Source organism: Musa acuminata, chromosome BXJ3-9 (genome assembly GCF_036884655.1).
Source record: "Musa acuminata AAA Group cultivar baxijiao chromosome BXJ3-9, Cavendish_Baxijiao_AAA, whole genome shotgun sequence".
Lineage (NCBI taxonomy): Eukaryota > Viridiplantae > Streptophyta > Magnoliopsida > Zingiberales > Musaceae > Musa > Musa acuminata.
The window spans coordinates 41,534,640-41,595,587 of NC_088357.1; the positions used below are offsets into that span (position 1 = coordinate 41,534,640).

General features: G+C 42.8%; 2 protein-coding genes and 1 long non-coding RNA gene across 4 annotated transcripts; 1 reads left to right on the forward strand and 2 right to left on the reverse strand.

Moving 5' to 3' along the window:
- Positions 1 to 10,523: 10,523 nt before the first annotated feature.
- On the forward strand, positions 10,524 to 14,401 carry LOC135649320 (uncharacterized). Of its 2 annotated transcripts, none has more exons than XM_065167559.1 (5): positions 10,524 to 11,096; positions 11,531 to 11,692; positions 13,683 to 13,781; positions 13,883 to 14,038; positions 14,127 to 14,401. In XM_065167559.1, exons 1-5 carry the CDS (start codon positions 10,644 to 10,646, stop codon positions 14,256 to 14,258), a joined length of 1,002 nt encoding a protein of 333 aa, XP_065023631.1. In that variant the 5' UTR covers positions 10,524 to 10,643; the 3' UTR covers positions 14,259 to 14,401. The 2 variants fall into 2 exon arrangements, with proteins under 2 accessions (XP_065023631.1, XP_065023632.1); XM_065167560.1 differs by having other exon boundaries at positions 10,532 to 11,087.
- Positions 14,402 to 24,687: 10,286 nt separating this feature from the next.
- On the reverse strand, positions 24,688 to 36,080 carry LOC103998608 (uncharacterized). The gene is made up of 10 exons (XM_065169294.1): positions 35,500 to 36,080; positions 35,332 to 35,409; positions 30,591 to 31,268; positions 30,373 to 30,475; positions 27,824 to 27,924; positions 27,540 to 27,714; positions 25,721 to 25,891; positions 25,546 to 25,646; positions 25,060 to 25,447; positions 24,688 to 24,931 (listed from the first exon to the last, which is right to left on the reverse strand). The coding sequence occupies exons 1-9, from the start codon at positions 35,908 to 35,910 to the stop codon at positions 25,370 to 25,372; spliced, it is 1,896 nt and encodes a 631-aa protein (XP_065025366.1). The 5' UTR covers positions 35,911 to 36,080; the 3' UTR covers positions 24,688 to 24,931; positions 25,060 to 25,369.
- A 2,752-nt stretch (positions 36,081 to 38,832) lies between these two features.
- Positions 38,833 to 40,198, reverse strand: LOC108951236 (uncharacterized). The gene is made up of 2 exons (XR_001975560.2): positions 39,579 to 40,198; positions 38,833 to 39,502 (listed from the first exon to the last, which is right to left on the reverse strand). It is a non-coding gene; the product is annotated as an uncharacterized LOC108951236 (long non-coding RNA).
- Positions 40,199 to 60,948: the final 20,750 nt, after the last annotated feature.

Sequence of the window (60,948 nt, forward strand, 5' to 3'; positions counted from 1 at the left end):
CCATGCTCGATATACGGTCTCTGGGATATTAGATGGATGAGGGACTATAGGTACATGGTAACTGAGGACAGACAGGTCCAATGGATTGGATTCCCCTGTATCGTCTGGGGACTACGGCGTAGTGGCCTAGTACTTCCGTAGTCGATGAGTCGAGTGAATTATTACAGAGATAATAATTCACTGAGTTAGAAGGAGTTCTGACAGGTATGACTCACGGCCAGCTCGATATTGGGCCTAGAGGGTCACACACATATGGTAGGCATTGCGATGAGTAGAGGTTCGGATATGAGATATCCGACGGAGCCCTTGTCTTATTGGATGCAGATCCAATACCCACTAGGGAAAGGACCCATTAGGGTTTTGACACGGGATCTCTATAAATAGGAGGGATTCACAGCCTCATAGGCTAGAGTCTTTGCTTGCCCTTCCTATTCTCCTCTCCCTCTCCACCTCAGAGTAGGCCTGGAGTTTTGAGGAGCGTCGTCGCAACCCTGCTGTGTGGATCACCGCTAGAGAGGAGGACGCTTGACCTCCTTCACCCTCTCCTAAGGATCTGCAAGGAAACAGGGATATACGATCTCCCTAGGTAACACAATCTCTATACGCAGTTTTGTGTTTTTGCGGATTTTGCGCACCAATCTTCGCACGACGATGAACATCCTTTTGGGAATCGGGGATTTTTGTTTTCTTGTTCTTCCGCTGCGCATATGATGTCGCCCCCCCTATGATTTCCCAACAGTGGTATCAGAGCCAGGTTGTTCGTGCGAATGATTGGTTTTTGAACTGCGTGTGTTGTGTTTAGGAAGAATATTGACGTCAAAATCGTTGACGCAAAAGCAAGGAAGGGCAGCAACAGTTGCTGCCCTCGATCTGCATGCCTGCAGCCAGCCGCAGCCGCAACCAGGCAGCACAGCGCCGGCGCATGCGCAAGCGCTGTGCCTGCAGCAGCTGGCCGGCGGTCTGCTTGCAGCAGGCTTGCGGCCGGCGGGGCTGGCAGCCCGCTCGGTAGAAGCGCCTGCGGCCACTGAGCCCGCGGGCAGAGGCGCCGCGGGGCAACAGCGCGGGCTGAGGCACCGCAGGGCAGCGGCGCCTGTGGCCGCTGCTCCCACGAGCAAAAACCCCGCAGGGGCGGCCGCCAGCGAGGCAGCACCACCTGCGGGCGCTGACTCGCGGGCAGAACCACCCGCGGAGGCGGCGGCGCCCGAAGAGGGCGCCCACCCGCAGCGGCATCGCCGCCAGCGGGCGTGCCGCCTGCAGGCGAGGGCAGTGCCCTCGCCCCGCCGCACAGGCCGCCGCCGGCAGGGTGGCGGCGGCGGCAGCAGCGAAAAGGGGAAAGGGTATTAGGGTTTTCTGCGCAAAAGACAGTTTTGCCCCTCGAAATTTGAGAAATTCCAGTTTCTGTCTTTTGTCCAAATTACGAAAATACCCTTAGGAATTGAGAAATTCTCTATATATCCCTGATTTCAGAAAATATTAATTAATTAAAAGGTTTAGTTGATTATTATTTTTATTATTATCTAGTAGTCCTACATGATGATGATTATTTATACATGTGATGTATGATGAGTGGACGGATGATCATGGACCGTGTGATGTGTGTACTTGTGATTATTATTATTGAGGTCTGCGAACCTCCATTATATTTCTCGTTTATTGTCGGGCCTGCGTGCCTATGATTAAGTTGTAATCACATGAGGAGGCGCAGCGGGAGCGTGGAAGCCATAGCGGGACCCACGAGACGGACGATCGTGATGCATGAAGATGCATCAAGATGTCGACGGAACCAACGAGGACGAGATGGACGATCACAAGGCATGGAGATGCACCGTTGCACACATAGATCTTGATGTGAGTGATTAGGCCTACTGGCTCGGGTCTAATCATATTAGGTTGTGGTCCATGATCATCTGGTGTGATTGCTTATACACATACTAGATATGTATATATATTTGCATGCGATGTAGATATATATTAAATATGTATATGTGTGACATGTCATATTAGGAGACCAAATCATAGAAACATCTCTCGATAATATTAAGTCGGTAAACGTGAGGCAATTAGATTGACCCACGTGGCCTTCCATCGTTATGAGTAGGAACCGAATCCCGGTGTAGGTTGAGTTGGTCGAGTCCCTCGAGACTCACCTATATCGCGATTCGCTATCTTGCTTACGACATAGAGATGTCACCGGTGACCTGAGGGCATGATATGCTTGGTCGAGTCCCTCGAGGGTATATCATCAAATCAGACTCATCTTGTAACGAAGGTGTTGACTTAACCGAGCATCATGGTTGGTCGAGTCCCTCGAGGCCATGGTGATTCGGAGGCCGAACAGGACGGGAATCACAAGGAGTTGTGATCGGCAAGAGTTGTCTACCTTTTAGGCTTAGTGTGATTGGTCGAGTCCCTCGAGGTTACACTAAGACGCTGATTGGATCCTGATCCCCACTAGAAGTCTGCCGGAGACTTCCGTTTCACGTGCTGAGGGTGTCGCGTGACTCGTTAGTAAAATAGTGGGAGCATATTAAGATAGAAGTCCATATCTTGATAGTTTATTTCTTGCAAAATCTGCATGTTATTCATTTTTGCTACATCTTTATTTTCAGAAAATGTCGCTTTCAAATCCCTTACGTGGCATACTTGATGTCAACCGCCTCACTGGTCCAAATTATACGGATTGGCTCCGTAACTTGAGAATTGTTCTCACAGCGGAGAAAATCGTGTACGTCCTTGATACAGTGATGCCTACGCCCGAAGAAGGGGCAAGCGAGGATGAGATCGCTCGCTACGTGAAGTACATTGATGACTCCACTCTTGCTCAATGCTATATGTTGGGCTCTATGACTCCAGAGTTACAGAGACAACATGAAAAGATGGATGCCAGATCCATTCTCCTACATGTCCGTAAATTGTTTGAGGAACAGGGAAGGACTCAACGATATGAGATATCCAAGAGCCTTTTCCGCGCTAGGATGACTGAGGGGACACCGGTTCAGAACCATGTCCTAAAGATGATTGAGTGGATAGAGAAACTCACAGGTCTAGGAATGGTCCTAGAGGATAACTTGTGTGTGGACATTGTGCTTCAGTCCCTACCAGATTCCTTTTCACAGTTCATAATGAACTTTAATATGAACAAGCTTGAGGTGACTCTCCCAGAGCTCCTCAATATGTTGAGGGAGGCAGAGAGTACTATTAAGAAAGAGAAGCCAGTTCTCTACACTGGTGAGACCAGAAAGAAAAGGAAAGCAGAAAGGTCCCTTAAGAAGGGAAAGGGCAAGGGCAAACAAGGTAAAGCAAAGGTTGCTAAGAAAGACCCAACAAAGGACAAAGGCCAGTGCTTCCACTGTGGTAAAGATGGGCACTGGAAGAGAAACTGCAAAGAGTACCTTGCAGAAAGGGCGAAACAAAAGCTTGATGAAGCTTCAGGTACATTCATGATCAGTCTCCATTTGTCAGACTCTTATGATAACACATGGGTATTAGATACCGGTAGTGCTTATCATATATGTAATTCGTTGCAGGTTCTGGCAAGGCCTAGGAGACTAGAGAGAGGCGAGATGGACCTCAAGATGGGTAATGGAGCAAAAGTTGCTGTATTAGCTGTTGGCGAGGTCGCCCTACATCTGCCTAGTGGAGCTTTTATTGCATTAGATGCATGTTATTTTGTTCCTTCTATTATCAAAAACATTATCTCCATTTCATGTTTAACAGTTAGTGGATATAAATTTGTTTTTGAGAACAATGGTTGTTCGATATTATTAGATGATAAGATCATCACGAAAGGAACATTGCATAATGGTTTATTTATGTTAGACACCACTCCACATATCATGAATATAAATGTGTCCAAAAGGAAACGAGATGAGTTGAACAGTGCATACCTGTGGCATTGTAGGCTAGGTCACATCCATGAAAGAAGGATTCAAAAGTTGCTAAATGATGGATATCTAGATCCATTCGACTATGTGTCATATGCAACTTGTGAGCCTTGCATTCGTGGAAAACTGACCAACTCTCCATTTAGTGGAACTGGAGAGAGAGCCACTGAGTTGTTGGAACTCATACATAGTGATGTATGTGGACCCATGTCAACTCATGCCATTGGAGGTTACTCCTACTTCATTACATTTACTGATGATTTCTCAAGGTATGGATATGTGTACTTAATGAAGTACAAGTCCGAGGCCTTTGAGAAATTCAGAGAGTATAAGAATGAGGTGGAGAACCAGACTGGAAAGAGTATCAAAACTCTTCGATCAGATCGAGGAGGTGAGTACTTAAGTACAGAGTTTACTCACTTCCTCAAGGACCATGGGATATTATCCCAATGGACACCTCCTTATACACCTCAGCTCAATGGTGTCTCTGAAAGGAGAAATCGTACATTATTAGATATGGTACGGTCCATGATGAGTTTCGCTGACCTACCCATCTCATTCTGGGGATATGCCCTAGAAACCGCAGCTTACCTTGTGAACAGAGTTCCAACTAAGTCGGTGGTGTCTACACCATATGAGATATGGAAAGGGAAGAAGCCTGATCTTAAAGTAGTTAAGATTTGGGGCTGCTCTGCCCATGTTAAAAGACACAACCCCGATAAGTTAGAATCAAGGACAGGGCGATGTAAATTTGTGGGATACCCCAAGGAAACTTGTGGGTATTATTTCTATCATCTCGAGGACCAAAAGGTCTTTGTAGCTAAGAGAGCAGTGTTCCTTGAGAAGGAACACATTCTTGGCGGAGACAGTGGGAGAATGATAGAGTTGAGCGAAGTTAGGGAACCAAGCTCAAGCACCACTCTACAGCCCGAGTCTGTTCAGGTATCTAATACACAAGTTTCAACTTTACGCAGGTCTGATAGAGTATCCCATCCTCCTGAGAGATATGTGGGACATATTAGAGCAGAGGATGTAGAGGATATTGATCCTCAGACCTACGAGGAGGCTATTATGAGTATAGACTCCGGGAAGTGGAAAGAAGCCATGAATTCTGAAATGGATTCTATGTACTCCAATAAGGTTTGGAACCTAGTTGATGCACCCGAAGGTATTGTACCCATCGGTTGCAAGTGGATCTTTAAGAAAAAGATCGGAGTAGATGGAAAGGTAGAGACCTATAAAGCAAGGCTAGTGGCTAACGGGTATCGTCAAAGGCAAGGTGTTGACTACGACGAAACTTTCTCACCCGTAACAATGCTAAAATCCATCAGAATTCTATTGGCTATTGCAGCACACTATGATTATGAGATCTGGCAGATGGATGTGAAAACCGCATTCCTCAACGGGAACCTGGAGGAGGAGGTGTATATGATGCAACCTGAGGGATTCGTGTCCAAGAACTGCCCAGATAAGGTGTGTAGGTTGCTTAGATCCATTTATGGACTAAAGCAAGCTTCCCGAAGTTGGAACATAAGATTTGATGAGGCAATCAGATCTTATGACTTCGTTAAGAACGAAGATGAGCCTTGTGTATACAGAAAGGTAAGTGGGAGCGCTATTAGCTTTTTGGTGTTATATGTGGATGACATCCTCATCATTGGGAATGACATAGGAATGCTATCCACTGTAAAGACTTGGTTATCTAGACACTTCTCCATTAAGGACTTAGGGGAAGCATCCTATATCTTGGGGATTAGAATCTATAGAGATAGATCCAAGAGGATGCTTGGCTTGTCCCAGTCCAGGTACATAAAAACCATTGTCAAAAGATTTGGCGTGGAAAATTCCAAAAGAGGTCTCATACCGATGAGACATGGGATATCGCTTTCTACGAGTATGTCCCCAAAGACTCCAGAAGAAAGGGCGAACATGGATATGATACCTTATGCCTCAGCAATAGGGTCTATCATGTATGCCATGCTATGTACTAGGCCTGATATAGCGCATGCTCTGAGTGTCACGAGCAGGTATCAGGCGGATCCAGGCTTGGAGCACTGGAAAGCAGTAAAGTGTATCCTTAAGTACTTGAGAAGGACTAAGGATCTTTTACTAGTATATGGAGGTAATAGCCTTAAGGTTGAAGGCTACACTGACTCAAGTTTTCAGTCTGATGTCGATGATAGCAAGTCGAATTCAGGGTATGTGTACACCTTGAATGGAGGAGCAGTGTGCTGGAAGAGTTCCAAGCAAGATACCACTGCTGACTCGACCACAGAGGCGGAGTACATTGCTGCATCAGATGCAGCAAAGGAGGGAGTCTGGTTGAAGAAGTTCATCACAGATTTGGGAGTCGTGCCGGATAGTGAGGAGCCGATTTCCCTATATTGCGACAACAACGGGGCAATTGCTCAAGCGAAGGAACCTAGGTCTCATCAGAAATCTAAGCATGTTCTGAGGAGGTTCCACCTTATCAGAGAGATCGTGACCCGAGGAGATGTAGCAGTGGAAAGAGTTCCATCCGAAGATAACATTGCAAATCCACTAACAAAGCCATTGTCTCAGATTGTCTTTGAGCGTCACAGGGGTCTGATGGGGATCAGACACATAGGTGATTGGCTTTAGGTCAAGTGGGAGATTGCTAGTCATAAGTGCCCAGCAAGCCAATCACGTGAGTGATGGCACGTGTGACTTGATACAGAATCTTTTTGCTTATTATATTTTGGCATATATCACTTTATAACTATTGCATAAATGCATATATATTGTGATGTCCTTGGATTTGTGCAATGGGAATCGGATCGTGATGAGATCACGATAATGAGATCGATTCACCTTTAAACACATATCCTAAATAATCCCGGTCATAGGTTACTCGAGAGGGACATCGTGATAACCGGATAGACTGGTGTGCTGTATACCCGTCCATATGATGGATGCAGCTGGTCTCATAGCTGCTCGTGTAGGGACACTAGGGATACAGTACAGGTGCTCATTGGAGAATGAGTTCACTGATTGATCCGCTTACGGAATGCTGGATGGTTGATGATGCCTTATTGTCAGACAACGATTCCGTAGTCCTAGTGGTGTATCTGGTTCTTAGACTTGAGACACCAAGGATGTCCTGTATGAGTGCTCCACTCTTTGATACCAGACTTATAGGTTTGGCTGTTCCCAGATCTAGTACAGCTGGTCATTGGGAGTGGTAGTCGACCTTACGAGGGCTATTGAGTGTCGATAGAGGATCATCCACTCTCGGTATCATGAGAGGAATATCCCATGTGTTCTTGCTCATACAAATCCCTGGCCAGGGTCATTCGGGTTGAGAGAGAAAGAGTTCTCCGGGAGAATCCGATTAGAGCGAGACTCGAGTAGAAACCGTATGGGTCTGACAGCACCATGCTCGATATACGGTCTCTGGGATATTAGATGGATGAGGGACTATAGGTACATGGTAATTGAGGACAGACAGGTCCAATGGATTGGATTCCCCTGTATCGTCTGGGGACTACGGCGTAGTGGCCTAGTACTTCCGTAGTCGATGAGTCGAGTGAATTATTACAGAGATAATAATTCACTGAGTTAGAAGGAGTTCTGACAGGTATGACTCACGGCCAGCTCGATATTGGGCCTAGAGGGTCACACACATATGGTAGGCATTGCGATGAGTAGAGGTTCGGATATGAGATATCCGACGGAGCCCTTGTCTTATTGGATGCAGATCCAATACCCACTAGGGAAAGGACCCATTAGGGTTTTGACACGGGATCTCTATAAATAGGAGGGATTCATAGCCTCATAGGCTAGAGTCTTTGCTTGCCCTTCCTATTCTCCTCTCCCTCTCCACCTCAGAGTAGGCCTGGAGTTTTGAGGAGCGTCGTCGCAACCCTGCTGTGTGGATCACCGCTAGAGAGGAGGACGCTTGACCTCCTTCACCCTCTCCTAAGGATCTGCAAGGAAACAGGGATATACGATCTCCCTAGGTAACACAATCTCTATACGCAGTTTTGTGTTTTTGCGGATTTTGCGCACCAATCTTCGCACGACGATGAACATCCTTTTGGGAATCGGGGATTTTTATTTTCTTGTTCTTCCGCTGCGCATATGATGTCGCCCCCCCTATGATTTCCCAACAATGTTCACAGCTGCCAACCAACTCCTTTAATGCATTCCTTTGTCTTGAAGAAAAGCACCTTGAAACAGCTTTAACTTTGTGCAGAGAATATGCTGATGAGCTATCATATTTGAGTGTGCTGAGATAAAGATTATGAGGCATCATTATTGACTGAAAAAGATACTAGATCATAATCAAGGCTCATATAATCAGATTGTAGTAAATTAGACACTCCCGTGTCATAGAGCAGTGCCACTCTATATCTGCATCGGTGCCAACTTCTACATCTGTGTCGACATCGATACAGATGCTAAGTGACCCATTCTTTGCTTTGCATCTATGTCGGTGTCGATACAAATATAAAGTATCAACATTTGTATCATCCTCTTTCTTCTCTCCCTTAGCCTCACCTCGCGCTATTGCTCTCCCTCCTCTTCCTCCTCCCTCTTCTCCAATCCCTCATCTTTCTTTCCCTTTTTATCACTCCGCATCTATATCAGTACCGATGCAAATGCTAAACGATGCTTTACATCTGCATCTGTGTCGATATCGATGCAGACATCAAGCAACACTTTGTATTTGCATCTACATCGGCACCGATGTAGATGCCAAGTGACCCTTTTGTAACTCTTCATCTATGTCAGTGCTAATGCAAATGCCGAGTGACACTGATGTAGATACAAATATCGGTATTTGCATCGTCATCTTCCTCATCTCCCTTTAGCTCACCTCTCACTATTGCTCTCAATTCTCCCCTCCTTTTCCCCCTTCATCCCTCATCTTTTTCCCCCTTTTATAGCTTTGTATATGCATCAGCATTGATGCAAATGCTGAGCGACACTTTTCATCTGCATCACCACTAATGTAGATTCCTAGTGACACTCTGCATTTACATCTATGTTGGCACCAATGTAAATGTCAAGCGGCCCTTACACGACTCTTCATTTATGTTGACGCCAATGTAAATACCGAGCGATGCTGACACAAATGCAAAGTGTCAACATCTGTATCGTCATTTTTCTCCTCTCCCTTTGCATCACTTTTCACTGTTGCTCTTCCTCCTCTTCCTCCTACTCTCCTTTCTTCCTCCCTTCCTTATCCCTCATCCTTCTTCCCCCTTTCACAACTTTGTATCTATATCAACACCGATATAAATGTCGAGCGACACTTTGCATCTGCACCTATATTGGTGTAGATGTAGATGTTGAGCGATCCTTTCGCCACTTTGTATCTTTGTTAGTGTCGACACAGATGCCGAGTGGCACCAATGCAGATGCAAAGCGTCGACATCTACGTCATCCTCTGTTAGGAAAAATCCTGTTAAAGCGAAATATTCTTTTCCCTCTTTATGTATCAATATGGGTTTCTCATCAAAATACCAACTTGATATCCAAATGAAAATATCAACCAGCACAGCATAAACAATAGAGCAAATAATCAATTACATAGTGAGACCAAATCTTTTTAACGTGGAAAACCCAATGTGAGAAAAACCACGGGACCGTAGTCCACCTCAAACTTCCACTATCAATAGTAATGATAACAGGTTTATAATCGGTCTTCTCTAGAATAACTAGAGGATCACAATAACATCAAGATCATAGATCTTGGCTCAAGAATAACATATCTTCATCACATAGGGTGGATCTCCTCATAAGAGAATTCTAAGTCTCACAAAGTGGATATAGCAGGAAAGTACCTTAGAGAGGGTAAACTGTAGATCAACATCATTAGGATTGTAAAGTTTGCTGTAAGAATTCTTCACATAAAATTTGGATCAAAACTGATAACGTTTGACCACCGATCGTCAAACAAAAATCTCAAAAACCTTATTTTCTCTCTCTATTTCTCTGTACGCCGTCGCACACGTTCACTACGCACACACACGCTGCACTCGTTCACAACCCTATCTCTCTCTCTCTTTAATTTCTGCCTTCAATTAGTGATTTGGGCTCAATAGGCCCAATTGTCCAAGCTCACATATGGGCTGGACCCAACATCCTCTTTCCTTTCTACTTTTCCTCATATCTCGTGGTTACTCTTGCTCCTCTTCCTCCTCTTCCCTCCGTAAGAAGTCGCAAAAGTCCCTCAACTCTACCTTTAGAACTCCACCTAGCTCATCACTAAAGACATTCCCATATCATTCTCGTCGATCACCGTATTATTCTCATTGACCATAACCACAACAGCCACTCATGGTTTCTAGCGGCATTGTCATCTCCCACCACTACAATATTCTATCGAGAAAAAAGAAAACATAATTAAAATATTAAAATTATTTTTTTTATCATTTTTTTTTATCCTTCTGTATCTTTCATTCTAAAACTAATGATGTTAGGATACATATAATCAAATATTTTATTTTTATGATTATCGATATTTTAATATAATTTTTTTAAATCAAAGAAGAAATAATATTTAATTAGGCCGGAAGGTAAAGAAGCACAGTTTACCCACGTGCATGACTACCAACGAAAGAGCAAAGAGAAGCTCCTTAACGTTTCCCTCTTTACATTTATTTATCTGCCTCCTCTTCCGCATTCTTCCGCTTCATTCTATCGTATTACTTCTCTTCGCAAATTCTGTCTGCACTCTATTCTACCCGAGTCGAATTGTGGTTGTCGTGTGGTCTCCCATGGCGTTCGCCGATGCCGTCTCGCTGTCGTCCACACGCCGCAGCCTCCGGTGCCTCCTCTTCCTCCTCCAGGCCCCACGCCGCCGCCGACTGGAACCACCCCCTCATCGCGCCCCCTCCTCCTCCTCCACCGCCGCCGTCGCCGGGCAAGAAGAGGGGGATCACGGCGGCAGCGTTCCGCGGGCTCGGGTGCGCGTCGGCGGCGGCGTCGGATGCGCACGCGCCGGCCGCCGCCGCAGCGAGGGCGTCGGCGGACTGGCAGGGGAAGCGGCCTCGGGGGAGGAGGGGGAAGAAGAAAAGGAAGAAGGAGAGGGGGAGCCAGGTGGGCGGGGGGGACCTCTGGTGCGCCCCCGGGATGCCGTTCGCCGCCGAGGCGTCGGTGGACTGCGTCGCGGCGCACCAGCCGATGGTGGGGAGAGGAAGGCTGGATGCTGCGTCCGAGCGGATCCACAGAGAGGTAGTACGAGTTGGGTTCTTCCAGTAATTTCTTCCTTCTTCTGTTATTTCCTTTCAAGCCTCGTTTCTTCTTGATTACTTGTTTTACATGTACAATTCTAATGGGGAAATATTAATTCATGTTTTATCTTCTAAAGAATGAAATTTCGGATGTAATCTGCTATTTCATCGGCCAATTCTCTGCAACTGCATAATTATCTTTCTTCTCTTGTTTACAAAAGCTTATACATGGATTTAGAGCGACACATTTCTTCTTCTATATATTTTTTTCTTTTGTTCCTATCTTCTTTTATAATCTTTCCTCGTCTTCGGAGAGTAAAGAATCATTTTCTCATTGATTTTTTGCCTTTCGTATTGTTATATATATATAAGTTATAGCAATGGTTGAAGTGTTGTTGACTTTTGGCTTTTTGTTTTTGACATCTTCTATTATGCTGATTGCAGCGGTTTTTCATCCCTAGAAGGGTCAGCCACCAAGAACAGATCTCATCATTCATGTATTCTCCCCCAGATCTCAGTACACCATTTTTTGGACAAGATCTTTTACCATCAGGGCATCTTCATCGCTTGCAAGGATATCATCGGACTCCCAGTGGGCTTGAGGAGGTGATGCGCCCTACTTTTTGAGTGAAATGACCTTTTTGTTATATCTCTCTCTCTCTCTCATTTATAAGTTTAAATTATTTGTGGTCTTACAAATTATTCTGTTCACTAATGGTCCTGCTACCCTTATAAATTTTCATCAACTGGGAAGATGCTTGCTTGTTTTTTATATGATATTATTCGTTGATTGACTCTTGGTAGTTTTGTGCACAGGTTTATTCACACCATGGTTGTTTTGCTCATATGTTTGTTTATTTTAGGGTAATTTTTTTCATATATGACATGAATTCCTATTAAATCTAAAATTATAAGTTTGGAACTGCACCATGGTGCCAAGAAGTTCTATATCTGACTATTAGTCCATACACAAAGGTACTCTCCAGAAGACTTGAATAGGATATTTCTTTACATAGTATTTTGAGACACTTGGTGATGGTCTTGCTTAAATTTTCTGCTTTCCTTTGTAAGTATATTGAAAGTAACACCTTGAACATTAGTCTGATGATGGTGTACCACGCCAATTTACCAACGATTGAGGGCTTGAAATCTCATTCGTTATGTTTTTGAGAGTGTTAGCTAGTTTAGTTGGTAAAGATCTTGACAGTTTATTGCAAGGTCTTGAGCTTGAATCTCGCCTTTGCCACTTATCATTTGTAAAAAGAAAACTATATTGAAAGTAATTGTGATTAACAATCTAATTTAGTGTTTTGGTATTGTCTCAATGTATCAAAACTAAAAAATGAAAAACTTTCATCGTCGTAAGGGAAGGCCTTAGTCAATCAACTCACTGCCATTGACCAGGGGAGGGGTTGGCCAAGAAGACTTGCTCGGCTATGGCAGAAACGGAGGAGGAAGTACATGGTGTTATGGCAAGTTTCTTTGGATTCAACATAAATTACTCATATGACAATATTTCGGACTGTTTAATTAGTAATAAAATATATTGCAAAGCAGAGTGGCTGATACTGATGAAAAGACTGCCCACATCGTACTTTTGATAATAGAGTGATCTTTTTATAACCATGCTATGATGCTTCAATAGTATAAGCACAACAATTTGAAGTCTCATTGTTATTTCGAATTCTGACCTTGCATTGATTATATATTATTCGTCACTAATTTAAGTTTAATCTATTAACTAGAAGCTCCTAGTCATCCTTTGTAGTGATCCTAATGATTCAATTCAATTTGATTTTAACTTTCTTAGGGGCATCCTGTATCATTTCTCTTTCCATCATTTTGTCTAAAATTCTTGGATCATCTACTCAACATTGAAATTTCAGTCAAATCAATCTATATCTTAAAGAGTTTTGGAGTTTTGGCCTGTTCCAGCAAGTATTGATTGGATTGAGAAGTTTCTGCCGGTTTGCTAGTTTCCGATGTTTCAGCAAGTTTGTCTAGTTATATGCTTCACTGGAATGGTGTTGTTAAGGCTGGTTGGAGATTAAGTAACTATCGCTTCAGTATTTTAAAGATATTGAAATGATAAGTGATTGGTTACCATGATTGAGCTGAAAGAATATTAATTATTTTAGCAATTGTTAATTTGTACACATTTCAAAACTTTTGACCATTCCAATTTCTTAAGCAGTGCATTACAAAACAAATCGACTCCATTAAAACAAAGATTGACAATAAACCCAAGTTTGTCATGTACAGTTTTAGTTTCTAAATCCTGTTAAAAAAATATAAACTAATTGTTGTGCATAGGTGTAACTGATTTTAGAAGCGACTGTTCTTTAGTTATAGCTTGATCAATCCATATAGAGAAGCTATTTAGTTTTACGAATCCTTTCCACTGCCCTGCTATCTGAGTTTTTAGCCTAAGTTTTAAGAATTGAAATAGTGAATTACCATGCTGCAAGAATGATGATCAGGAGAGTACGAGCTGATGATGAAAACTGAAATTAGAGTTTCCATCTATTATACTCTCTATATTCACGTGGCACATGTGAAGATTGATCGCTCACTCATGCTTGCCTTAACATTGCAGATCATGATGTTCCAGAGTCGAGTTTTGTTAGGTGGTGGACTGGATGTATACGATCAGTTCCGGGATTGGCGACTTGATATTGATAATATGTCATACGAGGTGTTTAATTTTCTTTAACTCAGTACTTCTTACCCTTCTACCTTGCAGTATTTATTCTGCATTCAAACGGAGATCACTTTACCATTTCCCCCTCTTTACAGGAACTGCTTGAGCTAGGTGAAAAAATCGGGCATGTGAGCACGGGATTGAGAGAGGAAGAGAATGCACGCAGCCTCAGGAAAATAAAGCATTCAGTTTTTGGTGCTTCAGCAAGACATTTATCAACTGAAACTGAATGGAAGTGCAGCATATGTCAAGTAGGTCTTCTTTATCTCTGTTTTCAAAAGGCTGAAGCATTCATCCCACAATTGCAGATGGCTAAGTGCTTCATCTTTTGTCACGCAGGAAGAATACGAAGTCAGCGATGATACAGGAAGGTTGGAGTGTGGCCATGGCTATCATATGCATTGCATTAAGCAGTGGCTTCTGCTAAAAAATGCTTGCCCTGTTTGCAAGTCACCTGTTCTTAAAACCTAATGTTGTTGATCGACACTGGAAGCCACATTCCTCACTGTTCTTCCCCTTTTCCCTGTACAGCTTTCAGCTCTCTGACATACAGTGTATTATTAATTCATTTGGGTTGATTATACCTACTATTAAGATTGTGGTATCTCCGTGAAGTCTGCTTTGCCACGACTTCTGATTGCTTTGAGCATTTATGATTATTGCAACCACAACTCATATCTGCCTTGAATATTTCACTGATTGAATTCGTAAAGAAATGTTGGTGAATATTTACTAGTCCAAGGTGTGGATTGCTTCACATCATTTGCAAAAGCAATTAGCTTCAATGACTAATGGCAAAAACAAAGACATTATCTGCAGGGCATTCTGACCATGAATTATAAAATTTATGCATGCAACCTTCCTTTCTGTCCATACTCCATCCCTATTTATGTGCTCCAATTTGCATGATTGCTGGTGGGTGTCAAGTGTTCTGATATCTATCTTTAATATTTACAATAACTTAACTCCATATTCTCTCTTTCTCGTCTCAGTTACCCTCCACCTATCTGCCCCAATAGATAATATCTAAAGGAGGTCATTTGGGCCTGTGTCCCCTTATTGCCCATGTGGAGAAAACATCAAAAAGGGAAAATTGAGGTAGTTGTAGGTCATCTCTTGTATGGACCAAGTATAAAAGTTAATTCTCGATGTGGTGCCGAGAGACTCTTTTCGAGAAAAACTTATGCTCAAGAAGGATCAAGGACTAACTTGAATGTCAGAGGGATTGAATTAGGAAACTTCTCCTGACATTAGTCTTAGTGCAAGCAACGGCTCGGAAGCTCGACACCCCCACCTTGGAGATACTTTAGGGCCTCCTCGGGGCCACTTTAAACACTCCTATGCCTTTAAGATTGGACCACGTTGGGTTGATTCAAATGTTGACAATAATTTTTCCTAACATTTTGGCGCTAGAATGAGGGCTTGATATCATAGGAACGTTCACCCGCTAATCTTCAATGAATGCTCTAGTGAGGAGGCCCTGCCTCCAACACATAGCTCTTTTACTTAGGGAGTCAGATGCCATTCTTCCCACATGTAGATGCATCCACTTCGGCACAAACTTCAAGTTGTTCAATGACCGAGGCCTCTCACCGCTAGGGATGAATTTGAGCCATCTGCTTGTTCTCACCAAGTTATTCCTAAACCTCACCCATCAAGTATAAACACTCACAAGCATGATGTAGGCTATCACCTTACTCTTGCCTTAACTAGCCCAACAAGCGATGCCACCATCTTAGCCACCGTCGATGTCGATTGGCACCGACACCCATTGGAATCCCCCTAATCGACGCAATACAAGCATCTTAGGATCACCTAACGGCCACAAAATTGCCAACCGAAGGAGCACCCTGCTCCCCAACTGTGGAGTTTAGTGTACCACTACATCGTCACTCTGCTCTACTCAAATCCGAGGCTGAATCGACATATTCAATGGATGATTCCCTTAGGGTCCAATTGTAGCAAATGGACCAATGTTTAGAGATACGATGAGAGTTCCAATAGTCTAGAGGGGAGAGTTCAGTTGATCCTACCTTAGTTCAATCCCCATTCACTTAAATATCCAATAAGAACCAATCCTAACAAACTTCTGCCTCCCATCACTAGAAGCATTTAATGGCAATACCGGCTTGATAGAATACACTACCGCCTTTCATGCCCAAATATCTCTATATGACACCTCGGATGCTCTGATATATCGTGTGTTCCTATATGAGGCCTGATGAATGGTACACTCGTTTGAAGCTACTCTCAATCGGATCCTTCGCTTAGCTTGCAAAAGAATTTGAGCTCTATTTCTTTGGGAATATATATCTAAGGCTATTGATAGTGATACTGCTCAAACTCAAGCAAGGGGAGAAAGAGATACCCTCTGACCCATCTGTCACTCATGATTCAATCCTTCATGATGAGGCTCAGGCCCTTTTACCTTTTCTAGTCATTAGTGGAGAGGCCACCAGTGATGATACTCGAGGTTCTCTAGAGGGTTAACTAATATATAGTTGCGTAGGTAATAGTCTTAAGTAAGTGCGAGGAGACACGCAAGAGACCATGGTAGGAATGACAATTGTTAGCTCCAATCTCAAGGCCACTACGATGATGAAGACACGATCGACCCGAGTTACCTTGCTCGTGGTCTGAGTTGAATCTCCCGAACTTGACGACAACCAATGTTTTCTTACTAATAAAGGAAAAAAGGGCTCTTGAAGGACCCTAAATCGATGAAGACACTACTAGAAAGGAGGGATAAATCCAAATACTATTGTTACCACTATGATTATAGCCATAACACAAAGGATTATCATGATTTAAAGGAACAAATTGAGGATCTCATTCATTAGGGGCACCTTGAGCGATTCGTCTAAAGGTCCCGAGAACCTTTGCCCCGATCTTAGGGTTTAGTGGAAAGACAAATCAACATTATCATTAGCGGATATATCTTGAGAGGAGACAGCTCATTAGGTCACAAAGCCTATGCTCAGCCACCATTGAAAAACGCTCGAGCTCAAAATATAACTTAGAAATAACCTTCAAGGAAGAAGAGATGGAGTACCTCAACCCAAACTATGACGATGCTTTAGTGGTCTTCATAAGGATGATTAATACCTACGTAAAGAGGGTTATGATCAATACCAGTAGCCCTATCGACATTCTCTATATTGATGCTTTTCAAAAACTTGGGCTCTCGGCGAATGATCTCACCCCTATGACTTCTTCACTATCGAGGTTTATAAGTGACTCCATCTCTCCTCTCAGAACCATGAACCGACATATCATATTTTATGATGACCAAATTTATGGTGGTTGACATTGTTAGTCATAAGTGCCCTATAAGCCAATCACGTGAGTGATGGCACATACAATACGCTGCACAATCTTTTTATTTATTATTATTATTATTAGCATTATCTCACTTTATATTGTCTGTTTGATATATTATGATGTTCTTGGATCTGTACAATGAGAATTGGATCATGATGAGATCATGATAATTAGATCAATTAGCTTATAAACACAGACCCTAAATATTTTTGGTTATAGGTTACTTGAGAGGGGCATTGAGATAGTCGGATAGACCGGTGTGCTATATACCCATCCATATGATGGAGGCGGTTGGTCTCATAATCACTCATGTGGGGATGAGATATTAGGGGTTCAGTGCAGATGCTCATTGGAGAATGAGTTCACTGAATGATCCACTTACGGAATGCTGGATGGTTAATGATACCTTATTGTCAAACAATAATTTTATAATATCAATTGTGTGTATGGTCCTTAGACTTGAGACACCAAGGATGTCCTCTATAAGTACTCCACTCTTTGATATTAGACTTATATGTTTGGAAGTTCTAGATCTAGCGCAATTAGTCATCGGGAGTGGCAGTCAACCTTACGAATGCAATTGAGTGTCAATAGAGGATCATCTACTTTTGGTATCATGAGAGGAATATTTCATGTATTCTCGCTCAATCAAATCCCTAGCTAGGGTCATTCAGATTGAGAGAGAAATAAGTTTTTCGAGAGAATCCAATTAGAACAAGATTGGAGTAGACTTCGTATGAGTTTGACAACACAATGCCCGATATATAGTCTCTAGGATATTAGATGGATGATGGACTATAGATACACGGTAGCTAAGGACATATAGGTCCAATGGATTGGATCCCTCTATATCATATGAGGGCTATGACATAGTGGCCTAGTACATCTATAGTTGCTGAGTCGAGTGAATTATTATAGAGATAATAATTCACTAAGTTAAAAAGAGTTCTAATAGGTATGACTCACGGCTAGCTTAGCATTAGGCTTAGAGCGTCACACACATATGACAGATGTTGTGACAAGTAGAGGTTTGAATATAAAATATCCGTCGAGCCTCTATCTAATTGGATATTAAATAAGCCCCTATATTATTGGAATTTTTGGGTGAGACCTAATAAGAGTAAATAGTGATTATTGAATAGAGATCTATTAATCCAAGAGTCTTGGCTAGTTGTATAGAGATCTAATACCTAATAGGATATGATCCATTAGGGTTAAGTTGATAGGGACCTCTATAAATAGGAGAGAACCAAATGGGCATAGGATAGACTCTTTTGGTTGCCATATCCTATTATCCTCCCTCCCTCTCCTCCTCAACTGGTAGCCCTATTTGGGTCATGTGGGTAGCAAGAAGGGCTAACCCCTTCTTGATCTTACCATAGTCTTATGGTGTGCAAAGGAGAGGAAAGATCACACTACGAAAGGAGGCACATCATCATGTCATTTGTCGTGTGGATCACTGCTAGAGAGGAGTACATTTGATCTCCTTCATCTAGAGATTTGAATATATGATTTTAGGGATATACAATCTCCCTTAGGTAAATCATCTCACATATGTTACGCGATCGATTTTATGATTTTTTGTGCATCAATCTTCACATGACCATCCGATATTGAATCTTTGTGAACTTATTTTATTTTATATTCTGCTGCGCATGTGATGCTGCCCAAGGTTTCCCAACAAATATCCCATCGGCATACAACATGGTCATAGGCCAACCCACACTCAATAGGGTAAGGGTTGTAATGTTGACCTACTATATAGTGATAAAATTCTCGATAGGGACTAACGCCGGGAAGCTGAGAAGCAATTCGAAGGAGTCTCGACAAATTCTATTCGATGACAGTCTCCCTACCAAAGAATGCTAAGCCTGAGGCACCGCCATTGGATTCTCAGGATTTTGCCAAGTCCCTCTCACATTTAAGGCTAATAGAGTCATTGGTCGAGGCACCTTTAGACAAGGTCTATCCCGATTAGGTCATCAAGGTCAGGGCAACACTTCTCAAGGAGAAGCGAGTGTAACTCATCAACTTTCTTAAGAAAAATACTGAGATGTTTGTATGGTCACCGAGAGACATGCTAGGAATAAACCCAAATGTGGCCTAGCACAACTTGAACATCTCACCTGAGGTTCAACGTATGAAGCAAAAGCCTAGTAAGTTTGCTCATGAATGCTAGTAAGCGATTAGCAATTAAGTAAATAAGCTGCTGGAAGTAAGGTTTATTATCGGGGTGCAGTACCTCCAATGGCTTGCTAATGTTGAATTAGTTAAAAATTATAAAAAATAGATAATGTGTGTTGATTATACCGATATCAAAAAAGTATGTCGAAAGGACAACTACCATCACCCTTGGATTGATGAGCTAGTTGGTGTTATCTTAGGCTATAGCTCCTCACCTTTAAGGATACATTCTCAGAATATAACCAAATAAGAATGGTGCCACAGGATTGGGAACACACCTCCTTTATCAAAGACTGAGGCATATATTATTACAGAGTCATATTATTTGAATTAAAAAATATGAAGGCGATGTACCAAAGGATGTGGTAAATAAGATATTCAAACACTAGAATGTGAGAAACATCGAGGTATATGTGGATGACATGATACTCAAAAACAGAATAACTAACTAACATCTAGCGGACCTGGCCGAGATGTTTCAGGTTTTAAAGAGATTTAGAATGCGTCTCAACCCGTCCAAGTGTACTTTCAGAGTTAGCTCGGGGGAAATTTTTTTGAATTCATTATTCACCAAAGGGGATTATATATAAACCCCGAGAAGGTCTGTGCCATATTAGAAATGCATTCACCTCAATCGGTAAAGGAAGTATAATAGTTAACAGGGTGAATAGCGATGCTTAGCCGATTCCTATCCCAGTCTGACAAAAAGTGCCTACCTTTCTTCCAGAAATTAAAAAATCTAAAAGCATTCTTATGAACCAAGAAGAGACATTTGAGGAGATGAAGCACCACCTCGCTTGGTTGCCACAACGCTTCTCCTCCACTTCGAGCAAAACTCTAAATATTTGTCTCGCTACCATCAAATAGGTTGTCAGCTTGGTGTTAGTGCAAGATGACTTGGGAATACAAAGACTCATTTATTAGTTAGTCATATACTAAGTAGACCCAAGGAGAGAACCCCAATTAAGAGGCAAGCATTTGCACTAGTATTGATAATGATGAAGATCCATCCCTATTTTCAAGTGCACCCCATATAGGTGGTCACCAACCAACCACTCAAGTATGTCCTTTCTCAATTTGACATTTAGGGAAAAATGTTGAGATAGTCAGTAGAGCTGAGCGAGTTTGACATTTAATATATACCAAGGGCTGCTATAAATGTTCAAGCATTGGCGGATTTCATATCGGAGCTAATCCTCTCACTCGAGGTCAAGGTCAACGAACACACCCTCTCAGCATAGACTTTGTTCATAGATGGTTTCGCCACCTTAGAAAGTGGTAATTACGGACATATCCTAAAAGGTCCAAATAAGCAAGTGTATGAACAAGCTCTTCGGTTCAAGTTCAAAATCTGAGGTTGAATATAAAGCCCTTCTCTCGGGGCTTCGACTTGCTCGAGAACTCTAGGTGCAAGACTTAATAGTGTTTGGTGACTCACAAATGGTCGTGAGTCAAGTAGAGGGGAGCTACGAAGCTTGAGATGTGACCATGGTGAAGTACCTTATCGAGGAGCAGTGATTAGTTCATAACTTCTCTCGACTCAATGTGTTGTGGGTCCCTCACATAGAAAATGCCCAAGCAAATGCATTAGCCAAGATAGTCTCCACCCAAGCTTCAAGAGAGGGTTGGTCGATAGTCGAGACACTACTAATTTGAACCATCGAAAGGCATAATGTAGCCATAATCAAGGAGGAACTGAGTTAGATGGATGAGATTTTGTGCTACAAAAAAGATGGGATACTCCTTGTTAACCCCGTGGTAGATCGAAGAGCCGGGCACCATCAAGCTCGAATAGCCGCACCTTCACCCCACACCTTTTGCATCTCCTTCAGGCCTTTCCATCGATGCTGCAATGGTGCATCCAAGGTCAAGTATGGTAGGTCAACTATTTGCAAGGGCATAAAAGGCAGGGACTTCCCCTTGCATAAGTCCAGCATCAATTGTGGCCTTCCCCCTTTTTTCCTCGAGCTCGACTTAGAACTTTAGCTTCCTAGGGGCTCTAGAGATGCTCCATTTCTTGAACCAACTCTTCGGGTATATCATCCCTTTGAGGCTTTGGGTCTTCTTCGCTATAACCTTGTACTTAGTTTTTGGCCAATTAATTTTGTCTTGATGACTAGATCAAGGCTGATCCAACACCTCTACCGATGGCTTGTGGGTGGCTATCGGGGTCGAACAAGGCTCTACCACACCCAACGAAGAGCGAGGCACCTTCTTTTTTAGGGCATGTAGATTCATGCCTATAGAGAATCCAAATCACAAAGTTAAGGATTAAAAAAACATCAAGTAAAGCAAGGGAAGGTTTGGGTCTACCTCGAGGAGCCAAGTTGAGACCTGCATCGATCAGGAAGTCTTCATTCGTCTTTCAGACTTGATCTGCCTCCTTATCCGATAGGAAGAGAGGGGTGTTATCAATGTAATGTGTCGACCAAGCAAGGTTGAATCCTCAATCTTAACTTGAACTCACGAGAAAAAAACGCTCATTCTAACCCTTATTATTAAAAGGGGCATCATTGATCTTGAAGCCCCCTCGAGCGACTAAGTAATAGCCTCTTTTCTTTTTACATAATAAAAAATAAGGGACAAAGAGGGTGTGGGTCAGAGTAATATTGACACACCAAATATCGATAAACACTATCATATAGTGCCACGAGTTGAGTGCCATTTAAGAAGGCGATATCCTTCACCATTGGAGATAGGGCACTATCATTGAGTGAAAGGAAAGATGAAGGCCCACCTCAAGGGTATCACAAAATAAGCACAAAGACCCAAGAGCAGGTTTAAAAGGGCATTGACTAGGTTGAGGAGCTTGCAGGTCGAATTAGGCCGAGATACAATACCTAGTTCATAGGCAATCTAAGAGAGGTGTGCTTACTACTGAATTACAATCATGGGAACTTCTCATGGACTCCAAGTTCCGAAGAATCCTCGGGTTCATGGGAGATGCCTCGGATGAAGAGGACCCGACTTCTCCTACCCTTGGACTATTTGAAGATGAATACATATATTGATTGACTAGCGACTAGAGAACTGAAAAGAACTTGTATGAGAGAGGAGAGATATTTTGACCTGAGACAAAAGAGTAGAACTAATGTTGAGAGGAGGGACTCGAAGATCGACTTACTTGTCGGGAATAAGGGTGAAGTGGGAGATGCTCCTAAGGAGGCTTTGGTGATAAGGTTGAGAGCTCCCGAGGCCCGGGAGATTTTGGACTTTGGAAGCTCAAGTGGAAGAATAAGTCATGCCCTATGTAGGGAGGGGGAGTTATAAGAAGGATGTCAATCTCTCTCTTCTCACAACTAAGTTGTCGATCTCTCGCATTCCATGATCAAGACAAGTATCCTTTAGGGGGCAATTCTCAAAAGAGACCGATAGCAAAAGAATCCAAATACCACCACAGTATAGGAGGGTCTTTGAAATCCACCATGATGAAAAGAGGACCCGAAATCCACCATGGTGGAGGAAGGACCTCAAAATCTACCATGGCAAAGGGAGAACTCAAAATCCACAATGGTGGAGGAATAACTTTAAAATATATCATAACAGAGAGATGACCTAAAATCCGCTATGGTAGAGTGAAAGCCCACCATAGTCGACGAAAGATATATCTACTATGACAAAGGCACAGAGCCAAATGTGCCTGAGATATATAAATTAGGAAACCCGACCTATGCCAAGATAAATCCACTATGACGAAGGCATAAGGCCAAATATACTCGATGTGCATAAGTCAAGAAACTCAATCTATGCTAAAAAAGAATTCGCTACGACGGAGGTGTAGAGCCAAATATACCCGAGGTATGTGAGTAAGGAAACGTAACTCACGCTAAGATAAATCCGCTACGGTAGAGGCGTAGAGCCAAATATGCCCAAGGCATGTGAGTTGGAAAACTTGATCCACACCAAGATGAATCCGTTATGACAGAGACATAGGGCCAAATGTAATTGAGATGTATAAATCAAGAAACCTGACCTATGCTAAGATAAATCTATTATGGTGGAGGCATAGGGCGAAATGTACCTGAGGTGCATAAGTCATGAAACCCGACCCATGCTAAAATAAATTCGCTATGCTAGAAGAGTATAACGAAATATGCCAGAGGCGTGTGAGTCAAGAAACATGACTGAGTCAAGATAAATCCGCTATAACGAAGGCGCAAGGCCAAATAAGCCTAAGACATGTGAGTCGAGAAACTTAACCCACACCAAGATAAATCTACTACGACAAAGGCGCAAAGCGAAATGTGTCCAAATCTTATGAGTTAAGGAAAATCGACATATGCATACAGGTGTCTTCTTCATGCTATAGAGGAATAGGTTGGTGATAGATCTATTAGGTGAATTAAACATCGCACTCCAGACCTATCTAGTGGAGCCCCAAAGTATGCCTTCGGAGGGGGGAGGGAGGGGGACAAATAATAGGAAACATATTAATGAACAATCACTATCCAACACTTGTCGCCACGTTAAGGCTAACATGGAAGGAAAATGTCCTAATCGCGTTCCACATGTCTGCCCCTATGAACAATAATCCGAGGGAGGCCATTTGGACCTGTCTCCACCTTGTCGCCCATATAGACAAAACGTCAAAGGGGGAAGTTGGGGTAGTTGCAGGCTGTCCCCTTCATGGACCTAGTATAAAAGTTAACCCCCAACATTATACCGAGAGATCCTCTTTTCGAGAAAAACCTATATCCAAAAAAGACCTCAAACTAACTTGAACGTCGAATGGATCGAGTTAGATAACTTCTCTCGACATCGATCTTAGTATATACGACACCTTGGGAGCTTGACCCTCTCACCTTAAAGCCATCTCAGGATCACCTCGGAGTTATTTTAGTGTCACCTCAAAATCACATTGAATACTCTTATATCTTTTAAGTTTGGATATATCGGATTGGGTCGATGACTATTTTTCCGACCAATGTACTATGCCAATCTCACAAGTTTGAAATGTCAGCTGGTAAGCAACTGAGTTGGCAGTCGATGGATAAATCCAGAGACTAATGACATATACTGAAGCACCCCAAGACACTGATGATAACAAGAACAGCATATCTGATAAAGAGAGTACATGAGCCAGCTAGTCCGGTCATAACGGACAAAGAAAGACTTTAATATAGGACCTACCAACAGGTTCTTCAATGGCGCCTAAGGCTGGTGCTTTTCCATCAGAGCGGAGTCCGGTGAAGTAAACTCTAGCAAGATAACTCAACATCAGCTAAGCTTAACCTCACCCAAGGAATGAATTTTTTGGTACTGGGCCCGGACTGATTGATCATTTTATCGGTATGATTTCAATCCATACCGATATATCAATATAGTATATAAAGAAAAATATCGGAGGTGAGACACAGTGACAAGTAGTAGGCAACAGTGACAAGTAGTTCGTATATAAAGAAAAAAATGAGCACTAAGCATTCAATTCACTGTCTTTTTAAAAGTAAAAATTCTAGGCTTAACATCTTGAAAATAAAAGAAAAAAAAGAAAACCCTCCAAAATAGGATGATTTATTATTTCGATTCATGGGTAGATCGATAATTACAGATTGATACAGATCGGTGAAATTGAATTTCAAGATCTCACCTGCCCAACTGATACCCCACCTGAGCCTTCATCCCATGGTTGCACACAGCATCTGATGACAAGAAATCAACAGTAATCAATAGCTCAGAACACAATGCAAAGCAATGAAGGATCTTCATGAGACATGACCGCAACAGCTAAAAAAAAAAAGAAGAAGAAGAAGAAGAAGAAAGAGTCAACCTTTGTTTGTCTATGACCAGCTTGCATTTATTTAACATTGCAAGTCAGAAACATTTAGGTTAGGTTTACAATTTTGTTAGTATGTTTATATGGCTGACACCAATACATTTACATGATATTTCTGTTCATCTGTGGTCACTGGCATTCATGATCCACAATTGATTGCTTGTTTAACTGCACCAATCGGCACTGAGATGTGAAGTATATCATATGTTGCACTGCTGGCTTCTGCGGAAGTCCTTGTGTGGTTTTGTATTCTCAAATATTAAACAACACTTAGTCGGACTCGATCAAAAACAACAATCTAACATCAATCTGAATCGGGTGTCGGCAAGTCATCATGACGAGAAAGAAATTGTAGTATACAGGGATAGACTTCCTTAATAGCCTGCATAAGTTAACCAAAAGAACACAATGCATGAAGCCACACACTAACATAATTTTGCTGATTCCTGAAGATGAAGGGGAAAAAAGAGAGCAATTTACCATTCGGCCACCAACTAAATCATAGTGAGCATAGTGGGGACCATCAGGTTTTCCAAAGACTTTGTATATGACCATCTCCTTTGGAATGAGTTTTACAGTTTCTGTGCATTTAACATAGAGAGTTTAGTTGAAACCAGTTCAGCATGAAACTGCAGTGGCAAATTTCTCCTCTTACCATACACAGCTTCAGGAGGACAAATCAGGTCCACGTCTCCTGCCAGTGCAAGGATCGGAACATCACATTTGCACAGATGATCCTTGTAAAAGAAAGTTCCAGTTCTGTTACGTAAGCCCCCATCACGGAAAGCTGTAGTTAGCTGCAGGATCACCTTGGCAGGTACTGTGCCTGCCAATTTATTTGAGAGTGATCAAAGTTGTCCAGCAGAACTATCATGTAATTTTCCGGTGATGGTACAATGAACTCAAAAGGAATACAGAGAATGAAACAGCAAATAGATTACACATTTTGTGAGCATTTCTCAATAGAAGATGTTAAGTTGGCAGAAAATAGTATTTTAAGCTTACTACATTTGGCAGAACAACACATAGTTCCAGATATTTCTTGAGCATGGGTGATCAACAGCCACAAGGCTATCATTGATCACTGTCCAATTGTTGAAAAGAAAGACTGTCGACACATTGTGCAAAAAGGTTTTTGACGTTTATGATAGCTGGTGGGTGTTCATGCACAGATACCAAGAAACTTCAATAAAATTACATAAACTAGGGTGCTGAATGCATCAAAACTGAGTTTCGTTCTAAATTAATGAGTATGTGCAGCTAAATTGAACCTAAATCATCAAAGTATCTATCTCCTGAAAATAAAATAAAAAAACATTGGAAATGGAAGGAGACTTAAGTTGTTTATATAGGGTTAGATGGGCCTATTAATATTGATTTGGGTTTATACATCACAAGATTTCAAGCCTATTAAATTAATGGATTAATTCTCTCATTAAATAGGATTGTGATAATTAGTATCAAAGCGAACCTAGCACTATGCATGATGGAAGAGCTCATAGGAAAGAGGAAAGGGTAATCCATAATAGTAGGCATGGTTGGGTGCCCAATTTAGAAAGAATCATTGATAAATAAGGTTGAGGGAACATTCCAATGTAAAGTCATCTCTGGACTAGGACTCCATATGCTGTCGGTTAGGCATGACTCTGGACTATGAGTTGAGTCTTAGTTTCTTAGTCCTATGAAGTGAGAGGAGAACTAGATTTCTAGAATTAGATGGATCTACAATTGTTGACTTGGACTTTGGACTATGTAGTTACAGACCTAATAAGTAAAGGTTAAATTAACAAGAACAAAAGTTTGTCTAAGTTTCAGAAAATTAAAAAGGAACAGAAACCTCACAGAAAAAAGAATTAAGAAGTAATTAAGACAGTTTCTTTAGTTTTGTAATGTTGAACATTAATGAAGTCTTTCAAGTTCTGATTAAACTGTGAATAGTGGTAGCAGTAAAGGTGATTACAACATGTAGTCATAATTGAACTATTACAAGGTTCACACTGATGATCTGGCTGGTTTGCATTTGTTTGTATAGAAATTTAGGATACTTGCAAAATTTCTAACTCTTTCCAAGGATCACAAATCACAGGTAGCACAGTAACAACAAACCCATGGTATTCATATAAATTTGGAATAATTCGTTTTCCTGCTAAACCTTTTTTTTTTCAATTTTACAGCATTAAATGAAGGTGCTAAAGTTAGAGATAAAGCTGAAGATTTAAATGTAAAGCTGGAGCAAATTTAAAGCTGAAGCCAATTGTGCTTTTTACCCTGAAATATTAAGCCTTGGTTAATTGACTATCTAAAGAGAATCAAAGTAGCAAAATGGCAGTAACAAGCAGTGTAAGAAAAGAAAACAAAAGATTTAGTTTATAATAAATAACCAATAAAAATGCACGTGACACCAACATGTTTGCATGCCACAATAAACAGTAAACACCTCTAATGTGGGAAAGGCAAAGCAAGACTGCACTTACAAAAATTATTTAAGACAAGTTTTGCAAATAATTCAGGGTGCATCATATCCTGTGCTGAAATTTGATCATTAAGCCATGACAAAACGTATGGAGGACGAGATGATAAAGGATAAGCAGCTGCAAGTAATACTCCCAAAGGAACAACAGGGACATTAAGAGCTTGTGCAGGATCAGCCTGAACAACAGAAACAAATTTTAGTTTTGATCATACAGTAATATAGAACAATTATACAATTTGACAAAATTGCCTGATGCAAATTTAAATATACATATTAATAACTTACAAGTGGCAGTAACAACTTCAGCGATGATTTGGAGGTTGTGTAGTCAATCGATGATGCTAAAGTAACAACTCCAGCCAGTTTGGATTTTATTTTTTCATGGGCTAAGCAATAAGAAGAGGAAAAAGTTAGTTTGGTGAGAGAGAAATATCTTCTGCTTACTCTCATATTTTTCCAATCTACTCCAAATCAGCAATAAGTTCAGAACAAGATTTTATTCATGATAAACCTGTCATACTCAATTGCTTCACTGAATTTAAAAAAAAAACTGTGTGCCACATATGATGAGAACCTAAAAAACAAGAGGGGAAAGAAAAAAGAGATGGCACTGAAAAATTGGCACTCCATGTGGACTCCCATCATGGATAAAATGCAGCTGGTTGGATTGCCAATAGTATACTCTGGAATTAGAACTATATACATAATTATTAAGGTTTGTCGTTTTGTAGACTCTCATACCAGTTCTTGGGGGACCATTATGTACAGTCAGCATGATTTTCATGTCAGAATAGTAGCCAACAGATCCTAGTGGCATTGTCAAGGCTGTCTCAGTAAACACTTGGTACAGTAGAAGACCCAGTGCATGGACAAACTGGTACAATGCACTAGGAATTGTTGGTAAATCTTGGTACAGTAATCCATGATACTTGTCACTAAACAAGCAATATCAAATGAATCATGCCACTGCTCCACATAATGCTGCAAAATATATGCACTAAGGGAAACTAATACTTTCTCCAGTCAGGAAATATTATTCTATGCAATTTCAGAAGAACAACATGAATGATGCAAGCCCGCTATCCAGAGATTATATCCTTCACAATTACCTTACTCCACTCCTCTGATTCGTTGAGTAATCATTTTCTCATGAAAAGCAAAGACCATCCTCATCTCACTTCTCCCTCTTTATCGCCACCTGTTTACCTCTTCCTCCCTCCCTAGTATTCTCTTTTCCGCATACCAATTAAGTTACAATACCAGAAAAATGAGCAACCTTAAACAAACTTTGTCTGTGCTTCAAATTGTCTATTATCCAAGTTGACCCACACCTTTGGCTCGAGAATAAAGAGACTGAGTTACGAGAACTTATGTTTATACCTTGAAATCACTCTCGGTTGTGAATTCATGACTTCCCATATCTGGAAGCAAATCAACTCATTGCCAAGTTCACTTTTGATGAACCACTAACTCAAATGGGATTTGCATTTCTTGGCAACTATGCCAAAACACCATTTTAAATATCAGCTAAAAAAGTCCTGTGTAAACACCATAAATAACAAATAACTTGTATTGCATGATGACTGGAGATTGCATGTTTGGTCCACTATGGACATCTAGAAGACTTCATACTGAGAACTGAAAATGAATCATAACAGATAAAAGTTCTTTTATGGAGGGGTGATATTTTTTATTATATTCCTTAGAGGGTCATTTTCAGCATTTCAACTTCCAAGTCCTATTTGCTTGAAATAAGCTGAATGTGATAGTATATTAGGAGGTCAATAACAGCAAAAAGTCCATGTAGCCAACCCCAAATAATCGGGAGATTATGGCTTATTGTTGTTGTTATATCATAGTACATTAGGAAAGCATGTGCTTAACCCTTATTCAATTCTAGTCGGTTGGACTAAGACTGTGCTATACTATGTTCCATAACACATATGGTTGGCTAGGAAATTTTAAAAGTATTTGCCAACATATTATTTTGGATGAATGCTGGCTCTCCTCCCTCCTATTTCTCTCTAATTGGGAACTTCTATATGTGTTATTCTCTTGTTTATCATATAAAAAATTATTTTGGCAACCTTCAAACTTTATACTCTCTGCATTCTTATACTTCTTTTCTGTTTTATCGCAGGTTTATTTGAACTAACTCTCTGTTATAGTCAAGCTACTCCAGTTTTGTCTAAAATGTCAGAAAGTTGACTCTGTTACAGCTAAGCTACTCCAGTTTTGTCCAGACTGTTAGAAAGTCAAACTTAAAAAACTAAGACTCAGGCTAAGCAGAATTTAGACCCACCACGCAACTATAGGGCTTCTCTACTTGATGCGTCATCAGTTACGATACATTGGTTGGATCAGTTTACTGCATCTTTAACATGAGAATATTCCTTATCTCATTTCTCCCTTTGTGTAGACAATATGCAAGTTGGGAATACATTGGAGGATTGAATGTCAGTATAAGAATAACTGCAGCTAAAGGGTAGGAATTCTAAACCAGCTACCCTTTCAACTACTGCAGTAGGCCCTTCTCTCATCTAAATTATGTTTGGCCAGGAACTGGGCAAAGCCATTACAATCAAGCTGACAATGGACATAAAATTAAAATCAGGTTCTGCAATAGCAATTGCAATTATTTTTATAAAGTCAAAGAGTTGAAATTATGGCACCTAATTACCAATGTGCATCACTACAGCACCAGCAAAAAAATCCAAACATAGATGGAAAAAAATGAAGAGCATGATAAGTAAATGAGTAGAAGTACAGCAGTCCCACCATTAATATCGGTGAAAAAGGAATATACTCGTATAAGAGTGATGTGAAAACCTTACCACATTTTGACAGCATAGCATACAACAAGATTCCCCCCATGGAATGTCCAATTGCTAGCAATTTTCCATCCTTACTCTGAGTCTGAAGCCTTATGTATTCCATCTGCATAAATTAAATATAACAGGTGTAATTTCCTGATTCAATAATCTAGGCTAGTCATAATTTTACAGTTACAAAAATACTAAGTTTCAAATACCAAGAGGATATGTCACCTCACCGCAGCAGGGACATCTTCCTCCAAGTAATTATCAAAATCCCAGTCATAAGTAATAATCAGATCGAGCTGTTTCTGGAAATCTTCTATGGTCGCCGAAAGGCGCTCTTGCAAGTCAAACAGTTGTGGTGAAACCGATCGTTGACCTTCCTCAATCACATTTACTAAACGTTGGCTTAGATCTTTGATTTGCCCAGCAACAGTAGAATTTTGCCTGGTTTCTAGCAAAGCTGAGATGTTTTCGGCAATTTCATTATATCTTTCGGAGAGTCGAGTATCTTCCAGAAGTTTTGATATTTGATCGAAAAGCTTAGCTGAGATATCCCTTAACTGACCTTCATTAAGATAGCCTGAAAATCTATCTGCCAAGCGCATAAAGGTTGCAGTTAACTCAGTTACCAACTTTGGTTCATTCCAAGTAATTGTATCTGTTGTTTTATCATTTACATTGGCAATTTCAGAATCTGGCATTGGACCAGAGCTCCCAATTAATCTTTCTTTGACTAGCATTGCATCATTTGGATTGATCTTATCAACATAATCTGTACAACACATGATAGGCTTAGTGAAAGGCTCATCGATTGCCTTCAACTCATTTATACGCATGCTCAAACCAGCACCTCTCACTTCAACAATCCATGTATCAAACCCTTGGCTAGACATGTGGCGAGCAAATGAAGCCTGGAAGAAAATCGATATGCATCAGTGAAGGATATAGAGGTTTGTAGAAGGTTAATGTATTAAGTGATACAACCAAAAGGGACATGGCAAGACTGAAGCCTGGAAGTAAATTGATATGCATCAGCAGAAAACATAAGAGGTTTGTAGAAAGTTCATGTATTAAGTTAGACAACCAAAAAGAACATGACAAAAAGTTTAATTACTTTTAAGCAGATGCACACTATGCTTACAGGCCCAGAACTCAATAATTGGAGGTATCCAAGACAATCACAAAAGAAGTTATTTTAACAACCAATCAGACCTGGAAATTTAGTATTGGACTACAGAAGTCCAAGATGCAAGTACACATAACACATCAACCAACTCCAATGATACTGATAAGTGAAAACCAATATAATGTTGAATAACAAATTAATAAGTTATTCAATAAGATGCCACCAAGGGCTCCTGCAGGATTGCTCCCAGGATTTATTGCCCAATATGTAGCCATCCCTGGCCAAATTCAGTCATTGACATGGTAATAGCAATTGTATCCTGTAAATAATAATAATTTTCTTTTTTTAATTCAGCCATTTTGATTCTTGAATTTGATGAATTAATTATTACTTAATAACTGGTTTAGATATGAATGTAATACACATAAATAAGTTAAAGCAGGCTGCCACACAACTAAGTCTTTTGTATGCAGTGCTGCAAGGTTCTGAGCCTTACAAGTAAAAACAGTATTTTTAAAAGCGTTAGGCGCCAAAAGATGTCAAGGTCTCAAAACGCCCAAGGAGTTAGACGCTCGCATAGACGCTCGCTCGAGCAAAGCGAGGAGCTCCCGAATATTAAAATGTAAAAAATATATATTATGAATGATAAATATGATCACAAAAATAAAAATGTCACCTAAGATTAGAATCATATATAGTACCAAATTACATCTCTTGTAATTACAGCTACCTAGCAGCTCTTGTAAGATTACTTGTACATAATGTGTGTATCTTGCAGAAGAGGCAATGGACACAGACCATAGAAACATTATCATGATAGCTCTTTTATATAGGTAAATAAGCATGGAAACTATATTGGATCAGGTTGTCTTTTTATGCCAGTCAAGTAAGCTGCATGGCTGTTCAAATGTCCCTTTTCTTTAAACCATTTAAGTGACTAAGGTTAAAATTTCTATAGTTCTAAAAAGAAAAATAAAAGATAGCATGGTAACTCCTTTTATTTTCTTCTTTTCTTCACTTTTGGAATAAAACCTTGACATTTTGATATAACTCCATGTATCACTACACTTCTAGTGCTTAACTCGTGTGAGTCAAGGATTGTTGTACCACCTGAAACGATATGATATGGGCAGTACATACACGTGAACCAGTATGCGGATCACCATTGTTTCAGGCGGCCTAGTTAAAATATTATAAAAATCAGAAAAGTGATGGGGCCCATCCAACTCGGTGTTAAAAAAAAGAAAAAAAAAAAAACAAATTAGGGCTTGTAAACATGAGTCGCTTCTCACATACAACACAGATGTTGCCGCCGTTGCTGCTGCCATTGGCACCATCTTTTCTGCCATTGCCTCATCGCTGCCCCTGCCACTGTTCCTTCTTATTCTCAAGTACGCTCCCACCTCCTCTTCCTCTTCTTCCTTCTTCCTTCTCCACTGCTTCTTCTTCCTCCTCCACTGCTTCCACTTCTTCCTTCCTCCTTCCTCCTCTATTCCTCCACCACTCCTTCCTCTTCTCCCTCTTTTTCTTCCTCTATGAAACACTGATACAAACTGGTATATACCACTCTGACAGATCGCTAAAATGGGTCCAATACCCAAAACAGCAATCTTTGGAGTGAGTAATGAAAAGGTACATTCTGCTTAACAGTACATAAGGCTATTAACTATAAAATGAGAACGAGAGGAGATAGAGAAGTAATCGACGAAAGGCAATGGAGCAAGGTGGAAATTGGCAGCGAACAAAGTTGTAGATGGAGGCAAGTGAAGCGGACAAAGCTACAACGGCGGATGAAGCAGTAGGGTTTTGCTGGTTGCTTTCACTACGTCAAGTGGGGAGGGGGGAGTAAGTGGTATTAGTTGGTTTGTTTGACCCAACTTAGTCACCCAGGCTTGAACCTATGCTGAGCCATGACCAATTTGGCTTCGACGCACACCCAAGTTGCCCAACACTTGGGCGCAGAGCATGCCTGAGCCCAAGTAGTGCTTCACTAAAACGCCTTGCCTTGAGGTGTTATGAGGCACTCGAGTCTCTCCTTGCCTCACCTCAACTGAGTGTCTTTTGAAAACACTGAGTGAAAGACTTCTTCAGGTGCCAAAAATGTAACTGCAGAGTGATCATCCAAAGAGAGCCAAAAGTGACATCATCGGTGGCTCCCAGAATAATACCTATCCTTTTTCTTTTGTCATTATTTCCTCCTTTCCTCATCCTTCGTAGTTCTCCTTTTATGTTCTACCAGCACAGCACGTCAGTTCCATGCTACTACGCTCACCAGACACGTGCCAGCAGCAAAACATAATAAGAGTACTGAGACAGGCATTTCTTTGTTGACACAACAATCTATATATTGCAACTTTGGTCTCTGCATCCATTTCCTCACATAGGCAAATTAGGCCTCTATAGTGACACCCCAGTTCAATCTCACATCAGAAGTGAGTTAATCTATAAGGCTAGATGGGTATACTACTCTAAACTTGAGTTAAACATTTCAGGGCATGTGATATTTGATCTATCAAGTTAATAGGTCATATCCCAACAGACAGGTTTGGATAAATGACAAATGATGGCCTAGTATTGGGCATGGTTAGGGAGCCCAAATAGAAAAGGATTATCAATCATGGATGGGGTGGATGTGTATCATGGCATGAAGTCATCAAATGTAGAGAGGATTTGAGTTGGGTTTATAGGGCTAGTTGGAAATAATACTATTAACATGGGCTTAAGCATTTTGGATCACATGAATCTAGGCCAATTAAGTCAATCAGTCAACCACTCTAGGGTTAAAGTAGGTCATGACACACACACACTATAGAGTTAAAGCAGGTCATGACACAGACACACACACTAATATCAAACAATCCATAACACAAAGAATTTAAGTTGATAGAGCTAACAAATAAAACTTATGCACGACATATACTTTCAATCTTAAATAAAGCATTGATTTTCAAAATTGTCATGAGCAAAAGTATCAATCTCAATCGAACATCGACTTCAAAACCAATCAGCTAAGGGTTTTTCTTTTATTTTATCAACTAGGGCATAATTGTGCCATGAATAATAATTGTTCAGGAGACTGTTGAGATGGGTGATAGGGTGACTGCAAAAGATTAAAAAATAAATGTAATTACTAGCTATGATTGAGAATAAACCAAGAAAAAATCTTCTAAGATGGTATGAATGTGTTATAAGAATACTTATAGATATTATAGTTGGATGAGGTGAGACAATTACTATTAGTAGACAGAGAGATAGACGGAGACCTAAAACAATTTACTAGAATCAATAAATAAAGATTTTGATGCTCCTGAATTTATTGATTATATAAAACAAGCTCAATAACATGAAAGAATACAATCCATGTAGTCGAATCCAAATGGTTGGCATGTTGTTATTGTTGTTGTCAGGACCATGATTTTATCATGAAATCAGTAAGCCGGATAATTTATAGTTGTTTATTAATTTTTTAAGTTCGCTCCATCCAAGAAAATGACACCTTAATGTAACGTACAGTTACACAAATTCAAATCTTCCATCCAGAAAATAGCAAAGAATTTCCAAGTTATGGCACTGCAAGCCTACAACCCACACCCCATAGGCATCTTATGTCACGTTAACACCTCTTCCGGGATGACCAGACAAGGTCAAGACACAGCAAGAGAAACAGGAAATGCCACAGTTCCCAAAAATCTCTGACGCGTATCGTTTCCTTTACCCGTGATGTCAAATAATCGCATGTCCAACTAAAATCCGCTAAAGAAGGCAACTAAATGACACCATCAAGAAGAATAACAACCAAGACATCAAGCATTAACTAAAAAGAGATCCTGTTTGCTCAAATTACTCACCCCTGGGGAGAGATCAAACCCAATTGCGTTCGTTCCGACCCCAGACAACAGCATCAACGGATGATTCCTCTTCGGTGCCTGCAGATCCCCACCCGATCTAAAGTTCAACAAAGTGCCGAAAACAAATCAAAATTCCAATTCGATAAACGGATCGCTAAGAGTCGGGACCTCAGGAGGCGGCCGGTATCGCCAGAGAGCGAGCCTCCACTCGGTGCCAGGAACCGGCGCGTAGTGGAGCTCATCAGCGGTGCAAATCTCCGGCTTCTCTCCGTTCTTCACGGAAGGAGGGGCAGCGATGGAGACGGAGAGAGGCCTCTGTGACGGGCCAGCGCGGGCAGCCACGGGGCGGAGAAAGGCCGCCGGCTGCCATTCCCTCCGTCCCCCGCCGCCGCCGAACGGAGGGGTGGAGTTGTGGGAAGAGAAGGCCGCGGCCGCCGCGGCGAGGGCGGTGCGGACGTCGCCGTGGTGGAGGACAAACATCGCAAACTGGTGAGAGCGATCCGAGGAGCTCTCTGCTTTTACTCCCGTATAATAGCTTTTCTTTCCCTTCTCATTAATATCAATTTTTTTACACGTCATCCATATATTCTACCTGTCCCGTGATTCGAAGACACGCTGATTCTCCATCGGGCCCCACTTTGTGCGTCAATTAAAAGTCGGATAAATTTCAGGGAAACGTTGGATCGGTATGAAATGAGACGGTTCTTTTTCTTTCGTTTGCTGCACGATTGGGGAAGGTAGCGAGAGGAACGAACAAATGCAGACCACGCTGTGTGCGAGACGCGAAGACAAGGATGGGTGTGAGAATACATTGAAGAAGCGTGGAGGAGTTGGGAACTCAGCTATGGGTTATTGTCAGTAAGACTAAACCATTTATTATAGTCTTCTTTTTCTTCCGAATTTATACCAAACATTAACTTTTGATGTGACATATTTTAGATATATGTCACAACAGCATCCACGATAGCATGGCCAACCAGGCCCCATCACCTAACCTCCTTTCCATGCTCGGGCTAGGTCATCAAGTATGACCCCACCCAAGGAACCTAGGTCAGCACCATCAAGATCAGAGCCAACCCCGAGAAATCGGGATGGCACCGTTAAGTACAAAAGCTGACCCTAGAAACTCGGGATGGTGCTGTCAAGTACAAAAGCTGACCCCGAAAACTCGGGACAGCATCATCAAGTACAAAGCCCACCCGGGAACTCGGGACGATGCCGCCAAGTACAAAACCGCCTCGATGTAAACATCGACCGCATAGAAGGTATGAGCTAGCGGCCTGCAGGGGTTAGTAGTTATTAAACAAACCCTGTACGATCAACCCTCATGCAGGTATAAAAGCCAACTACCTGGCTATGCCAAGAGAGGTTTTTTTCCCGAACAACTTGGGAGAGGACTTTGAGTGAGAACTCCACTAACTTGACCTTCGGAGCGATCGGGTCAGGAAACATCCCCCCGACTTCGACCTGTGTGTAGGGTCCGACGACAAGGAAGCAAACGATGACCTGCTCCGCTCGACCCGACCCAACGACCAGCCCAAAGTCTTCGTGGGCGCCTCCTTGGACATTTGGAGCTGAACCAAACCGTGCTGACTCCCTAGCCACGGTGTAAAGTTCACTAACATTTTGGCGCTAGAAGGAGGGCTCGATGTCGTAAGGACGCCCCCAACAGAGTCACCTTGGAGAACGTTCCAAAGAAAAGCCACCCCCGCCTCACTCCACCTTCGGGCTAGGGGAACAATTTCCACCCCCTCCGAGCCTGGAAGGGAATGCCACTACTGCAACTCCGAGCCGCTACTAGCAACTGTTCAACAATCCCGAGCTGACGCCTCCCGGAACCGCCATGGGACGACCTCCTATCTCGCCCAAGGCCTTCCACAACCTCACGCACCAAGTCTAAACCTTAGCAGGGATGATGTAGGCCATCATTCACCTCATTCCCTAGTTCATGCAGCAACCGGTGCCGTTCCAATCACTGCTTCAGTCGCGGGACCCACTGACCCTCGCTCCCGAACCACAAGCACCATCCCCGACCGCTCAGCAACCCCAAGTAGAAGGCGCCAATCTACTGCACGAGGGGGGTTCGGAAAACCCGAGGCCGACCCCGGAACACAGATACCCGAGCACCCGACAAACCGATCAACAAAACAAAAATACACCCCGAGAAGATCCTTAATCCTCGGGGAGACCTACACTATTATCGAAGGGGACCTCATTCGGCATCTCTACATTATCATCTGTAGGGAGGATGGCGAAAGGATCTTCCTCAACCTTCAAGTCAAGAAATTGAGCTCGAAACCAAGCTAGGGTAACACGTTACCCATACTCATAGCTGACCTATCCTAACCGCTACAGCCCGAGCAGAAAGCCGTGCGATTCTTTATATTATTCTATTAGTTTCTTGTGCTTCTCTGGAGTTGCTCGGGTCTCCTCAGCGAGAGCCCCCCTGACCTTCGTCGCCTATGCTCGAGCCTTGGGGCCCCAAGGTTCGTGCTAGGTCCAATAGCTCGCCCTCCATAGAGCAAACCCGCCTGGGCGACTTCTTCAACAAGCGTTGACTCTCCGAAAGATGTTACTCAAGCTTGCCCTTGACTTCGCTGTGCTGTTGTTCAACATCCTCAAGCTGCGACCTTAGACACCCGACCTCCTTCCCCAACTCGAGAGCACGTTGCTCAGCCGCAACAATAGCCTCCGGTGCAATCCCTTTCTTCAGCTCCTCAATCAGACCACGGAGCTCAGCAATCTTGTCACCCATACTGCTAATCACCTGACTTGCGTCCTGCACCCGGTCAAGCAACGTGGTGTGATAATGTTGGCTCTGTGTTAGTGAACAAATGTGTCATGGCTGGTGAGTCAACACGGCCTAGTCCACAGATCGATGTCGAGAATCTTCTACCGGCTAAGCTGGATGCCGAGGTCGATCAGGCCCTCACGATGGGATGTTGATCAGCGTTCTTTGGTGTGTCGATCCGAGCACCGTGTATGCCGAGCTGCGTCTCTCCTTCTCCGGGATGGTTGACAACTCGTCTTTATGAGGTGGTCGTACCCTCGGGAAGGAGTGCGAGTTAGCATTGGTCAGGATCCGGACCGATTGGCTGCTCTCGTTCGTGCACTAGATGGCGATTCTCAGGTGGTTGGCAACTCGCCTTTGTGAGGTGATTTTTGCCTGCAAAAATGGCAAAAACAACCCTCGTCGAGATCACTCGACGAGACCCCTTCGACGAGCAAGTCAGTGGAGTGATTAATTGATTTTTGCCACCCTTTTTTTCCCTTTAACCAGATGCTAGCCAAAGGTATTTATATTACCGTACGTGGGTCGATCGTACATGGGTTGACATGACGGACGTGCCGAGCAATACCTTAATATGGATTCTAACTTGGCGTGTCTTGGGACTCCTGAGGCATAACGTGTCGAGCAATGCCTTAATACGGATTTTGACTTGACATATCTTGGGAGCCAAAATATGCCATATCACTCTGCATCGCAAAAACGAAAGATAATGATCAACAGGAGGAGTCGGGGCAAGCCTTCCCGATCTATAGCCTCGATAACAAAGCAATACACCTAGCCTTCCCGATCTATAGCCTCGATAACAAAGCAATACACCTACCTATACCAAGGACTTGGCGGACTTATCAATCAGCACCTCGGAAGGCAAGCTATACACATGCTTTGCGATTGCAGGGATAAGGGCACCTCAGAGATAAGCACCATAGGAAGCATCGTCCGCCCAAATCCGATCGTCGAGCGTCAGCCCCGACCAGCGCGGCTCAAGGGGAGTAGTTCCCTCCCCGTCAGGCAAGTCCCCCATGAAGAGCGATTGGAAGGGCTCGACGTTGGCCCGTGCCCGAGTACCACAGAGATCTCGAGTCCACGCAGATCTCGTCGATTCCCCTCGAGGATCGGCATGGGCTTTGCCCCGAGCGCTCCCTCCGGCCGCTCTGCTCGAAGAAGCCTCGCGAAGACGCTTCCCGGCCTCGCCAGACGCCTCCTGCGTTGCGGTCGGCGCAGGTCTCTTGCGGGTCAAGACCTTAGACTTCTTGCATGGCTGTTCGGGCCCCAACCCCGAAGGTCACTCCTGACCCCCCGAGGCCGGCAGGTCCAGCTCTGAAGCCCGAGGGGCTGAGGAAGCACGAGGCATCCCTCTCAACTCCTTCAAATTCACCATTCCTGCCCAAGAAAGATCCGGGTCATTCAACAAAAGACAAAGTTATGAGTAAAATAGGAAGACGGGCCCGGACCGTACCTCGAGGAGTCGGACTAAGCTCCGCTTCGACCAGTCACTCCTTGATTATGTCCCTAATTGCCCGGGAAGAAGAAAGGACCTCCTTCAAGCGACCGAGCTGCTCATGCTCATCATTAGACAAGCCTGGAAGAGAATTATCGATCGATCGAGATGACCATCGAAGGTCGAAGTCCCAGCCTCGACTATAGCTGATAAAAAAAATCAACTCTTCCACCCCTTATTGTTGGAAGGAGCCCCACTCACCCGAAAACCTCCTCCGGATGACAGCCAGTAGTCGCCTACCCCTTTGGAAAGGCGGAAGCACGAGAAGAAGAGTGAGCGGGTCGGGATAACCCCCGCCCCTCGACACTCCCCTAGGAAAGCTACCAGATGGTGTCACGAGTTCAGTGCCATCTACAATGGCGAGATCCACCATCGAGCAAGGCAGGCCTCGATCATAGGATGTAGGGGGAATCAAAGTCCCACCTCTAACGCATCCAGCGTCAAGCCGAACCCATTCGGGAACGGATCATAAGCACGCTGCCCTGGCTGAGGAGCATAAAGCTCATAGTCGCTCAGGATGCTATAGCATAAAGCTCAACCCTCTTGTTCAATGGGGAAATGTTAGAATATGTGGCCCTTTGTACTACGGAACGATTCCTCGGAGATATTTTTGATGGGAGGAAATCTTTTGAGATCTCATCTCATCATAGACCCTCTGCTCTCGCGATGTCTAGGGGTTGAGGGTGTGTTAGTGTGTTAGAGCGTCATAACGTTGAGGAATTCAGTTATTCTCCTCGACTCTCTCCCCAAAACCCTCTCCCCAAATCCATCAATCTGTGTGATCCTGTGAAAGGATAGGAAGAGAGGAGAAAGGGTCTACTCTTCGCACTCCCTGCAGATTCCGCAGCGCGATCGGATTAAAGACGGAGCCTGCAGCAATCTTGGATCACGGTGCTGAGCAGATCAAACAAGATCTCTGAACGGATGGCATCAAAAGGTACGCATCGTATAATTAGATCTATGTATTGAATTTCAATCCTGGTATATAGGTTAATTCCGCATAATTGATTTAGCATAATTACAGATTTTTATGCTTACAATTGGTATCAGAGCCCGGTTTTTGAAATCATGCATTAGATCTGTAAATTAATTTACGATGCATAATTACCTTTATCTTCCAAGAACTGCTAAGCAGTAATGGTCACCGTCGACCTCGCTGCAAATCTGCGGTTACGCCGAGTAGCGTACGCATTATAGAACTCGTCCCATATGCGGACATTACAGAACTCGTCCCATATGCGGACATCACAGAACTCCGTCCGTGCGACGGCATCACAAAACTCCGTCCGTGCGACGGCATCACAGAACTCCGTCCGTGCGACGGCATCACAGAACTTCGTCCGTGCGACGGCATCACAGAACCCGTCCGTCCGTGCGACGACATCACAGAACCCCGGTCGCACACGGCCAGAATCCGTCCATGCGACGGTCGGCCGCACGCAGGCAGACAGCCCAGGAGGCGGCCATGCGTGAGTAGGCCGTGCACAGGCGGCGGCCGCGTGCTGGCAGCAGCCAACCGCAGGCAGGAACCGCCGCAGCGGCAGTGGCCGCGCATGAGCAGTATGCCCCGCGGCGGCAGCGCCGTGGCGGCAGTGGCCGTGCGCAGGCTAGATCTATCGCTGGCAGCCGCGCACAGGCGGTAGCCCGCAGCCGCGTACAGGCGGCAGCCGCGCACAGGCGGCAACCCGCAGCCGCGTACAGGCGGCCAGGCCGCAGGCAGCAGCGGCAGTGCCGCTCGCGCAGGCGACGGCGGCGGCGATGGCAGATTAGGGTTTTGGCATATTTACGTTTTTACCATCGAGGCTAGGGTTTTGAAAATTACAGTTTTACCCTTTGCAAATATCGTAAGTACAGTTTATGTTCTGTCAACATATTTACGGTTTTGCCCTCGAGTCTAATTTCTGCCAAATTACAGTTCTGCCATTCGCATATTTTCGATTTATATCTTATCAAATATTTCTGTTTTTTTTATCATTATGAAATTGAGAAATTTAGTTTAAATTCTCAATTATAAAATTGATAAATATCATTTATTATAATTATGATTAATTTTAATCATGATTATATTTTTTGATTATTTGATTGGATTTAATTTTGTTAAAAAAAATATATAAATTATGGTTTATTTTATGGTTTTCTCATATGAATTATTCATTATATATGTGGTAAATAAAATTAAAATCCAATTATTGTTTTTGGAATTTTTATTTATTTATTCACATGTATATGCTTGAAATTATCATATGAGTTTTATTATTGTTCAATAATTATTATGGTTATTTTTATTATTGAACTGTTTTGCATTATTGTTCAATAATTATTATGATTATTTATTATTGAACTGTTTTGCATTAAATTTTAATAATTATTATTGTTATTTATTATTGAATTACTTTGCATTAATGTTCAGTAATTGTTATAGTTATTTATTATTGAACTGCTTTACATAAATGTTCAATAATTATTATTGTTATTTTTATTATTGAACTGCTTAGCAAAATTAAAGAAATATTGATGAATATTATTTGTAATTTATTTCCTTAAGTTTTATCTGACTAGTAGCTGCCAAAGTGGCCTAGGATGATAGACTTTTGTGATATGAATTACAACAAAAGTTTTATCATTTATAGGACATTTTATTTTATATCATGGCATTAGTCTTGTAGCCACCAAAGTGACATAGACTAATGACTTATAAAATAATATTAAAGAATTAGTCCTAAATGATATTAAAGAAATAATATTCATAATGACACATATAATTATGAGATTTAGATAATCCCAAAGGATAATCTAATTCAAATAATTATGTGATGGGGTAGGATGATACTATTTTAGATATCCTTGCAGTTTAGGGTTGTATACCCAAAGGTAACAATACCTATTCCTCAAGGATGGTATCAGTCCTCCAAAAATATTCTTGAGTGAACACTAGATATGTCAATATTTCACCCAAAGGTGTTATATAGATGATATCAATAGTTCATCAATTTTTTGACAAACTCAAAGCATTAATGTTGTTATATATCTTTTTGCAGTGGTACTTCCGCATATACATTCATATGCTTCAAGTGTCCCTGTACTTTCTGGATCAAATTATTCAGAATGGTTATAGCATGTGCAATTCACACTAGGTGTATTAGATCTTGATCTAGCATTACTTGTTGAAAAGCCTGCAGACTTGACTGATGAAAGTACTGCAGAACAAGTTAATGAAATGAAGGCTTGGGAAAGATCTGATAGGCTTAGTTTAATGTTCATAAGAATGACAATTGCAAATAATATAAAGACTTCATTACCGATTGCAACTAGCGCAAAGGAATATTTAAAGGTTATTGAAGACAGATTTAAATCTGCTGATAAGTCATTGGCTGGCACATTGATGAAAGAACTGACTACAGCTCAGTATGATGGTACTCGAGGAATTCAGGATCATATCCTCAATATGGCTGACAAAGCTGCAAAACTTAAAACATTAGGCATGAATGTTGATGAATCCTTCCTTGTGCAATTTATTCTCAATTCTCTTCCTTCTCAGTTTGGCCCATTCAAGATTCATTATAATACAAATAAGGATAAGTGGGACTTGAATGAGTTGACTAGCATGTGTGTTCAGGAAGAATTGAGATTAAGGCAGGAAAATTCATATAATGTCATGACGACTACTCAAGGAGGTGGTAATAAGAAAAGAAAGTTGAAGCATCATCCATCAAAGAGATTTGCTAAGTCTGGAAATGTTAAATAGACTAATGAAAAGAAAGCCTTTACTGTAAAGTGCTTCTTTTGTGGCAAGAAAGGACATGTGAAGAAGGATTGCATTAAACGCAAGACTTGGTTCGAAAAGAAAGGTATTAACTCGACCTTTGTATGTTTCGAATCAAACATTACAGAAGTTCCTTCTAACACTTGGTGGATAGATTCCGGTGCTTCAACTCATGTTACAAATAACATGCAGGGATTCCTTTCAATTCGGAAACCAAAAGAACATGAAAGATTCATCATTATGGGAAATCATCTTAAAGCGAAAGTGATATCAATGGGAACTTATCGTCTATGCTTAGAGACGGGTCACTTGATGGATCTTGTTGACACATGTTATGTCCCTACAATTTCTAAAAATTTGATTTCTCTTTCTAGAATTGATGAGTTGGGATATTGTATTTCTTTTGGTAGTGGCAAACTCAGCATATTTTACGATTCAATAAAAGTTGGTTCTGAAATTCTTTGTGATGGTTTGTACAGAATTAATTTGGATCTTGAGTTTGCAAAGACACTAATGACCCTGCAATCAAATGTTGGATTGAAACGTAGTTTCAATAATGAAAGATCTTCCATATTGTGGCATAGACGATTGGGGCATATCTCCAAGGAAAGAATTGAAAGATTAGTGAAGGATAATATTTTGGAACATTTAGACTTCACTGATTTTGATATTTGTATAGATTGCATTAAGGGAAAGCAAACTAAACAAATAAAGAAAAATGCCACAAGAAGCAAAGAACTCCTTGAGATTATTCATACTGATATCTGCGGACCACTCCACATTCCTTGTTTTAGTGGAGAAAAATATTTCATCACATTTATAGATGATCTGTCTAGATATGGCAAAGTTTATCTAATATATGAAAAGTCTCAAGCCGTTGATACTCTTGAAGTATACATAAATGAGGTTGAGAGACAATTAGATAGAAAAGTTAAAATTGTCAGATCTGATAGAGGTGGTGAATTTTATGGCAGATATGATGGATCTAGTTAGAATATTGGTCCTTTTGCTAGATTCCTGGAACAACGGGGTATTTGTGCTCAATATGCATTACCAGGTGTGCCACAGCAGAACGGTGTTGCTGAAAGGCGAAATCGTACTATGATGGATATGGTTAGGAGCATGATGAGTTATTCCTCTGTACCTGAGTCGATGTGGGGTGAAGCTCTTAGGACAGCTATGTACATCTTGAACAGGGTTCCTAGCAAGTCAGTTTCATCGACTCCATTTGAGTTATGGACTAGTAGGAAACCCAGTCTGAGACATCTACATATATGGGGGTGTCCTGCAGAGATAAGAGTATTCAATCCACATGAAAAGAAATTGGATCCAAGAACTATTTCAGGATATTTTATTGGTTATCCAGAAAAATCCAAGGGATACAGATTTTATTGCCCTAATCATAGTATGAGAATAGTAGAATCTGGTAATGCAAAATTCCTAGAAAATGGCGAAATCAGTGGGAGTGAAAAATCTCGAAGGATTAATTTTGATATTGAGGAGATTCAGGTTAATTCTCCCATATCATCTCCTGTCCGAGAGATTGTTGTTCCTCAAATCAATGAGAGTATTGATGGGGGTGAACAACAAAATAACATCCAAGAACTCTCACATGATGTTGATGTCGCCGCTGATGATCTTGTAGAACAATCACAATTGGCAGATTTGAGAAGATCTCAAAGGAAAAGGAAACATGCCATTTCTGATGATTATGTTATATATCTACAAGAATCAGATTATGATATAGGAATAAAAAGAGACCCCTTATCGTTTTCACAAGCCATAGAAAGTAACGATTCTGAAAAATGGTATGATGCAATGAAAGAAGAGTTAAAATCAATGGTACAGAATGATGTCTGGGATCTCGTTGAATTGCCCAATGATTGTAAAAGAGTCGGTTGTAAATGGGTCTTTAAGACAAAACGCGACTCAACGGGCAATATCGAACGATATAAAGCCAGACTTGTGGCCAAAGGTTTTTCTCAGAAGGAAGGCATCGACTATAATGAGACTTTTTCTCCTATTTCTAAAAAGGACTCATTGAGAATCGTTATGGCATTAGTAGCTCATTATGATCTTGAGTTGCATCAGATGGATGTGAAAACGGCATTTTTGAATGGGGATCTAGATGAGGAAATCTATATGGAACAACCTGAAGGATTCATAGAAAAGGGAAAAGAAAGTTGGGCTTGTAAACTTAAGAAATCCATTTATGGCCTTAAACAAGCTTCCAGACAATGGTATATAAAGTTTCATAATACCATTACTTCCTTCGGATTTAAGGAAAACACTATTGATCAGTGTATATACCTGAAGGTAAGTGGGAGCAAGTTTATTATATTGGTCTTATATGTGGATGATATTTTACTTGCCAGTAGTGATCTTGGTTTATTGCACGAAACCAAGATATTTCTCAACAAGAACTTTAAGATAGTTGATATGAATGAGGCATCCTACGTCATTGGCATTGAGATATTCAGGGATAGATCTCAAGGATTATTAGGATTGTCTCAGAAAGGATATATTGATCGTATCTTGGAGAGATTTAATATGCAGCTTTGTTCAACCAATGATGTGCCTATTACTAAAGGTGAAAAATTCAGTCAAAACCAATGCCCAAGAAATGACTTAGAAAAGAATCAAATGAAGAATATTCCTTATGGATGCGCAGTTGGAAGTCTATTATATGCTCAAACCTGTACAAGACCAGATATCAGTTTTGCAGTTGCAATGCTGGGAAGATATCAAAGCAACCCAGGAATGGAACATTGGAAAGCTGCAAAGAAAGTAATGAGATATCTACAAGGGACAAAAGATTATATGCTCACATACAGGAGATCTGATCAGCTTGAAGTAACTGGATATTCAGATGCTGATTTTGCAAATTGCCTCGACAGCAGGAAGTCCACTTCAGGATTTGTATTTATGTTAGCTGGTGGGGTAATTTCTTGGAAAAGTGCAAAGCAATCGCTTATTGCATCATCAACAATGGAAGCTGAATTTGTGGCATGCTTTGAGGCCACAAATCAAGCTTTATGGCTGCGAAATTTTATCTCAGGACTTGGTGTGGTCGACTCAATTGCCAAGCCGCTGAAGATATTTTGTGATAACACCACAGCAGTTTTCTTCTCTAAGAATGGCAAGTACTCTAGTGGTTCCAAGCACATTGAGTTAAAGTACTTGGTGGTTAGAGAAAGAGTCCAGAAACAGCAAGTGTCAATTGAGAACTTGAGCACCACTATGATGATTGCTGATCCATTGACAAAAGCGGTGATGCATGTTTATGTGGATGCTATTATTGATATTTTATTTAATTAAAAGTTATCTGTTTCTGCTATCCTGTTTACATTTATGTTTATGCATATTATGGTTGAATGTAATAACAGGATTATCTTGACAAGACAAATTATAGGGGTCATTATGGACTATGTTAGGAAAGACTAACAATGTTGTGATACATAGAAGGGAGTATGACATTGATGAAATACAACCGCTATGACTCGCATTGATAGTTGGACTTAATATAGTATTATTGTGATTATTGGACTTATTGGCTTATTTTAAAACATGGCCATGTATAAAATGTTTTTCAAAATTTTTTGGAATCCAATTAGGTAAAATTGTTTTCAAACAAATTTTTGTTTTGTTTGTTTTGATTTTGTATCTCTTTTATATCTTATCAATTAATGGGCCAAGTGGGAGAATGTTAGAATATGTGGCCCTTTATAATTGAATAAGATAGAATAACTAATTGGGTTCCGTTGCGATATTTTAGTCAATATAGACTAAGTCCACTACGGAACGATTCCTCGGAGATATTCTTGATGGGAGGAAATCTTCTGAGATCTCATCTCATCGTAGACCCTCTGCTCTCGCCGCCTATAAACGGACAGGATCTCTAGGGGTTGAGGGTGTGTTAGTGTGTTAGAGCGTCATAACGTTGACACGTATAGACGCATCATCTCTCCGTTGAGGAATTCAGTTATTCTCCTCGACTCTCTCCCCAAAACCCTCTCCCCAAATCCATCAATCTGTGTGATCCTGTGAAAGGATAGGAAGAGAGGAGAAAGGGTCTACTCTTCGCACTCCCTGCAGATTCCGCAGCGCGATCGGATTAAAGACGGAGCCTGCAGCAATCTTGGATCACGGTGCTGAGCAGATCAAACAAGATCTCTGAACGGATGACATCAAAAGGTACGCATCGTATAATTAGATCTATGTATTGAATTTCAAGCCGAACCCATTCGGGAACGGATCATAAGCACGCTGCCCTGGCTGAGGAGCATAAAGCTCATAGTCGCTCAGGATGCTATAGCATAAAGCTCAACCCTCTCGTTCAATGGGGAAGTTCTGCCCGATGACGAGCCACTTCCCTAGAACTACTCGAAGAGGGAGACAAAGAAGAGGAGGATAAAGAGGAAGAGGAAGACATCCCGACCGACTAAAAAAAACACAGAAACCGAGGAGGACCACTAAAAGACCAAGGGAGACCGAAGAAGGCGACCAAAGAAATTGCAGAGCCGATGAGCAACACGACCAGCCAGAAGGATTACAAAGGCAGCAGTGAACGCCCAAGGTGACCCCCCACCTACCCACAGGAGGAAGACAGCTCATATCATTATTACTGCTCGTGAGGAAGAGTGCCCAAGCCCAAACTCTGAGGCAAGGTAGGGTGCAAAAGAGCAACTAGTCTCGCATGAGCCGAGATTCCCGCCAGGACAAAAGCTGAAGTCGACTTTCCTGCCATTTCTCGGAAACCAAGTTTCCTGCCATTTTTCGAAAGTCGAATTTCCCGCCATTTCCTGGAAGCCGACATCCCCGCTCCAAGGCGACCAAAGAAATTGCAGAGCCGATGAGCGACACGACCAGCCAGAAGGATTACAAAGGCAGCAGTGAACGCCCAAGGTGACCCCCCACCTACCCACAGGAGGAAGACAGCTCATATCATTATTACTGCTCGTGAGGAAGAGTGCCCAAGCCCAAACTCTGAGGCAAGGTAGGGTGCAAAAGAGCAACTAGTCTCGCATGAGCCGAGATTCCCGCCAGGACAAAAGCTGAAGTCGACTTTCCTGCCATTTCTCGGAAACCAAGTTTCCTGCCATTTTTCGAAAGTCGAATTTCCCGCCATTTCCTGGAAGCCGACATCCCCGCTCCAAGGCGACCAAAGAAATTGCAGAGCCGATGAGCGACACGACCAGCCAGAAGGATTACAAAGGCAGCAGTGAACGCCCAAGGCGACCCCCCACCTACCCACAGGAGGAAGACAGCTCATATCATTATTACTGCTCGTGAGGAAGAGTGCCCAAGCCCAAGAGGCAAGGTAGGGTGCAAAAGAGCAACTAGTCTCGCATGAGCCGAGATTCCCGCCAGGACAAAAGCTGAAGTCGACTTTCCTGCCATTTCTCAGAAACCAAGTTTCCTGCCATTTTTCGAAAGTCAAATTTCCCGCCATTTCCTGGAAGCCGACATCCCCGCTCCAAGGCGACCAAAGAAATTGCAGAGCCGATGAGCGACACGACCAGCCAGAAGGATTACAAAGGCAGCAGTGAACGCCCAAGGCGACCCCCCACCTACCCATAGGAGGAAGACAGCTCATATCATTATTACTGCTCGTGAGGAAGAGTGCCCAAGCCCAAACTCTGAGGCAAGGTAGGGTGCAAAAGAGCAACTAGTCTCGCATGAGCCGAGATTCCCGCCAGGACAAAAGCTGAAGTCGACTTTCCTGCCATTTCTCGGAAACCAAGTTTCCTGCCATTTTTCGAAAGTCGAATTTCCCGCCATTTCCTGGAAGCCGACATCCCCGCTCCAAGGCGACCAAAGAAATTGCAGAGCCGATGAGCGACACGACCAGCTAGAAGGATTACAAAGGCAGCAGTGAATGCCCAAGGCGACCCCCCACCTACCCACAGGAGGAAGACAGCTCATATCATTATTACTGCTCGTGAGGAAGAGTGCCCAAGCCCAAACTCTGAGGCAAGGTAGGGTGCAAAAGGGCAACTAGTCTCGCATGAGCCGAGATTCCCGCCAGGACAAAAGCTGAAGTCGACTTTCCTGCCATTTCTCGGAAACCAAGTTTCCTGCCATTTTTCGAAAGTCGAATTTCTCGCCATTTCCTGGAAGCCGACATCCCCGCTCCCTTCCGAGGGGCAACTCTGCCATTTCCTTGAAGCTCACAGGTTCGATCCTATAACTACCCAATTCCATCAGTCTTCAAGTGCTCAAGTCACTCCACTCGGCACCATTAGTCTCCAAGTGCTCGAGTCGTACCCGACACCATTTGTCTTCAAGTACCCGAGTCGCTCCACTCGACGCCATCTGTCTTCAATTGCCTGAGTTGCTCCACTCGACACCATTAGTCTCTAAGTGCCTGAGTCGTTGTACTCAGCACCATCAATTTTTAAGTGCCCGAGTTGCTCCACTCGGCACCATCAGTCTCCAAGTGCTCGAGTCGCTGTACCCGGCATCATCAGTCTTCAAGTGCCTGAGTCACTCCACTCGGCACCATTAGTCTCCAAGTAATCAAGTCATTGTACTCAGTACCATCAGTCTTCAAGTGCCTGAGTCGCTCCACTCAGCACCATCAGTCTCCAAGTGCTTGAGTCGTTGTACTCATCACCATTAGTCTCCAAGTGCTCGAGTCGTTCCACTCGGCACCATCAGTCTTCAAGTGCTCGAGTCGCTGTACTCGGCACCATCAGTCTTCAAGTGCTCGAGTCGCTCCACTCGGCACCATCAGTCTTCATGTGCAAGAGTCACTGTACTCGGCACCATCAATCTTCAAGTGCTCGAGTCATTATACTCGGCACCATCAGTCTACAAGTGCCCGAGTCGCTCCACTCGGCACCATCAGTCTCCAAGTGCCCGAGTCGCTACACTCGGCACCATCAGTCTTCAAGTGCCCGAGTCGCTCCACTCGGCACCATTAGTCTCCAAGTGCTCAAGTCATTGTACCCGACAACATCAGTCTTCAAATACCCGAGTCGCTCCACTCGGCACCATCAGTCTTCAAGTGCCTGAGTCGCTATACTCGGCACCATCAGTCTTCAAGTGCCCGAGTCACTCCACTCGGCACCATCAGTCTTCAAGTGCCCGAGTCACTCCACTCGACACCATCAGTCTTCAAGTGCCCGAGTCACTGTACTCGGCACCATTAGTCTTCAAGTGCCCAAGTCATTATACTCGGCACCATCAGTCTTCAAGTGCTCGAGTTGCTCCACTCGACATCATCAGTCTCCAAGTGCCCGAGTCACTGTACTCGGCACCATCGGTCTTCAAGTGCCCGAGTTGCTCCACTCGGCACCATCAGTCTCCAAGTGCTCGAGTCGCTCCACTCGACACCATCAGTTTTCAAGTGCCCAAGTCACTCCACTCGGCACCATCAGTCTTCAAGTGCCAGAGTTGCTCTGCTCGGCACCATCAGTCTTCAAGTGCCCGAGTTGCTCTGCTCGGCACCATCAGTCTTTAAGTGCATGAGTCATTATACTCGACATCATCAATCTTCAAAAATATCTAAGTTGCTAGGTTCGACACTATCAAACCTCAAGGAACCAAGTCAATAAACCACGGGGCTTCAAAGTGTTCGATCAATAGTGTCAAAGCTGCTTGGTTTTCAAACAACATAGTATGTCCGGGCACGTGATCCACCATCACGTGCCGCCAACGGGTTCCACTCCCGATAAATATTGCCCAAAAGTCACACCACCTATACAGCCCCGCATAAGCCAAGGAACAGAACCATGCCCCAGGGGAACCAATGCATGGTCATCTATGGAGGGAGAGAATGATATGACATATTTTAGTATACCTGTCACGATAGCATCCACGGCAGCACAACCAACTAGGCCCCACCACCTAAGCTTCCTTTCCATGCTTGGGCTGTGGTCGTTGGGTACGACCCTGCTAGTCATAGGTGCCCAATAAGCCAATCACGTGAGTGATGACACGTGTGACTTGATACAAAATCTTTTTGCTTATTATATTTTTATTTTGGCATATATCACTTTATAACTATTGAATATGTGCACATATATATATATATATATATATATATATATATATATATATATATATATATATATATATATATATATATATATATATATATATATATATATATATATTGTGATGTCCTTGGATTTGTGCAATGAGAATCAGATCGTGATGAGATCACGATAATGAGATCGATTCACCTTTAAACACATATTCTAAATAATCCCGGTCATAGGTTACTCGAGAGGGACATCGTGATAACCGGACACACTAGTGTGCTGTATACCCGTCCATATGATGGATGTAGTTGGTCTCATAGCTGCTCATGTAGGGACACTAGGGATACAGTACAGGTGCTCATTGGAGAATGAGTTCATTGATTGATTCGTTTATGGAATTCTGGATGGTTGATGATGCCTTATTGTCAGACAGCGATTCTGTAGTCCTAGTAGGTGTATCTGGTCCTTAGACTTGAGACACCAAGGATGTCCTATATGAGTGCTCCACTCTTTGATACCAGACTTATAGGTTTGGCTATCCTAGATCTAGTACAGTTAGTCATTGGGAGTGGTAGTCGACCTTACGAGGGCTATTGAGTATCGATAGAGGATCATCCACTCTCGGCGTCATGAAAGGAATATCCTATGTGTTCTTGCTCAGACAAATCCTTTGGCCAGGGTCATTCGGGTTGAGAGAGAAAGAGTTCTTCGGGAAAATTCGATTAGAGCGAGACTCGAGTAGAAATTGTATGGGTCTGACAACACCATGCTCGATATACGGTCTCTGGGATATTAGATGGATGAGGGACTATAGGTACACAGTAACTGAGGACAGACAGGTCTAATGGATTGGATTCCCCTGTATTGTCTAGGGATTGCGGCGTAGTGGCATGGTACGTCCGTAGTCGATGAGTTAAGTGAATTATTACAGAGATAATAATTCACTGAGTTAGAAGGAGTTCTGACAGGTATGACTTACGGCCAGCTTGATATTGGGCCTATAGGGTCACACACATATGGTAGGCATTGCAATGAGTAGAGGTTCGGATATGAGATATCCGACGGAGCCCTTGTCTTATTGGATATCCAATAAGCTCCTAAATTATTGGATCCCATGAACGAGATCCAATAAGAGCCTATGAGAGATTATTGGATAGAGATCAACTAATCCAAAAGGATTGGGTTATTGGATGCAGATCTAATACCCACTAGGGGAGGACCCATTAGGGTTTGACAGGGGACCTCTATAAATAGGAGGGATTCAGAGCCTCATATGCTAGAGCCTTTACTTACCTCTCCTATTCTCCTCCCCCTCTCCGCCTCAGAGTAGGCCTGGAGTTTTGAGGAGCGTCGTCGCAGCCCTGCTGTGTGGATCACCGCTAGAGAGGAGGATGCTTGACCTCCTTCACCCTCTCCTAAGGATCTGCAAGAAAACAGGGATATACGATCTCCCTAGGTAATACAATCTATTTTATACACAGTTTTAAGTTTCGCGGATTTTGCGCACCAATCTTCGCACGACGACGAACATCTCTTTGGGAATCGGGGATTTTGTTTACTTATTCTTCCGCTGCGCATGTGATGTCGCCCCCAAGATTTCAAACAGTGGTATCAGAGTCAGGTTGTTCGTGCGATAGATTGGTTTTGAACTGCGTGTGTTGTGTTTTGAAGAAACTTTTGACGTCAAAATCGTTGACGCAAAAGCGAGAAAGGACAGCAACAGTTGCTGCCCTCGATCTACGTGCATGCAGCGCAGCCAAAGGTTGGCATGATTGGGGCTGCGCCTACAGCAGTCGGCCGGCGGCGTGCTTGCAGCAGGCTTGCGTCCGGCAGGGCTGGCAGCCCGCGGGCAGAGGCGCTTGCGGCCGTTTCTCCCGTGGGGTGAGGCGGCGCCTGCCGCTGCTGCTCCCGCAGGCGAAACCCCCCCACAGGGGCGACCACCCGGCGGGACAGCACTGCCTACGGGCGTTGCCCCGCGGTCAGAACCGCCCGCAGAGGCGGCGGCGCCCGTAGGGGCACCAACCTGCAGGGGCAGCACCACCTGCGAGCGTTGCCCCGCCGGCAGAACCGCCCGCGGGGACGCCCACCCGCAGCGGTAGCGTCGCCAACGGCCGTGCCGCCTACAAGCGAGGGCAGCGCCCTCGCCTCGCCGCACAGGCCGCTGCCAGTAGGGCAGCGGCGACGGCAACAGCAAAGGGGAGTAGGGCATTAGGGTTTTCTGGGCAAAAGACAGTTTTGCCCCTCGGAATTTGAGAAATTCCAATTTTTGTCTTTTGTCCAAATTACAAAAATACCCCTATGAATTCAAAATTTCCCTATATGTCCCCGATTTCATAAAATACTAATTAATTAAAAGGTTTAGTTGATTATTATTTTTTATCATTATCTAGTAGTCTTACATGATGATGATTATTTATACATGTGATGTATGATGTGTGGACGGATGATCATGGACCGTGTGATGTGTGTACTTGTGATTATTACTATTGAGGTCTGCGAACCTCCATTATATTTCTCGTTTATTGTCGGGCCTACGTGCCTATGATTAAATTGTAATCACATGAAGAGGCGCAGCGGGAGTATGGATGCGATAGCGAGACCCACGAGACGGATGATTGCGATGCATCAAGATGTTGACGGAACCAACGAGGACGAGATGGACGATTATAGGGCATGGGGATGCACCGTTGCACATATAGATCTTAATGTGAGTGATTAGGCCTACTGGCTCGGGCCTAATCACATTAGGTTGTGGTACATGATCATCTGGTGTGATTGCTTATACAAATATTAGATATGTATATATATTTGCATGCGATGTAAATATATATTAAATATGTATATGTGTAACATGTCATATTAAGAGACCAAATCATAGAAACATCTCTCTCGATAATATTAAGTCGGTAAATGTGAGGCAATTAGATTGACCCACGTGGCCTTCCATCGTTATAAGTAGGAACCGATTCCCGGTGTATGTTGAGTTGGTCGAGTCCCTCGAGACTCACTTATATCGCGATTCGCTATCTTGCTTACGACATAGAGATGTCACCGGTGACCTGAGTGTATGGTATGCTTGGTCGAGTCCCTCGGGGGTATATCATCAAATCAGACTCATCTTGTAACGAATGTGTTGACTTAACCGAGCATCATGGTTGTGTTGGGAAATCATAGGGGGGGGGGGGGGCGACATCATATGCGCAGCGGAGGAACAAGAAAACAAAAATCCCCGATTCCCAAAAAGATGTTCATCGTCGTGCGAAGATTGGTGCGCAAAATCCGCAAAAAACACAAAAACTGCGTATAGAGATTGTGTTACCTAGGGAGATCGTATATCCCTGTTTCCTTGCAGATCCTTAGGAGAGGGTGAAGGAGGTCAAGCGTCCTCCTCTCTAGCGGTGATCCACACAGCAGGGTTGCGACGACGCTCCTCAAAACTCCAGGCCTACTCTGAGGTGGAGAGGGAGAGGAGAATAGGAAGGGCAAGCAAAGACTCTAGCCTATGAGGCTGTGAATCCCTCCTATTTATAGAGATCCCGTGTCAAAACCCTAATGGGTCCTTTCCCTAGTGGGTATTGGATCTGCATCCAATAAGACAAGGGCTCCGTCGGATATCTCATATCCGAACCTCTACTCATCGCAATGCCTACCATATGTGTGTGACCCTCTAGGCCCAATATCGAGCTGGCCGTGAGTCATACCTGTCAGAACTCCTTCTAACTCAGTGAATTATTATCTCTGTAATAATTCACTCGACTCATCGACTACGGAAGTACTAGGCCACTACGCCGTAGTCCCCAGACGATACAGGGGAATCCAATCCATTGGACCTGTCTGTCCTCAGTTACCATGTACCTATAGTCCCTCATCCATCTAATATCCCAGAGACCGTATATCGAGCATGGTGCTATCAGACCCATACGGTTTCTACTCGAGTCTCGCTCTAATCGGATTCTCCCGGAGAACTCTTTCTCTCTCAACCCGAATGACCCTGGCCAGGGATTTGTCTGAGCAAGAACACATGGGATATTCCTCTCATGATACCGAGAGTGGATGATCCTCTATCGACACTCAATAGCCCTCGTAAGGTCGACTACCACTCCCAATGACCAGCTGTACTAGATCTGGGAACAGCCAAACCTATAAGTCTGGTATCAAAGAGTGGAGCACTCATACAGGACATCCTTGGTGTCTCAAGTCTAAGAACCAGATACACCACTAAGACTACGGAATTGTTGTCTGACAATAAGGCATCATCAACCATCCAGCATTCCGTAAGCGGATCAATCAGTGAACTCATTCTCCAATGAGCACCTGTACTGTATCCCTAGTGTCCCTACACGAGTAGCTATGAGACCAGCTGCATCCATCATATGGACGGGTATACAGCACACCAGTCTATCCGGTTATCACGATGTCCCTCTCGAGTAACCTATGACCGGGATTATTTAGGATATGTGTTTAAAGGTGAATCGATCTCATTATCGTGATCTCATCACGATCCGATTCCCATTGCACAAATCCAAGGACATCACAATATATATGCATTTATGCAATAGTTATAAAGTGATATACGCCAAAATATAATAAGCAAAAAGATTCTGTATCAAGTCACACGTGCCATCACTCACATGATTGGCTTGCTGGGCACTTATGACTAGCAATCTCCCACTTGACCTAAAGCCAATCACCTATGTGTCTGATCCCCATCAGACCCCTGTGACGCTCAAAGACAATCTGAGACAATGGCTTTGTTAGTGGATCTGCAATGTTATCTTCGGATGAAACTCTTTCCACTGCTACATCTCCTTGGGTCACGATCTCTTTGATAAGGTGGAACCTCCTCAGAACATGCTTAGATTTCTGATGAGACCTAGGTTCCTTCGCTTGAGCAATTGCCCCGTTGTTGTCGCAATATAGGGAAATCGGCTCCTCACTATCCGGCACGACTCCCAAATCTGTGATGAACTTCTTCAACCAGACTCCCTCCTTTGCTGCATCTGATGCAGCAATGTACTCCGCCTCTGTGGTCGAGTCAGCAGTGGTATCTTGCTTGGAACTCTTCCAGCACACTGCTCCTCCATTCAAGGTGTACACATACCCTGAATTCGACTTGCTATCATCGACATCAGACTGAAAACTTGAGTCAGTGTAGCCTTCAACCTTAAGGCTATTACCTCCATATACTAGTAAAAGATCCTTAGTCCTTCTCAAGTACTTAAGGATACACTTTACTGCTTTCCAGTGCTCCAAGCCTGGATCCGCCTGATACCTGCTCGTGACACTCAGAGCATGCGCTATATCAGGCCTAGTACATAGCATGACATACATGATAGACCCTATTGCTGAGGCATAAGGTATCATATCCATGTTCACCCTTTCTTCTGGAGTCTTTGGGGACATACTCGTAGAAAGCGATATCCCATGTCTCATCGGTATGAGACCTCTTTTGGAATTTTCCATGCCAAACCTTTTGACAATAGTTTCTATGTACCTGGACTGGGACAAGCCAAGCATCCTTTTGGATCTATCTCTATAGATTCTAATCCCCAAGATATAAGATGCTTCTCCTAAGTCCTTCATGGAGAAGTGTCTAGATAACCAAGCCTTTATTGTGGATAGCATTCCTATGTCATTCCCAATGATGAGGATGTCATCCACATATAACACCAAAAAGCTAATAGCGCTCCCACTTACCTTTCTGTATACACAAGGCTCATCTTCGTTCTTAACGAAGTCATAAGATCTGATTGCCTCATCAAATCTTATGTTCCAACTTCGGGAAGCTTGCTTTAGTCCATAAATGGATCTAAGCAACCTACACACCTTATCTGGGCAGTTCTTGGACACGAATCCCTCAGGTTGCATCATATACACCTCCTCCTCCAGGTTCCCGTTGAGGAATGCGGTTTTCACATCCATCTGCCAGATCTCATAATCATAGTGTGCTGCAATAGCCAATAGAATTCTGATGGATTTTAGCATTGCTACGGGTGAGAAAGTTTCGTCGTAGTCAACACCTTGCCTTTGACGATACCCCTTAGCCACTAGCCTTGCTTTATAGGTCTCTACCTTTCCATCTACTCCGATCTTTTTCTTAAAGATCCACTTGCAACCGATGGGTACAATACCTTCGGGTGCATCAACTAGGTTCCAAACCTTATTGGAGTACATAGAATCCATCTCAGAATTCATGGCTTCTTTCCACTTCCCGGAGTCTATACTCATAATAGCCTCCTCGTAGGTCTGAGGATCAATATCCTCTACATCCTCTGCTCTAATATGTCCCACATATCTCTCAGGAGGATGGGATACTCTATCAGACCTGCGTAAAGTTGAAACTTGTGTATTAGATACCTGAACAGACTCGGGCTGTAGAGTGGTGCTTGAGCTTGGTTCTCCAACCTCACTCAATTCTATCATTCTCCCACTGTCTCCGTCAAGAATGTGTTCCTTCTCAAGGAACACTGCTCTCTTAGCTACAAAGACCTTTTGGTCCTCGAGATGATAGAAGTAATACCCACAAGTTTCCTTGGGGTATCCCACAAATTTACATCGCCCTGTCCTTGATTCTAACTTATCGGGGTTGTGTCTTTTAACATGGGCAGAGCAGCCCCAAATCTTAACTATTTTAAGATCAGGCTTCTTCCCTTTCCATATCTCATATGGTGTAGACACCACCGACTTAGTTGGAACTCTGTTCAGAAGGTAAGCTGCGGTTTCTAGGGCATATCCCCAGAATGAGATGGGTAGGTCAGCGAAACTCATCATGGACCGTACCATATCTAATAATGTACGATTTCTCCTTTCAGAGACACCATTGAGCTGAGGTGTATAAGGAGGTGTCCATTGGGATAATATCCCATGGTCCTTGAGGAAGTGAGTAAACTCTGTACTTAAGTACTCACCTCCTCGATCTGATCGAAGAGTTTTGATACTCTTTCCAGTCTGGTTCTCCACCTCATTCTTATACTCTCTGAATTTCTCAAAGGCCTCGGACTTGTACTTCATTAAGTACACATATCCATACCTTGAGAAATCATCAGTAAATGTAATGAAGTAGGAGTAACCTCCAATGGCATGAGTTGACATGGGTCCACATACATCACTATGTATGAGTTCCAACAACTCAGTGGCTCTCTCTCCAGTTCCACTAAATGGAGAGTTGGTCAGTTTTCCACGAATGCAAGGCTCACAAGTTGCATATGACACATAGTCGAATGGATCTAGATATCCATCATTTAGCAACTTTTGAATCCTTCTTTCATGGATGTGACCTAGCCTACAATGCCACAGGTATGCACTGTTCAACTCATCTCGTTTCCTTTTGGACACATTTATATTCATGATATGTGGAGTGGTGTCTAACATAAATAAACCATTATGCAATGTTCCTTTCGTGATGATCTTATCATCTAATAATATCGAACAACCATTGTTCTCAAAAACAAATTTATATCCACTAACTGTTAAACATGAAATGGAGATAATGTTTTTGATAATAGAAGGAACAAAATAACATGCATCTAATGCAATAAAAGCTCCACTAGGCAGATGTAGGGCGACCTCGCCAACAGCTAATACAGCAACTTTTGCTCCATTACCCATCTTGAGGTCCATCTCGTCTCTCTCTAGTCTCCTAGGCCTTGCCAGAACCTGCAACGAATTACATATATGATAAGCACTACCGGTATCTAATACCCATGTGTTATCATAAGAGTCTGACAAATGGAGACTGATCATGAATGTACCTGAAGCTTCATCAAGCTTTTGTTTCGCCCTTTCTGCAAGGTACTCTTTGCAGTTTCTCTTCCAGTGCCCATCTTTACCACAGTGGAAGCACTGGCCTTTGTCCTTTGTTGGGTCTTTCTTAGCAACCTTTGCTTTACCTTGTTTGCCCTTGCCCTTTCCCTTCTTAAGGGACCTTTCTGCTTTCCTTTTCTTTCTGGTCTCACCAGTGTAGAGAACTGGCTTCTCTTTCTTAATAGTACTCTCTGCCTCCCTCAACATATTGAGGAGCTCTGGGAGAGTCACCTCAAGCTTGTTCATATTAAAGTTCATTATGAACTGTGAAAAGGAATCTGGTAGGGACTGAAGCACAATGTCCACACACAAGTTATCCTCTAGGACCATTCCTAGACCTGTGAGTTTCTCTATCCACTCAATCATCTTTAGGACATGGTTCTGAACCGGTGTCCCCTCAGTCATCCTAGCGCGGAAAAGGCTTTTGGATATCTCATATCGTTGAGTCCTTCCCTGTTCCTCAAACAATTTACGGACATGTAGGAGAATGGATCTGGCATCCATCTTTTCATGTTGTCTCTGTAACTCTGGAGTCATAGAGCCCAACATATAGCACTGAGCAAGAGTGGAGTCATCAATGTACTTCACGTAGCGAGCGATCTCATCCTCGCTTGCCCCTTCTTCGGGCGTAGGCATCACTGTATCAAGGACGTACACGATTTTCTCCGCTGTGAGAACAATTCTCAAGTTACGGAGCCAATCCGTATAATTTGGACTAGTGAGGCGGTTGACATCAAGTATGCCACGTAAGGGATTTGAAAGCGACATTTTCTGAAAATAAAGATGTAGCAAAAATGAATAACATGCAGATTTTGCAAGAAATAAACTATCAAGATATGGACTTCTATCTTAATATGCTCCCACTATTTTACTAACGAGTCACGCGACACCCTCAGCACGTGAAACGGAAGTCTCCGGCAGACTTCTAGTGGGGATCAGGATCCAATCAGCGTCTTAGTGTAACCTCGAGGGACTCGACCAATCACACTAAGCCTAAAAGGTAGACAACTCTTGCCGATCACAACTCCTTGTGATTCCCGTCCTGTTCGGCCTCTGAATCACCATGGCCTCGAGGGACTCGACCAACCATGATGCTCGGTTAAGTCAACACCTTCGTTACAAGATGAGTCTGATTTGATGATATACCCTCGAGGGACTCGACCAAGCATATCATGCCCTCAGGTCACCGGTGACATCTCTATGTCGTAAGCAAGATAGCGAATCGCGATATAGGTGAGTCTCGAGGGACTCGACCAACTCAACCTACACCGGGATTCGGTTCCTACTCATAACGATGGAAGGCCACGTGGGTCAATCTAATTGCCTCACGTTTACCGACTTAATATTATCGAGAGATGTTTCTATGATTTGGTCTCCTAATATGACATGTCACACATATACATATTTAATATATATCTACATCGCATGCAAATATATATACATATCTAGTATGTGTATAAGCAATCACACCAGATGATCAAGGACCACAACCTAATATGATTAGGCCCGAGCCAGTAGGCCTAATCACTCACATCAAGATCTATGTGTGCAACGGTGCATCTCCATGCCTTGTGATCGTCCATCTCGTCCTCGTCGGTTCCGTCGATATCTTGATGCATCTCCATGCATCACGATCGTCCGTCTCGTGGGTCCCGCTATGGCTTCCACGCTCCCGCTGCGCCTCCTCATGTGATTACAACTTAATCATAGGCACGCAGGCCCGACAATAAACGAGAAATATAATGGAGGTTCGCAGACCTCAATAATAATAATC

Bases quoted from the DNA above. Each gene is read 5' to 3' on its own strand.
- LOC135649320 (XM_065167559.1), top strand. From the start codon at position 10,644: ATGCCGTCTCGCTGTCGTCCACACGCCGCAGCCTCCGGTGCCTCCTCT. The intron at 11,693-13,682 runs GTGATGCGCCCT...TTAACATTGCAG, and splicing joins CTCCCAGTGGGCTTGAGGAG to ATCATGATGTTCCAGAGTCG. The intron at 13,782-13,882 runs GTGTTTAATTTT...CCCTCTTTACAG, and splicing joins TTGATAATATGTCATACGAG to GAACTGCTTGAGCTAGGTGA.
- LOC103998608 (XM_065169294.1), bottom strand. From the start codon at position 35,910: ATGACGTGTAAAAAAATTGATATTAATGAGAAGGGAAAGAAAAGCTAT. The intron at 25,892-27,539 runs GTAAGTGCAGTC...ATAAATTGGCAG, and splicing joins ACTTGTCTTAAATAATTTTT to GCACAGTACCTGCCAAGGTG. The intron at 25,647-25,720 runs GTAAGAGGAGAA...TTAAATGCACAG, and splicing joins TCCTCCTGAAGCTGTGTATG to AAACTGTAAAACTCATTCCA.